The following is a 72,089-nucleotide window of genomic DNA, read 5'->3' as shown; positions in this document are numbered from 1 at the left end:
TGTTTCCAGGTTCTGGCGATCCTTTTGTGCTAAGATGGGCATTGATTTGTCGTTTTCGTCTGCCTTTCATCCTCAGACTAATGGACAAACGGAGCGAACTAATCAGACTCTGGAGGCTTATTTGAGGTGTTTTGTTTCTGCAGATCAGGATGATTGGGTGACCTTCTTGCCGTTGGCTGAGTTTGCCCTTAATAATCGGGCTAGTTCCGCTACTTTGGTTTCGCCATTTTTTTGCAACTCTGGTTTCCATCCTCGTTTTTTCTCGGGACATGTGGAGCCTTCTGACTGTCCTGGGGTAGATTCCGTGGTGGATAGGTTGCAGCAGATCTGGAATCATGTGGTGGACAACTTAAAGTTGTCACAGGAGAAGGCTCAGCGTTTTGCCGACCGCCGCCGCGGTGTGGGTCCCCGACTTCGTGTTGGGGATTTGGTATGGCTGTCTTCTCGATTTGTTCCTATGAAGGTCTCCTCTCCTAAATTTAAGCCTCGCTTCATCGGTCCTTACAAGATATTGGAAATCCTTAATCCTGTGTCCTTTCGCTTGGATCTTCCGGTGTCGTTTGCCATTCACAACGTGTTCCATAGGTCTTTGTTGCGGCGGTACGTTGTACCTGTGGTTCCTTCTGTTGAGCCTCCTGCTCCGGTGTTGGTTGAGGGCGAGTTGGAGTACGTGGTGGAGAAGATCTTGGATTCTCGTCTCTCCAGGCGGAGGCTTCAGTATCTGGTCAAGTGGAAGGGCTATGGTCAGGAGGATAATTCCTGGGTGGTTGCCTCTGATGTGCATGCGGCCGATTTAGTTCGTGCCTTTCACGCTGCTCATCCTGATCGCCCTGGTGGTCTTGGTGAGGGTTCAGTGACCCCTCCTTAAAGGGGGGGTACTGTTGTGAATTAGACTTTTTTGGCTCCCTCTTGTGGTCACTAATGATATGACTCTGGGATTGTCTTTCCTCAGTTTGGCACCCACTTGGGTCGTTAGTCCAGGGGTATTGCTATTTAAACTTTCTGGATTCTCAGTCCTGTGCCTGGCATCGTTGTAATCAGTTCCTTTCTGTTTGCTCCTGTCTGCTGGTCCTGGATCTTGCAAAATTAAGCTAAGTCCTGCTTTCTTGTTTTTTGGTTATTTGCATAGCTCTTATTTTTTGTCCAGCCTGTACTAAATGTGATTCCTGATTTTGCTGGAAGCTCTAGGGGGCTGGTGTTCTCCCCCCGGGCCGTTAGACGGTTCGGGGGTTCTTGAATATCCAGCGTGGAAATTTTGATAGGGTTTTTGCTGACCGTATAAGTCATCTTACTATATTCTGCTATTAGTCAGTGGGCCTCTCTTTGCTAAATGTCTAGTTCATTCTTACGTTTGTCTTTTCTCCTTACCTCACCGTTATTATTTGTTGGGGGCTTGTATCCAACTTTTGGGGTCTTTTTCTCTGGAGGCAAGAAAGGTCTATCTTTTCCCTTCTAGGGTTAGTTAGTTCTCCGGCTGGCGCGAGACGTCTAGAACCAACGTAGGCACCTTCCCCGGCTGCTGCTATTTGTGGTGCTAGGATTAGATATATGGTCAGCCCAGTTACCACTGCCCTAAGAGCTGGTTTTTTTGTGTTTGCAGACTTGGTATGTACTTTTGAGACCCTCTGCCATTGGGGTCATAACAGCTGGGGGTGCAGGGGGCCGGGTAGGAGAGTCACAGGACATCATTTCTCCGTCTCCACGGTCAAGGGGTGATGTTAGCAATAATGCAGGGAAGGGGTGGGAGGCTTTATTAACAGCGCAGCAGCAGATAAGTTCCTCCTCTATACCTGGGCCACAAACTGTTGCTGGCCAAGTAGATGTTAGAGGGGGATCTCCTTTCCGCTCATGCCCTTTGATTTTTACAGCACCTCCTTCACAAATACCTGGGGGGCAGGTAGTTCCATCGCAGATGGCAGCAGGAGAACATCAGATCGCCTCAACAGTATTATCGCTGGTGGCAACCGGTGTTGGACCTCCCGCACAGGGTGCTGGCACCCCAGCTCTGGTTAGCGGACAGAGTGCGGGTAACCGCTCTGCGCGCAGCCTCTCCTCTTCATCGTCGTCCGGGGACTATCGCCGTCGCCGGAAGAGGCATAGGGAGCATTACAGTAGTAGGGCACATTATCATAGGTCCAGATCCGGCCATCAAAGCAAACGGTTTAGAGCATCAAGATGGCGTTCTCCATCTTCGTCAGATAGTTCATCTGGCAGGTCTCGTCGGCGCGTTTCATCCCACCACAGGTCCACGTCCCGTGCAGAACGACGAAGTGCCACCAATCATGGAACCCAGGAGCAGAACCGGCCAGAGTCCAACATGCAATCCGGTGAGTACCCCTTTACCGGGGCTTGGGGCGGGAACAGGGCCAATAGTACAAATTTATCGGATGCGGCAATTCCGCTTAACACGTGCGGCGGCAAGATTTTTGTGAATCCCAGGCTGCTACAATCGGTCGCACCGCCCAAACCCTCCCCCCCTCCCCGCCCGGACATTTACAAGGACGGACTTTTTTGCAGTGTTCCCCCTTTAGGATTACACTTGGACATTAGCGTGAAGGAACAAATCTGGGCTAATGAATTCATCGATATTTGGTCCCTTGTATCCACCGAGCAGCACTCGGTGGATAAGGAGAGGCGTGTGGGGGAAAAGTTATATGACAGGAAGCCTAAAGTAGCCAAAACCATCAACAATTGGCTGCAGGCTTTCGCAGTTTTAGGCTGTGTGATGGGTGAGAAACATCCAGAGCGATGTTCCGAGTTGTTCATTTATTTAGATAGCATATAAAGCTCGTACAAGTCCCACGGCGGGTCTGCGTGGTGGAAATACGATGAAGATTTCCGCCGTCGACTAGCTGTCAATCCACATTTAGGGTGGGGGGTGAAGGCCACCGATTCCTGGTTACGTTTGATGATGGCACAAAAAACCTTGCAGCCCTTTCCCAGTCCATCCGCCGGCACTGCCGCCAATGCAGGGTCGGCGGTCATACGAAGACCCGGCACATGTTGGCTGTTCAACGAGGGCCACTGCAAATTTTACGGTTTGTGCAAATACAAACACGAATGTTCCGCCTGTGGGGGATCCCATTCGGCAGCTAAATGCACCCGACCCTCTCAAAAGCCAAGCATTAGCAAGACACCCTCCGGGAGTGAACTACATGACACCAGTGAGCGTAAAAAACATGGAACCGTGGTTGGACAGGTATCCCAATAAGCCGGTTGCTGCCCAGATTCGTTTCGTTTTTTCCTTCGGTTTTTTCATCCCTTTCGTTTTCTCGGACAAACCCCAGTTGGCCCCTAACCTAAAATCTGCAAGGGACCACCCCGTTATTCTGTATGAGAAATTGAACAAGGAAATTCTGGCAGGACGCTTTCGGGGTCCTTTCAACATCCCCCCTTCTATAATTTACGGGTGTCCCCATTGGGCTTAGTTCCCAAAAAAGACCAGGGTAAATACCGCCTCATTCACCATTTGTCCTACCCAAAAGGTCGGTGAATGACGGCATCCCGAGCGACGACACCGCAGTGACGCATATACCTTTTGACCAGAGATGGTCAGAACAGCCGGACCAGGGGTTCTTATGGCCAAATCGGATATTGAATCCACTTTTCGTCTGCTTCCAGTGCACCCGGATTGCCACCATTTGCTGGGTGCCATGGTCGAGGGCCGGTATTACTACGACACATGCCTACCAATGGGATGCTCAATTTCCTGCCAATATTTTGAAATGTTCAGCCCATACCTGGAATGGGTCGCCGGCAAGGTCACGCGTTTTGCATCAATCACGCACTACCTTGATGATTTTTTGTTAGTGGGTCCGGCAAATTCGGAATCATGTGCGCAGGCCTTGGCACAATTTAAGGAGGTTATGTCTCTTTTCGGCGTACCTCTGTCCCCGGAAAAAACGATCGGTCCTGTTTCGGTGATTACTTTCCTCGGGATCGAAATCGATTCGGTGTCCATGGAATTCAGGTTACCGCAGGACAAGATCGCTAAACTGTTAGAATTAATCCCGGGTTGCTTATCGGTCGGTAAGGTATCCCTAGTCCAAATGCAATCCCTTCTCGGCTGCTTAAATTTCGCGTGCAAGATAATGCCGATGGGCAGAATCTTTTCCAGAAGGTTGATACTCGCCACGCGAGGCGTGACGCAACCTCATCATAGGATCAGGATCACTGCCCAGCTACGCAGTGATCTGATTGTATGGCAGCGATTTCTTCTTACTTACAACGGGAAAACATGTTTCCAAGAGGAGGACTGCGACAGTGTCAGCCTGGATCTAATTTTCGAATCAGCAGGCCCTGACGGCTTCAGCGTTCGTTTCGGTAACCAACTGTGCGTTGGTGCATGGCCGGAATCATGGTTCAGCAGAGCATGGGCCTGGGACCCGACTTTGACTGAGTTATTTCCCCTGGCTGTGGCCATGGAACTATGGGGTCAGGGTTTTCGCAACAAGCGCATCCGTTTACAGCTCAAAACGGACAGCTCTGCGCATGCTATAAATTACCTGCCATCCTCCTCCCTACCTGTCATAAAGACGATCAGTTTTATTGTGTTGAGATGTTTGGAGTTCAATGTGTGGATAAAGGCGGTTGTAGGAAACCGGGATAATGTCAGCTTAACGGATATTACAAATTCTGATCCGCAGAAACGGTATGGCCAGTTGCAGAAGGAACAAACGCGAATCCTGGGCTGTCCTCCTTCGGTTTGGGATGTCCTGGAGATTTAATTCCATTGATTCGGTCATCCATTGCGCCGTCTACCTGGAGAGCATACGGTAAGGCGTGGGATGAGTGGTGTATGGCAGCAGCGGATAAACCGGTAGGTTCGTCAGATTCCGTGAGGGTACAGGTTACGTTGGCGTTTCTGGCCCGAATGCAGGCTAATGGGGTGTCAGGTATGGTGGCGCGTAACCGCATATCGGGCGTGGCGTTTCACTTCAAATTGCGCGGTTGGGCTGATTCAACTAAGCATTTTTTGATCGGCCAAGTACTGAAGGGTTGGCATTGGGTAGGCACACGGAGCGACCTCAGGAGGCCCATTTCTTTTCCGCTTTTGGTTAACCAAATCAGGGTCTCGGGAACCGTTTGTGATTCGGATTACGAGGCCAAGTTGATCTCAGCGGCTTTCGGCTTAGCCTTTTTCGGGGCCATGCGGGTAAGCGAGATTCTCCTTTCGTCCCGCTGCAGGTCAGGCGGTCTACAGCTGGACGACATAGTGATTTGCAAAGATGGTTTAAGGGTTAGGGTCCGCAGATCAAAAACCGACCAGGAAGGCAGGGGCACCTGGTTCCCGCTGTGTGCCATAAAAGGTACGACCTGCCCACTGGCTTTAATCAACAGTTACATGCAAGTCAGGAGCACCGGGGTTCAATTTTTCGTACATGAGAATGGCTCTTCCTTATTTTCGGGTCAGTTGTTGTCGGTCCTAAGGCGTACGCTATCATTTCTAGGCCTTCCTGCGTTGGAATTCGGCACGCATTCTTTTAGGATCGGCGCGGCTACGGAAGCTTCCAGAGCTGGCCTTTTTGAATCAGATATTCAGAGAGTGGGTAGATGGAAGTCCCGTTGTTTCACTAGGTACATCAGGCCCAAATTAGTTTTATAAGAACACACCATTAAGGGCATATTGTTTTTACAAAGTTACTGATTTTTCTGTTCCCCGTTTTTATATCTTGTCCGTTCTTTATAAACAGTTTTGTTGTTTTCAGATGGTGCACGGCCCAGCATATGGCTGGTGGGTCATTCGTACATATATTGGGCAGCCCGGCGTGCTGAATTGTGCCCTGGAGGACGATCGCTCGGCTTCAATGGTATGGACGTCATCTGGTGTGGTACGAGGGGTCTTACCTGGTCTCAAGTCCTTCCGGAGGTCGTTTGGATCGCGAGAGTCGCATCTTCCCCGACAGTAGTGGTTATTCACGCAGGAGGGAACGACCTAGCTTCTTTTCCTCTCGCTGAACTATTGACCCTGATGAGAGCTGATTTGGACAAGTTTCCTGGTTTCTTTCCAGTGATGCGTTTGGTTTGGTCGGAGTTGATTCCTAGATTGGTTTGGCGGGGCGCCAGGGAGCTGAGCGCCATGGAAAGATCTAGATGCACTTTGAACCAGCGGATTTCCCGTTTCATCAGGTTTAAGAATGGTGTTGTGGTGAGGCACCACAGATTAGAGGGGGACAATTCAGGTTTTCTCCTACCTGATGGGGTCCATCTTAATGACGCGGGTCTGGATATTTTTTGGGATGGTCTTCGGGAAGGGGTGGTTCAGGCGCTCCATTCTTTGGGGGTGTCGTAGCTCGTGTCACGGGCTACTCCGTGGCGAAATGGGTGGAGATTATGGTGGTGAAGATACCTGCACCGGGAGACCGGAAGGCAGACAATCTCCCTACACCCGATTGGTTGGCAAATTTTGCCGGTTTTAAGCTGCGACCATAATTTTAAGCCAAAAGAAAAGAAGGAAGTTATATGAATAAGTTGTTTACATAAAATACACAAGTTGGATTTAAATAGTCATGTGTGGCGTCACTTTGTGGGAGAAGAGTTTCCTGGGTCGCGGCAGTCTGGGAAGGATGCAGTGGGACCAATGTACGCACATACAGTGCCTGCTGGCCTTGCACTGATGTGGATATGCTGTGCCCTGCGACCTAGCACTGCAATATCGGGACCCACGAATTAGCCCTAAAAAGGACTTTTGGTTTCTGAGGAGTTGTGGATGTTAGCATTGCAGACCTACACTAACTCTAAAACCACGATTCTGACCCCATCTCGGCAGCAGCTCTCCCTACTCTCGCTGAAACAGGAACAGAATGCGGCGAACAGGGCAGCGCCAGGTCTCTTATATTCGGGATGATGCTGTATGACCCAGCCAATTACTGCACGACCACAACAAAGATGGCTGTGGCACTTCATGTCCTGGTAGACAATCCCTGCACCGTGATTGGGTCTCTAAAGTCTGCTAAAACTGCTGGGTGGAGAATGCAGTTACTGCCAAAAAATACCGGAAATGCTCGCTGCTCGCCGAGTACGCCGAGCATAGCGATACTCAGGCGAGTAACGAGTAGAGGTGAGCACGTTCGCTCATCACTAACAGTTATTCATTAAAGGGGCTGTCTGGGACTTATGTATTGGTGAACTATTTTACAACACCCAGCACCCCCACCAAATGTGAGGCTGAATAGTGCCCTCTGCAGAAGTGCATGTTGGTGCCCACACCCTCAATATATTTTTATTCAGTGTCCCCAGTACACGTGTAGGGTCAGAAATCTTTTTTATATCCTGCAAAAATTGATTTACACCAAATTCACACGTGTTTCATGGTTTGTATCCTGACCATGATGTATTTGTGAGGAAGGTACAGAGCAGTAGTCGTGGCTGAGGCTATGTGTTGCAGCACACCCTGACCTCCCATCACATGAACATACTGTCCACAGCTCTGCACACCGGAGGCTTAATCCCATGTCAGGGCTCTCTGCACATTTCTGGAGGCTTCTCCGGTCCGGTTTTTCACAAAATGAGCCACAGTCCATAGCAACTTTCAAATAAACAACGTTACTGATCTTTGTACACAGCACATCTATATTCATTCCAGAATCAGCATCAGTTTTCACATCATGCAATTCTTCTTCTGTCCCTGTCCTCCTGTCTCTGTCATTAAGCTCGCTTCTGGGACGAACCAAACCTTTCCATTCTTCAGCATCCTCCCTGTGCAGGCTTACGACGTTCGAGAACTCCCCTAGCCGTTTCACGCCAGTCCTCTGGGTGTCAGCCCACGCGACTAGCTGACACATGATGAGTAACCTGCCCATATTGATAAGTCTTCCCTAGCAACTGCAGTTCCCACTTAAGCTGCACTGCTAGCAATGTTGCCGCTGCTTCCTCTGATGTCCTGACCACCAATACTAGATGGCTGGGCCTTACTCTTGTTAACGTTGCGTGGCCCAGTGTTGCCTGGGGCTAACTAGCCTAACCGAGCTGAACGGGTGCCCTGGCCACCAACTGACTCTATCAGGAAGTCCCTCCTGCCTTATCCACCATGGCTCCTCCTATGTTAACTATGTACACTCCTAAGTACTAGTGTACTAGTGTGCCCCATCTAGTGGATGGACATCAGCACTGCACTCCACTGAAATAACTAAATAGATGTAAGGCAAACCTGTGTACAAAGCATGCAACCTAGATGTAAATATATATTCATATTTAGCAGAAAAATACTTTAATTTAAAGGGGTAGAGACATGGCACCCCCTTACACATGGATTGACAGCAGGTCTCCGGAAATGAATTCGACATCTTCATATATGCGGCCAGTCTGTGCAATGTGGTATAAATACGAATCATGAAACATGGATGTGTGAGTTCAGTCTTATGTTGACTTCACGCATTGGACCAGATTTATCAAGATCTGCGTTTTTCACATGGGTCTTGATGAAGGGGCATGTTGGAATTAGACGTGCCTGATTCATTAAGACACATAGATCTCTTAAAGAAACAGGGGTATCTTAAAACTGGTGTGCTCCTCCATGCTATAAATTTTACTCCAGCCAGGGACTGGAGTATGATTGTCAGGGACTGGAGAAACATTAGAGGCATGAGGTACACCACAGGTCACCAAAAGTTTAATGGGCGGGCTCATGCAGTGTATATACTGAGGCTGTGTGGGGCTCATGCAGACATGCAGTGTATATGGGGAGGCTGTGTGGGGCTCATGCAGTGTATATAGGAAGGCTGTGTGGGGCTCATGCAGTGTATATAGGAAGGCTGTGTGGGGCTCATGCACTGTATGCAGGGAGGCTGTGTGGGGCTCATGCAGTATATTGGGAGGCTTTGTGGGGCTCATGCAGTATATGGGGAGGCTTTGTGGGGCTCATGCCATATATGGGGGAGGCTGTGTGGGGCTCATGACGCATATGGGGGAGGCTGTGTGGGGTTTATGCCACATATAAGGGGTTGATGGGGGCTAATACAATATACAGAAGGGGCTGTACTCTGGTTCAAATAATATATAGGGGGATGTCAGGATATTTAATTCTGCTCAATATTAAGTGATACAATTCATATTAATAAAATTATCAACAATGTAATAATTATAATATATTGATTAATATTAAACATAATTAATTTTGGCCTATTGGTTCTGCCCTCCACAACAGTCAAGGTCTCTCATGTGGCTGCTTGGGAAAATTAATTGCCCACCCCTGGTCTAGAAGATAGGGGCCAACTGAGAGCTGTTCGCTCTAAAGATTACAGTGCATGGTTCTGCATGTCTCCGGGCCTGTGATATTTATGATAATGGGATGAAATCTTTGACAAATTTGTTGGTAAATCCAATCTGTTGGCCACGGAAATGCAGCCTTTCCGCCTGGTGGATACAGACGGTTTCCGAAAGCTGATGGTCGTTGCAGTCCCCCAGTACCAGTTGCCCAGTCGCCATTACAGTGGGTACGGAATGTATTCAGACCCCTTTAAATTTTTCACTCTTTGTTTTCGTGCAGCCAATTGGTAAATTCAAAATTGTTCTTTTTTTCTCATTAATGTACACTCTGCACCCTATCTTGACAGAAAAAAAAGATATGTAGTAATTTTTGCAAATTTATTAAAAAAGAAAAATTTAAATTTCACATGGTCATAAGCATTCAGACCCTTTGCTCAGTATTGGGTAGAAGCACCCTTTTGAGCTAGTACAGCCATGAGTCTTCTTGGGAATGATGCAACAAGATTTTCACACCTGGATTTGGGGATCATTTGCCATTCTTCCTTGCAGATCCTTTCCAGTTCCATCAGGTTGGATGGTGAACGTTGGTGGACAGTCACTTTCAGGTCTCTCCAGAGATGCTCAATTGGGTTTAGGTCAGGGCTCTAGCTGGGCCAGCCAAGAATGGTCACAGAATTGTTCTGCAGCCACTCCATTATTATTTTAGCTGTGTGCTTAGAGTCATTGTCTTGTTGGAAGGTGAACCTTCGGCCAAGTCTGAGGTCCAGAGCACTCTGGAAGAGGTTTTCATCCAGGATATATCTGTACTAGGCAGCATTCATGTTTCCTTCAATAGCAACCAGTCGTCCAGTCCCAGCAGTTGAAAAACACCCCCATTGCATAATGCTGCAAACACCATGTTTCACTGTTGGGATTGGGCAGGTGATGAGCAGTGTCTAGTTTTCTCCACACGTATCACTTAGAATTATCACCAAAAAGGTCTATATTCTTCTCATCAGACCAGAGAATCTTATTTCTCATAGTCTGGGAGTCCTCTGTTTTTTTTAGCAAACTCTATGTGGGCTTTCATATGTCTTGCACTGAGGAGAGGCTTCCGGTGGGCCACTCTGCCATAAAGGCCCGACTGGTGGAGGCACGGCCACCATCAGGGCATTACTGCCCTGACTGGCATATGGGGCCCGGTGGGCAGAGGGGGCCCGCATCGGGCCCCGTCTCATCTGCCCATCGGGCCCGGGCCCCAGCGGCAGGCTTCTGACAGAACACTGAATACTGAACACTGTTCAGTGTCCTCTGTTGCCTTGCGGGCCCGTCCGGGCCCGCAAGGCAACAGTTAAATCCACCAGCCAATTGGAGGTTGGCAGCTGACATCAGCGTGCACGTCGCCGGCGTATGACGTCATTGTCATTCGCCGTCGAGTCCGCACTGAAATGCCCAGGATGGATGTTGGTGCTGGATAGCAGCCAGGTAAGGTGTTTTGTTTTTTTTTACTGAATGCGACAAGCCCGGGGCATGATAAAGACAGGAATGAAGGATGGGGGACACAGGGGCAGGAAAGAAAAGAACACAGGGGGCAGGAATGAAATCAGGGGGCAGGAATGAATAAACTGGGGGTAGGAATGGAAACACTGGGGGCAAGAATGGAAACACTGGGGGCAGGAATGGAAACACTGGGGGCAGGAATGGAAACACCACAGGGGGCAGGAATGGAAACACCACAGGGGGCAGGGATGGAAACACCACAGGGGGCAGGAATGGAAACACCACAGGGGGCAGGGATGGAAACACCACAGGGGGCAGGAATGGAAACACTGGGGGCAGAAATGGAAACACTGGGGGCAGGAATGAAAACACTGGAGGCAGGAATGGAAACACTGGGGGCAAGAATGGAAACACTGGGGGCAGGAATGGAAACACTGGGGGCAGAAATGGAAACACTGGGGGCAGTAATGGAAACACCACAGGGGGCAGGAATGAAAACACTGGGTGCAGGAATGAAAACACTGGGAGCATGAATGAAAACACCGGGGGCAGGGATGGAAACACCACAGGGGGGCAGGAATGAAAACAACAGGGGGCAGGAATGAAAACAACACAGGGGGACAGAATGTGTGACATGGGTCAGAATGAGAGACACAGGGGGCAGGTATGGAAACTACACAGGGGGGCAGAATGTGTGACAGGTGGCAGGATGTGAGACACGGGCAGAATTTGTGACGGGTCAGGCTGTGAGACACGGGCAGAATTTGTGACGGGGGCAGGATGTGAGACACAGGGGGCAGAATGTGAGACAGGGGGCAGGATGTGAGACACAGGGCAGAATGTGAGACACGGGGCAGGATGTGAGACAGGGGGGCAGGATGTGAGACGGGGCAGGATGTGAGACACTGGGGCAGAATGTGAGACATGGGGGGAGAATTTGTGACATGGGGCAGAATGTGAGACACAGGGCAGGATGTGAGATGGGGCAGGATGTAAGACAGGGGGGCAGGATGTGAGACAGGGGGCAGGATGTGACAGGGGGCAGGATGTGAGACAGGGGGGAGGATGTGAGACAGGGGGGCAGAATGTGAGAAAGGGGGCAGGATATGAGACAGGAGGGCAGGATGTGAGACGGGGGGCAGAATGTGAGACACGGGGGCAGAATGTGAGACACTGGGCAGAATGTGAGACACAGGGGGCAGGATGTGAGACAGGATGGAGCCAGATGTGGCAGGATGGAGACAGATGGGGCAGGATCATGGTGCAGGATCACGGGGCAGGATGGATACGATGGAGACAGATGGGGCGGCATGATAATGGGACAGATGGGTTAGGATCATGGGACAGATGGGGCAGGATGGGGAGATCATATGGGGGCAAAATGGATACTCATGAGGGCAGGATGGGAGAACATATGGATGGAACCAGGAATGAGATACACTGGACCAGGATGCGGATATTATTACTATAGGGGCTAATTAAGGGATATTATTACTGCAGTGATGTATTTATTTTATTTTTTGAGGATACTGTTTTAAATGGGGGGGCAGTCCTGTTACTGTGCAGAGCGACACTAGGTCGCCTTTTTTTCTTCATCTGGTGTAGTATAGAAGTTGGGAAAAAATTAAGCAATGTGTTCTGCAAGCGGAGCTCTAGATAACTATGTTATTTCCTGCAGAGACGAGCCCTGGCTGGAAGAAGTGATGGCGGTCTGTGCTGGATGAAGATGGAAAGCGAGGCTGAAGGACTTCACCAAGAGACGTCACTGGTGAGTTAGTGTGTTACCTGTACACAGACACTGCATACTAAGAACAGATCTCCTGTGTATAATGGCACTTATGGTGATAGTATTGAGTTTTTTTTATTAATGATCAGTATTGCAGTATTCAGTCACTATGCGGTGGTAATATGTTGTCCGGCCAAGGTGTGGCAGTATTTGTCCCTTGTATGTGCTATTATTTGGTCACTATGGTGGTAATATGTGGGCTGGTCATGGTGTGGTGGTAGTTGTCCCTTGTATGTGGTATTATTGGTCACCATGTGGTGGTAATATGTGATCTGGACATGGTGTGGCGGTATTTGTTTCTTGTATGTGGTATTATAGGTCACTATGTGGTAGTAATATGGTGCCTGATCATGGTGTGGCGGTATTTTTCCTTGTTTGTGATATTATTGGTCATTTAACAATTGAAAAATAAATAAAAATATACCTAAATTGTATTGGATATTTTAACAAATGTTTAGTAAGTTATAGTAGAGTAGAGTCCGGCCAGAAGAGTCTACCTTGTCTTGGTGGTGGATTAAAAAATCTTTTGGCCAAAACAAAAGCTGCTGGCCATGTATGTGGTGATGGGAACTGTAAATGTGTGATTGGTGAGGATGTGGTGCAGAAGTGGACTTTTTGCAAGAGAGGGCAGTGGGACTGTGGATGGTACGAGGGGTGGAGGCGGGGCTGGGGTGGGGCCTGGGCGGAGTCAAAAGGGGAGCCCCGAAAATTTTGCCAGTATGGGGCCCCAAAATTCCTAGTGGCAGCCCTGGGTGGAGGGCTGCAGTGATAGTTGACTTTGTTAAACTTTCTCCCATCTCCTTACTGCATCTGTGGAACTCAGCCACAGTGATCTTCTTTACCTCTCTCACCACTTCTCCCACGATTGCTCAGTTTGACTGGACGGCCTGGTCTAGGAAGACTTCTGGTGGTACCAAAATTCTTTCATTTAAGAAATATGGAGGCCACTGAGCTCTTAGGAACCTTGAGTACTGCAGAAATTATGTTGTAATCTTGGACAGATCTGTGCCTTTCCAAAATTATGTCTCTGAGCTACTTTGTCAGTTCCTTTGACCTCATGATTCTCATTTGGTCTGACATGCACTGTGAGGTCTTATATAGACAGGTGTGTGCCTTTCCAAATCAAGTCCTATCAGTTTAATTAAACACAGCTGGACTTTAATGAAGGAGTAGAACCTTCCAAGGAGGAACACCAGGAAATGGACAGTATGTGACTTAAATATGAGTGTCTGAGAAAATGGTCTGAATACTTATGACCACATGATATTTCAGTTTTTCTTTTTTATCAAATTTGAATAAAAACAGAAAGGTAGAAATTTTTGCAGTCAATATGGGGTGCGGAGTGTACTTTAATGAGAAAATAAGAACTTTTTTGAATTTACCAAATGGCTGCAATAAAACAAAGTGTGAAAAATTTAAAGGGGTCTGAATACTTTCCGTGCCCACTGTACTTCTCTAAGAAAGATTTGCTTGTGCTACACCAGCATGTCACAAATAACATCACCCATTCATTGAAAAAATTTATGTCGGCCAGGATACATTTCAACACTGACACCTTGACAAGCAAGCATGGCCAGGGGTGTTAAATCTCACTGACCGGGCACTGGGTGGCTATGGTGGAGGTGGGGGCAGGTGGAGAAGGGACTGCTCCACAAGTCTTGGAATCCTGAAAGGTTGCAGGGCACTTGGAGATGGAGAACTAAGCCACTACACACCATAGAATAGAGAACTAAACTACTAGACAACAGGGGTTGGACAACTAAACCACTAAACATCTAGGGTTGGATAACTAAACCACTACACACCAGAAGAGGGAGAACTAAACTGTAAACTGCTGGACAACAGGGGTTGGAAACCTAAACTACAGAACACCTAGTTTTGGAGGACTAAACCACTACACACCAGGGAATGGAGAACTAAACCAATACACACCAAGGGATAGTGAACTAAAAACACTAGACACCAAGGAACACTTCCTCCACTGCTTCTGCCTCCACATCCTGTAGGGCTTCCACTTGCACTCTCAACCTCTCCCTTAATGAGGCAGACTTCCTTGAAAAGAAGGCACATGGCTTAAGATGGGTCAAAGTGGCTGGTCCCTGGGACAACACTGCTCCCACCCCCACCTCAGAGGTGTCCACCTCCACGATAAAAGGTTTAGACGAGTCTGCCTGCACCAAAATCGGAGCGGATATGAAACATTTTTTCAGTCAAAAAGGAATTTTTGGCACATACAGACCAATTTTTTACATCCGCACCCTTTCGTGTAAGATCAGTAAGCGGTATAACCATTTGTGAAAACCCCTTAATAAATTTACGATAATAATTGGCGAACCCTAAGAAGTGCTGGAGTCCCTTAAGATCCCAAGGTTGGACCCAGTCAGCAATAGCCTGTACTTTCTTAGGATTCATATGAAACCCCTCACAGGACACAATCAGGCCCAAAAAAGACAGTTGCTGTACGAAAAACGAACATTTCTCCAATTTAAAGAAATACTGATTTTCCCTGAGTCTTTGGAGATCAGTTCATAAATGTTGCAAATGAGTATGACTGTCTGGGGAATACACCAAAATGTGATCAAGATAGATAACAAAACACCCTATAAGATCAGCAAACACTATATTAATGAAATTCTGAAATATGGCAGGAGCAGTAGTACACCGTGTTCCAAATTATTATGCAAATTGGATTTAAGTGTCACAAAGATTTAATTGTTTTGTTTTTCAAATAAACCCATGGATGGTATTGTGCCTCAGGGCTCAATGGACTACTTAAATCAATCTTAAACACATGTGATAATTAGTTTTCCAGATGATTCTAACTAAAGAAAAACTACTTAAAAATGATGTTCCACATTATTAAGCAGGCCACAGTTTTCAAGTAACATGGGAAAGAAAAAGGATCTCTCTGCTGCCGAAAAGCATCAAATAGTGCAATGCCTTGGTCAATGGATGAAAACATTAGATATTTCCCGAAAACTTAAGCATGATCATCGTACTGTTAAGAGATTTGTGGCTGATTCTGAGCACAGACGTGTTTGTGCTGATAAAGGCAGAATGAGGAAGGTTTCTTCCAGACAAGTTCATTAGATTAAGAGAGCAGCTGCTAAAAAGCCATTACAAACCAGCAAACAGATATTTGAAGCTGCTGGTGCCTCTGGAGTCCCTCAAATCTCAAGGTGTAAGATCCTTCAAAAGGCTTGCTGTGGTGCATAAACCTACTATTTGGCCACCCCTAAGCAGTGTTCACAAGCAGAAACAGTTGCAGTGGGCCCAGACATACATGAAGACCAATTTTCAAACAGTCTTGTTTACTGATAAGTGTCGAGCAACCCTGGATGGTCCAGATGGATGAAGTATTGGATAGTTGGTGGATGGCCACCATGTCCCAACAAGGCTGCAACAGCAAGGAGGTGAAGGAGTCATGCTTTGAGACGGAATCATGGAGAAACAACTGGTATGGCCCTTTAAGGTTCCTGAAGGTGTGAAAATAACCTCTGCAAAGTATATAGAGTTTCTGACTGACAACTTTCTTCCATGGTATAAAAAGCAGAAACGTGCCTTCAGGAGCAAAATCATCTTCATGCACGACAATGCACCATTTCATGCTGCAAAGAATACCTCTGAGTCATTGGCTGCTATGGGTATAAAAGGAGATAAACTCATGGTGTGTCTACCATCTTTCCCTGACCTCAACCCTATAGAGAACCTTTTGAGTATCACCAAGCAAAAGATCTTTGAGGGAGGGAGGCAGTTCACATCAAAACAGCAGCTCTGGGAGGCTATTCCAACTTCATGCAAAGAAATACAAACAGAAACTCTCCAAAAACTCACAAGTTCAATGGATGCAAGAATTGTGAAGGTGATATCAAAGAAGGGTTCCTATGTTAACATGTAACTTGGCCTGTTAGGATGTTTTGGAGTTAAATAGCTTTTTTTTCAGTGAATGTGACCTCCTAATGCTGCAAATTCCACAAATGAGCATTTTCAGTTCTTTAAAACATATCAAATGTTTAGAAATTCTAGTGTGCCTAATAATTTGGAACAGTGCATTTTGAGCGTTTATTCATTTTGGAGATTATACTGTTATCATTGTGAGGTTTCTTCAATAAAATTTGATGTATATGCAGCGCCCCAGAGTCCTGGTCGTTGCAGTACTGTCGCTCCGCCACTAAGGGGAGTGATGGTACGTCTGATGGCACTTAAGAAGTTCACCTGACCAGGTATCACAGTCACACATTACACTTCACACTCTGGCCACCAGGGGGAGCAAAGGGTTCTATGTATTAGGCCACTCCTCACAATCTGGTAAAACTGGGGGCTGGATAGGAAGTTAGCAAGAAGCAGACTGGGTTTTGCCCAGGCAACACCTAGTGAGAGAAGAGGTTGCTTGGGAAGATTCAGGGGGGTCCCTGTCAGGGGTGGGATCCTGACAGAGGCCTAGCGAAAAGGACAGATCGTTACGGAACCGCGACTGCACTTCATTGCGGCAGTATCTTAAGAAAGGATAAGAAGCGAGGTTTATTGTGGAGAAGTGAGAAACGAGATCACAGCACAAAGGCGAAAGAACCAGTAGGAGTCGTGCCCCGAGATCGGCAACATTCTACTTAGGTGCGTAGCCGGTGGCCGGAACGCCGAGGAAGTATTGGGCTCCAAGCATTACTTCAAACCAACGGCAGGGCAGTTAATTATAGGTTAGCTGCCTCACCTAAATCACCTAATGAAGACAACGGAGGCAATTGTGGGAGAGGGGCTTCTCTAGGGTCCCTATAAAATAACTCCAGGCCTACCCCATCATACGGGTGCATCCTATCCATATCATCTGGGGGACGGAGAGAAAGAACAGAAACATACACAACAGTTGTGAGGACTATCCCATGGTGCTCAGCAGGGAAGTACTACAACACCCAGGCGCTAGTAGGTAGGCACTGATTTCCACCTGCAAAGGGAACTCTGGATGTGCCTTCGGACTGGCCGGTCTCAGCCAGCCCAGTTAACAGTGCTCTGGATTGCGGATGCCGAAGCCTTCAGTAAAGAGGTAAAGAGACTGCAACCCTGTGTCCTCGTTATTTACTGCGACCTACACCACCACCTACACCTTTTATTGGGCACCCCTTAGCAGGACCACGGACCGGGTCGGGCCACCGTGACATCCTCAGAACCGATAGACCCGGTACCGAGTACCCCGCCGTCCTGCGTCTGGGGGCCGCTCCATATACTCTAACGGGCGATGACTTTTATTAGACTGACTGTCATTTGCACCAAACATTTAGGAAAACCCGAGAAAAATATAATTTGCATAATAATTTGGAACATGGTGTAAGACCGAACGGCATAACCAGGTTTTCAAAGAGACCCTCAGATGTGAGGAAGGCTGTTTTCCACTCGTTCCCCTCCCTAACCCTTATCAGATTATAGACTCTCCGGGTATCAAGTTTGGAGGATCATTTAGCCCCAATTGATTACATAGATCTGGGATAAGGGGAAGAGGGTATGTGGTTTTCACGGTTATTTTGTTAAGTTCTCAAAAGTCGAGGCAGGGACGTAGACCGCCATCTTTCTTTTTAGCGAAAAAGAATCCGGCAACCACTGGAGAGATGGAAGGGCTATATGCCCCTTGGGGAGGCTTTCTGCAATATGCTCCTTCATGGCTAAATGCTCAGGACCAGACAAATTGAACAGATGGGCTTTAGGCAACTTAGTCCCAGGAAACAATTCAATGGCACAATCAATGAGTCTATGTGGCAGTAAAACCTCAGCCTCGCTTTCAGAGAACATGTCTTCAAAGTCCTTCAGGTACTCCAGAATACCCTCCAGACCGACAGACGACACAGAGACAGATCTGACAGGTTCACACAAAAATGCAAATTTATAACATTGATTGAAACAGTTAGGCCCCCATTGAACAATTTCCCCTGTCTCCCAATTGACGACGGGGTTGTGACGTTGCAACCAAGGCATCCCCGACCCCAACCCAGCAGGCAAATTTTCCAAGACAAAGCAACTTACTCTTTCAACATGAACAGAGCCCATCTTGAGTGAAAAAACCTCCGAAACATAGAGAAGAGGGGAGAAGAGTCAATAGCCACCATTTTAATTGGCGTCTTAAGCCTGACTGTCCCTATCTTGCAATGAGAAAGCAAACAAGAGTCGACCAAGTTGATGGATGAACCGCAGTCAACAAAAGCTGTAGAAAAAGAAGGACAATCGTCCACCTGAAGTTCCACTTGCAGCAAAATTTTAGAGAACAAGAAAAAGTGTACCTGAGGGTTTGGATAGTCTCCTCGACAACTACCCAGACCTAGTCATGTCTTGGAACCGGAGGTACAGGAGGAAATAGAGTAGCATCTCTAAAACCCTGCTCCCTGAACCCCCGTTGACAGGGCTCCTTGCACTGAATCGCATATCAGTTGCTGAGTCTGAGCAAGGGCTTTTTGCTCCATAGTCAATTTCTGCATCATCTGAGTCAGGTGCTTCACCTGCACAGAAAGGATGTGCATGGGGTCCATACTACCCCAAGCGCCATGATGGTCAGTTATAATGTCAGGAACAGCGTGACTGATAAAGCTCACTCAGTACATGTGTTCCGCTATATCCCAGATGAGCGAGGCTGGGCAGCACACAGAAAGCTCTCCGGGATGGGGTGCGACCACTGATGTGCAGGACCTGTGGCACGTGACTGCAGGGGGTGGAACCAGGGGTGGAGCCAGCCGCAATGCTCCCGGGGAAGATAGCGGAGAACGGCGGGCACCGACAGAACTGGAATAGGACAGGAGAGCCGAGGTCAATACCGAGAGGGCAGCGAGGTACAAGAGCGAGGTACAGCAGAGGAATCAAATACAAGCTAAGTATCAGAAACCAGAGAGGACAGCAAAAGTACCAGGGGGACAGGCAAAACTGGTAGTCAGGATAGAGCACAAGTCAGAAACCAGGCAAACGAATGAGCAGTACCGAATCAATAGACAACAGCAAAAATGGGGGACAGAACCAGGTCAGTAACAGGATAACATACAAAAGTAGGTACAAAGAACAAGCAAACAAGGGTCAAACTACACAGCAGAGGGCAGAAGTATAAATGACAAAGACTGGAGCCCAGCTGAGGCCATTTAAAGCCCTCTCACAGCCAGAGAGAGGCCGAAAAGCCTTAACCACTGAGATACAAGCCAAAACTTCCAAACACACCATGAGAGAAACAAGGAGTGAAAAAATTTAATAGAGTATGAATACTTTCCATACCCATTGTAGGTACAGCATGAACCAGGGCAGGACTATCAACATATACACAATGGAAAATAAAACAAAACAAATGGCACAGTCTGTGTTGCTGAGGGGATCTCACGAAACAAGCGTAAGGAAAAAAAATGTCCAAGTTTCCTTTCACACACAGCTCTGGAGTTCACAACTCCACACACACCCAACACCGAGTGACTCAAAGGCTGACTACCTTCTAAACCTCACCCTGAGGAGGAGATATGGTGAGCAGATTTCCACCTGCTGCTCAGCTGTTCACATAAAAACCTAGTCCTTAAAATGGCCAATTAACCTCTCTCAGCACTTAGTGTGCTGGAGCAATTTCTCTAGGCTCATATCACTGAAGCCAACAATCTCAGTGATATATATCTCCCATCCAGTAAGTACTAGCAGTAGCAGTGATTTTATCACATTTCCCCCGCCCCCACCCCTCTGCCAAAAGTCAGGGGGGTTTGGCTCCTTTATCCACTAAACAGGGAAGTCTGGACAGGGCATTTGAATTACCCTATAGCCGGACTATCTTCTTTTTTGCCCCCAAAGTGCATCCCCCTAGGAGGGTGCCTACCCGACCTACCCCTCGTCCCGGCCCTGGGTGTAGCATTAATAATAGTAGCAAATATCTCCAATTACAGATGTAGTATAGTTTTTCTGATTTGCTATGTCTAGTTTATCATGTGCAGGCATTGCAGGACATTAGGTATTCATGGTTACGAACTATCAGTGGTCATAACCATGGTCCTGCAATGCCTGCACATGGGGAAAGAGACATAGTGAATCAGAAAAACTGTTACATTTCTAATTGGAGGTATTTGCTAATATTATTATTGGACCTACTACATATTAAGATTGAATCTTGGAAATAGGAATACCCCTTTAATACAGATCATTTTGACAGTAATTTTCATCATTTACAGTGAATGCAACTTATATCTTCATATCAGAATTATGAGCTGTAGACAGGTATCACTGTAATAATAATGAATTATTATGGTTTACCAATGCGTCTGTCTTTGATTTTTTGATAAGCTGTCCAGAAAAAAGAGTCAAGTTGGCAACACTGGATAGATAGAATAGACAGACACCAAGACAGACAGATATGTAGATAAAATGAATTTAGACAGATCGACCTAAGGTAACAACTAGCAGAGTGTAAGCGGAATGTAAGAAACTGGATGATTAAGACCTTCAGCCTCTTGAGAGAAGTGAAGCAAGTAGTGACTGATGGGACAAGTTGACATACATGCTCCTTTTCAGTAGTAGTATGTGGGCTGGATCTCCCTCCCACTAAGTGTGTTGTCAAAGTGCCTGCATGAAGCTATTGGTTCCCACTGAAGACAACACCTGCTTGACTCCTTCATTCAAGTGACACCAGAGCTTCCAGGGGATATTTGAGGCACCATCCCTCCCAGATCCTCATCATTCCTAGCTCCAGTTGTACTGACAGTGGAAGGGGCTGGCTAAGGATAGGGCTACAGAGCACAGCAGGCTGATCTCTCTTCTCAGCCCTTCACTACAGTAAGGCAGGACCATGTGCAGGGAACTCCTCAGCAGGCTGGTGACACTGGGGCTGGTGTTTGCAAGCCTTGATGCAGTTTATGGGACAGATGCTACAGACCTGCCTGACAGTACCCAGGATAGAGACAAGCTGGCTAATCAGAAGGGAAGGCTCTCCCTGCAGAACACAGGTATTTATGGCACAGGAATTCTGCTCATCCCATGTGCAGGTATAGTAGAGCTGAATTGGTCATTTCCCTTTTTTTTAGTTACTTTCTTTGCATAGTGTGATAAGTCACCCAGATAACACAAAGCACATGCTATGTGAACCTACTGACATAACATTGATACGTGGTGCCAAATGGAACACTCAGCTCTAAGGGATTTGAATTGATCAATTTGTCATTACATTGTATCAACTGGCATTCATTACTTACTATGCTTTAGATTGCAAGCTCTGCGGTTAGAAATACATGGGTGCACTGCACAGCTCAGTAATAGGATTTATAACACTGCATAAGAATTAATAGGTGTGTGTCAATGGGTCATGGCAAAGTTAGGGTTAACTGCAGCCAGGACTGTCTATAATATGAGGCTTCCCAGTGTGTGTATATATATACATATATATACATATATAATTTATTCATATATATATATATATATATATATACAGTATATATATATATATATATATATATAGGAATCCACAAAAGTGGAGGCAGCACACCTTTCTCAGTGAAAAAGCAGGAGCTACTTTTATTAGCCCATCTCAGCAACGTTTCGGTTCAAATAGATGTGAAACTTTTTCAAGCTATATATATATATATATATATATATATATATATATGTATATATATATATAAAATTATTTATTTATGTAGCACCATTAATTCCATGGTGCTGTACATGAGAAGGGGTTACATCAAAATACAAATATCACTTACAGTAAACAAAACTAACAATGACAGACTGGTACAGATGGAAGAGACATATATATATAGTAGATCAGGAGGTGTAAGATGAGTTTGTCATTAGTTATACAGTGCCTAGAGGTTGCAATGTGTTATGCTGTGACTTTTCACCAATTAACAGATTCAGCTCTGCTACATCTGTCAAGGTTTCTACTGCTATTTCTTATTATTGTTTATTCCCACATTTTGTCCGAGGAGCAGGCGTCTCCGCACCGCCCTGTGACACTGCATAGAGGGCACATTGTTAGTTTAATGGGATATAGCAGATATTTTAGGAATCCTGTAACAGAAGTGCTGCCTGAATAAGACATTTGTAGCAATAACTCGGGGCCTGATGACAAGTGCTGTGATTTGCAGTGTGCCAGCACCAGATACTATCTGCGATGCTTGTGTAAAACCACGTGCTAAGAGTGCATAGCAGAGCTGGAATGTTACTCCAGTCACATGGGGATTGCAGAGTTAATGTCTTCTACCCAGAGGATGAAAAAACACACATCCCCAGACAGGCTGCAGAAGTAAATAGCTGGGTGTTTTGTCTGAAAAAGACCAAGGCTGAGATCTTTTACAAGAAATGCCCTGTCTGGTGCTTAGCAAACATGTCAGCGAGATCCAGTTTGCCAATTTGGGTAACACTAGTACGTTGAGGTGATTGGGAGATGCCCAAGAAAGCGTTCTGCACAGAAAGCTGCTACTGTAAAGGCTATTCAGAGAGTAATGGTATGTGCTGATTTTCAGAATTATAATTTGCATATCTGCATAGCCCATTTTTTAAGGATTAAAAACACGACTTTAAACATGTAATGTGCTTTTTATTCTTGCTGTGTACACTATGCATTTCTCTGCAGTTTTCCCTCAGGGGGACATTGCATTACCTCTGTGGTCTATAAAACCAAGCCTGATTGTGCCTGTGTCAGGCATAGTTACATTCCTAGCAAGCAAGGCTTGATAATGATTTATTCTGTTTACAAGCCACTGGCTGGCTTACACTGTGCCAAGTGGCCAGGATCTAGCGAGTGGGAAAGTTCCTGTTCTTTCTCTACCAAGCTGATAATATTTTCTCGTCTGCTTAAAATTAACTCTTTTTATTAAGTTTAGGGGCTGTCCCATGTTCTATCTTCAGAAGTGTGCCACTCCCTGCCTCCTGACTTCCTGCGTGCCACTCCCTGCCTCCCGTCTTCCTGCGCGCCACTCCCTGCTTCCTGACTTCCTGTGCGCCATTCCCTACCTCCCGACTTTTTTCCCGCCATTCCCTGCTTCCTGACTTCCTTTTCCCTACTCCCTGCCTCCCAATTTCCTGCCTGTTTAATAGCAATGTTTTACTTCACAGAAAAAATGTTTTACCTCACAGAAAGAATCATCTGCAATCCCATGCTGCCCTGTGTGTATACTCTCTATCATTGTGTTTGATTTTTATTGGTTAAAAACTGCGCAACTGACATTTAGATCAAGGATTTCAGTGCTCTCCTCCATTTATAAAGGAGCAACATAAGGACTTAAGACTCCATAGAGTACGAAAATGCCAAAAAGGTTTGTTCCAGACTGTTTTATATGGCGAAAATGTGCCATTGATTTGAAGTCCTTTCCTTTTCAGAATGTGGGTTTCCCCATTTTCTTAGATTCAAAGAACAAAATAATCTGTTTTATGAATGAGAACTGGATGCCTTCACAGAGTGGTCAGAGAAATCTCAGTTGACTATTGGTGTCCTCATATCATATTTTTCCCTAGGAGACTTCGGTGGCATAGCGAATACTGGATGAGCTGTGTTAGTTTATAGCACTGGTAATATACTCAATAATTATTTTGTCAAGTAATGCATTACATAAGTTTAGCTACTGCTCTCACAATCTCTCCCATCGGGATCACACATCTGATTGCATGTACAGTGGGTTCGGAAAGCATTCAGACCCCTTTAAATTTAAATTTTTCACTCTTTGTTTCATTGCAGCCATTTCGTAAATTCAAAAAATTTCACTTTTTCACATTAATGTACACTCTGCACCCCATCTTGACTGAAAAAAAATTCATAAATGTAGAAATGTTTGCAAATTTAATAAAAAAAGAAAAACTGAAATATCACATGGTCATAAGTATTCAGACCCTTTGCTCAGACACCCATATTTAAGTCACATGCTGTCCATTTCCTTGTGATCCTCCTTGAGATGGTTCTACTCCTTCATTGGAGTCCAGCTGTGTTTAATTAAACAGCTAGGACTTGATTTGGAAAGGTACACACCTGTCTATATAAGCTCACAGTGCATGTCAGACCAAATGAGAATCATGAGGTCAAAGGAACTGGCCAAGGAGCTCAGAGACGGAATTGTGGCAAGGCAAAGATCTGGCCAAGGTTACAGCAGAATGTCTGCAGTACTCAAGGTTCCTAAGAGCACAGTGGCCTCCATAATCCTTAAATGGAAGAATTTTGGGACCATCAGAAGTCTTCTTAGACCTGGCCGTCCAGCCAAACTGAGCAATTGTGGGAGAAGAGCCTTGGTGAGAGAGGTAAAGATGAACTCCAAGATCACCGTGGCTGAGCTCCAGATAATCAGTAGGGAAATGGAAGAAATTTTAACAAAGTCAACTATTACTGCAGCCCTCTATCAGTCTGGCTTTTATGGTAGAGCAGTCCGACCGAAGCCTCTCCTCAGTGCAAGACTAGGGTTGAGCGACCTTTAGTTTTTTAGGGTCGAGTCGGGTTTTGTGAAACCCGACTGTCTTAAAAGTCGAGTCGAGTGAAATCGGCCGACCACCGTGAAAAGTCGGGTTTCGGCCGAAACACGAAACCCAATGAAGGATTTTTTTTTTTTTTTTCTCTCTCTCTCTCTCTCTCTCTCCTCCGTCCCAGCACAGAAAATTTCGCATTGCACATTCCAAATCCCTACTGCGCACAAGCGATAACATGACGATAGGCGTTCACTCCCCTAAGACCTATGTCATCACTCTGCCCACGCTCATTCATTGGCTGAAAAAATGGCGCTAAACGCGTCATACGAAACGCAACTTTGGTGCCAAGATCGCGTACCGCATGGCTGACCCCGCACAGGGATCGGGTCGGGTTTCATGAGACGCCGACTTTGCCAAAAGTCGGCGACTTATGAAAATGCACGACCCGTTTCGCTCAACCCTATGCAAGACATACAGTCATATGAAAAAGTTTGGGCACCCCTGCTAATCTTAAGCTTAATGTTTTATAAAAATTGTTTTTTTTGCAACAGCTATTTCAGTTTCATATATCTAATAACTGTTGGACACAGTAATGTTTCTGCCTTGAAATGAGGTTTATTGTACTAACAGAAAATGTGCAATCTGCATTTAAACAAAATTTGACAGGTGCATAAGTATGGGCACCCTTATCATTTTCTTGTTTTAAATACGCCTACCTACTTTATACTGACTTACTAAAGCACTTTTTTTGGTTTTGTAACCTCATTGAGCTTTGAACTTCATAGCCAGGTGTATGCAATCATGAGAAAAGCTACTTAAAGTGGCCACTTGCAAGTTGTTCTCCTGTTTGAATCTCCTCCGAAGAGTGGCATCATGGGCTCCTCAAAACAATTATCAAATGATCTGAAAACAAAGATTATTCAACATAGTTGTTCAGGGGAAGGATACAAAAAGCTGTCTCAGAGGTTTAACCTGTCAATTTCCACTGTGAGGAACATAGTAAGGAAATGGAAGAACACAGGTACAGTTCTTGTTAAGGCCAGAAGTGGCAGGCCAAGAAAAACATCAGAAAGGCAGAGAAGAAGAATGGTGAGATCAGTCAAGGACAATCCTCAGGCCACCTCCAGAGATCTGCAGCATCAACTTGCTGCAGATGGTGTCACTGTGCATTGGTCAACTATACAACGCACTTTGCACAAGGAGAAGCTGTATGGGAGAGTGATGCGAAAGAAGCCGTTTCTGCAAGCACGCCACAAACAGAGTCGGCTGAGGTATGCAAAAGCACATTTGGAGAAGCCAATTTCTTTTTGGAAGAAGGTCCTGTGGACTGATGAAACCAAGATTGAGTTGTTTGGTAATACAAAAAGGCATTATGCATGGCGGCAAAAAAACAGTGCGTTGTATAGTTGACCGATGCACAGTGACACCATCTGCAGCAAGTTGATGCTGCAGCTCTCTGGAGATGGTCTGAGGATTGTCCTTGACTGATCTCACCATTCTTCTTCTCTGCCTTTCTGATGTTTTTTTTGGCCTGCCACTTCTAGCCTTAACAAGAACTGTACCTGTGTTCTTCCATTTCCTTACTATGTTCCTCACAGTGGAAATTGACAGGTTAAATCTCTGAGACAGCTTTTTGTATCCTTCCCCTGAACAACTATGTTGAATAATCTTTGTTTTCAGATCATTTGACAGTTGTTTTGAGGAGCCCATGATGCCACTCTTCAGAGGAGATTCAAACAGGAGAACAACTTGCAAGTGGCCACTTTAAGTAGCTTTTCTCATGATTGCATACACCTAGCTATGAAGTTCAAAGCTCAATGAGGTTACAAAACCAAAAAAAGTGCTTTAGTAAGTCAGTAAAAAGTAGGTAGGAGTATTTAAAACAAGAAAATGATAAGGGTGACCATACTTATGCACCTGTCAAATTTTGTTTGAATGCAGATTGCACATTTTCTGTTCACAATAAACCTCATTTCAAGGCAGAAACATTACTGTGTCCAACAGTTATTAGATATATGAAACTGAAATAGCTGTTGCAAAAAAAAACAATTTTTATAAAACATTAAGCTTAAGATTAATAGGGGTGCCCAAACTTTTTCATATGACTGTATGAAAGCCCGCATAGTGTTTGCTAAAAAACACATGAAGGACTCCCAGACTATGAGAAATAAGATTCTCTGGGTTGATGAGATGAAGATAGACCTTTTTGGTGATAATTCTAAGCGGTATGTGTGGAGAAAACCAGTCACTGGTCATCACCTGCCCAGTACAATCTTAACAGTGAAACATGGTGGTGGCAGCACCAGGAACAGCTCTGTGACCATTCTTGACTGGCCCAGCCAGAGCCCTAACCTAGACCCAATTGAGCATCTCTGGAGACACCTGAAAATGGCTGTCCACCAACTTTCACCATCCAACCTGACGGAACTGGAGAGGATCTGCAAGGAAGAATGGCAGAGAATCCCCAAATCCAGGTGTGAAAAACTTGTTGCATCATTCCCAAGAAGACTCATGGCTGTACTAGCTCAAAAGGGTGCTTCTACTCAGTACTGAGCAAAGGGTCTGAATACTTAAGACCATGTGATATTTCAGTTTTTCTTTTTTAATAAATTTGCAAAAATTACTACATTTTTGTTTTTTCAGTCAAGATGGGGTGGAGAGTGTACATTAATGAGAAAAAATGAACTTTTTTCAATTTACCAAATGGGTGCAATGAAACAAAGAGTGAAAAATGTAAAAGGTTACAAATACTTTCTGTACCCACTGTACATACTGTATATCACAATCAGTTTACAGAGAAGCTGCAAACCATCATAATATCTGGATATGGAGACAATAAGCTTACAAAGAAAATTGGATTTGATCCAATGCCATTATACAGAAGTGTTGAAAGGGTATTCCCTTCATCAAAATCCGAAAGATAGGTGTTTAATCACCGGAGGTCTAACTACTGAGATCCCACTGATCACAAGAGCAACCAATCTGTGTCCCATTTCAATGGAGCAGTAGTCTTCCACATTGCTACTTCAGTCAAAGTCTATGGGACTGATAAAGGGGCAGGTGACTACACTTGTCAGCTGTCTCCGTAGACACTGAATATAATGTTAGTGTGCAATCACAAAGACACCACTGGGCTTAAACGAGGGGTACAAAACACTGTTCTTGATTATGGGCAAACCTCCCAAAATATTTTACGAATAATGAACTGCTGTACTGCTGTTTTTCTTTCTAGTGACATACCGTATATACTCGAGTATAAGCCGACCCGAGTATAAGCCGCCCCCCTAATTTTGCCACAAAAAACTGGGAAAACTTATTGACTCGAGTATAAGCCTAGGGTGGAAAATGCAGCAGCTACCGGTGAATTTCAAAAATAAAAATAGATGCTCCATACCGTTCATTATGGCCCCATAGCTGTGCCATATAGTGCTCTGCACCGTTCATTATTGCCCCATAGCTGTACCATAGAAAGCTGTGCCATATAGTGCTCTGCACCGTTCATTATTGCCCCATAGCTGTGCCATATAGTGCTCTGCACCATTCATTATTGCCCCATAGCTGTACCATAGAAAGCTGTGCCATATAGTGCTCTGCACCGTTCATTATTGCCCCATAGCTGTACCATAGAAAGCTGTGCCATATAGTGCTCTGCACCATTCATTATTGCCCCATAGATGTGCCATATAGTGCTCTGCACCGTTCATTATTGCCCCATAGCTGTACCATAGAAAGCTGTGCCATATAGTGCTCTGCACCGTTCATTATTGCCCCATAGCTGTGCCATATAGTGCTCTGCACCGTTCATTATTGCCCCATAGCTGTACCATAGAAAGCTGTGCCATATAGTGCTCTGCACCATTCATTATTGCCCCATAGCTGTGCCATATAGTGCCCTGCACCGTTCATTATTGCCCCATAGCTGTGCCATATAGTGCTCTGCACCGTTCATTATTGCCCCATAGCTGTGCCATATAGTGCTCTGCACCGTTCATTATTGCCCCATAGCTGTGCCATATAGTGCTCTGCACCGTTCATTATTGCCCCATAGATGTACCATAGAAAGCTGTGCCATTGCTGCTGCTGCTGCTGCTGCAATAAAAAAAAAAAAAGACATACTCACCTCTCTTGCTTGCAGTTCCTCAGCGTCCCGTCCCGGCGTCTCTCTGCACTGACTGATCAGGCAGAGGGCGGCGCGCACACTATATGCGTCATCGCGCCCACTGACCTGCACAGTCAGTGGGGAGAGACGCCGGGAAGATGGAGCGGCGCCCGGCGTGTGGAACGCGGACAGGTGAATATGTAATACCTGCTCCTGGCGTCCCTGGCTCCTTATCCCGGACAGCTGGTCTTCGGTGCCGCAGCCTCTTCCTCTATCAGCGGTCACCATCATTAGAGAAATGAATATGCGGCTCCACCCCTATGGGAGTGGAGTCCATATTCATTTCTCTAATGAGCGGTCCATGTGACCGCTGAACAGGGGAAGAGCTGCGGCACCCGGAGACCGTGGGACTGCAGGGACAGCGCCAGGAGCCCCGGAAGCAGGTACCGTATTTTTTGGCATATAAGACGCACTTTTTCCCCCCCAAAAAAGGGGGGAAAATGGGGGGTGCGTCTTATATTCGCAATGCAGGCTTACCGTGGACCGTGGCGGCAGAGGTGCGGCGGCAGAGGTGTGGAGATGAGGAGGCGCAGTGAGCGGGGTCCCTTTCCCCGGTGAGGTGATGCAGCAGCCCCGGTAATGCAGCAGAGCCGGGTGAATCCTGTTGTTATCGGTGCGCAGATGGAGGTCTCTGCTGCCCGGGGCTTCAGGAAAATGGCCGCGGGATGCCGCGCGTGCGCAGATGGGGATCGCGGCGGCCATTTTCCTAAAGCCCCGGGCAGCAGAGCTCCATCTGCGAACGCGCGGCCTCAGAAAGATGGCCGCGCGCACCGATAACAACAGGAGTCACCCGGCTCTGCTGCATTAACGGGGCTGCTGCATCACCTCACCGGGGAAAGGGACCCCGCTCACTGCGCCTCCTCATCTCCACACCTCTGCCACCGCGGTAACAACAGGATTCACCCGGCTCTGCTGCATTACCGGGGCTGCTGCATCACCTCACCAGGGAAAGGGACCCCGCTCACTGCGCCTCCTCGTCTCCACACCTCTGCCACCACGGTAACAACAGGATTCACCCGGCTCTGCTGAATTACCGGGGCTGCTGCATCACCTCACCAGGGAAAGGGACCCCGCTCACTGCGCCTCCTCATCTCCACACCTCTGCCACCGCGGTAACAACAGGTTTCACCCGGCTCTGCTGCATTACCGGGCTGCTGCATCACCTCACCGGGGAAAGGGACCCCTCTCACGCCATACCTCTCACTGTGCCTCCTCATCCCAACACCTCTGCCGGTAACCACTGCTGCCACCCTCCCATGGACACCAGGCCGTGGCGTCGCCCACCTAAGCAGGAAGGGACCCTGCTCAGGTGCATGCCGTACCGCCTCACCCCACCTCTGCCGACACCATGCCTCCTGTGACCCTGCTCTGCCACCACCAGCCCACAGGTAAGATACTGTAAATTCGGACAATAAGATGGACCCCCATCTTATAAAAAATATTTTTTTCTGCAATTTTCACCCCAAATTTGGGGTGCGTCTTATGGTCCGGTGCGTCTTATATGCTGAAAAATACGGTAAGTATGCCTCAGCGCCCTCTCCCCCTCACCCGCCGACCCTGCCGCCGACCGTGACTCGAGTATAAGCCGAGAGGGGCACTTTCAGCCCAAAAATTTGGGCTGAAAATCTCGGCTTATACTCGAGTATATACGGTAAGTTTGTAAATTGCATTAAGATACATTTATAATGTCATACACTTTCTACAATAAAAGTGCCTATTTAATCCTGTCAAAAGAAGCATATGAAACTTTGCTACAAAGAGAGCCATTATCCACAGATGGCGAAAACATGGAACAGTTGTGAATATAGGTGGGCGAAATGAACACCTGCTTTTTGGACATAGACCCCGAACACTGACTTTTCAAGGAAGTCTGTGTTACTGTTCGGGCTCTGCACCCCAAATACCGGGTGTTTCCCACGCTGTCATGCATGCATGAGAAACACGGGTGGCTCTGATCGGCTTTAAGATTATCACCGGTCAGAGCACTGCAGCTCCCACACTGTCAGATGACAGCGTAAGCCAGCAGCTGGGACCAGAGGTAAAAAGTTTATGACCGGTCACATGCACTGGCTGATGGGACTGTGCCTGCTGTCACTGATAACAGCGAGAGCAAGTGCCGGCTGATGGGAGTATTCACCAGTCAGCGCCTGCGCTATAAATAAATATATAAAAAAATGGTGTGAGTTCCTCTGTATTTTTGATAACCAGCCAGGCAAAACTGAAAGCTGTGGGCTGCAATCCTCATTTGTTAGCTTTAGCATGAATGGTTATCAAAAATAGTGAGGTCCCCACACTTTTTAAAAAGTATTTAAATAAATAATTTTTAAAAAGTGGCCAGCTGGGGCTGGCATTTTCAGGCTGGTAAGGGGCCATGGATGTCACCTTTGTATTTTCAAGTGACATCAAGCTAACGGGTTAGTAGTTAAGAGGCGTCTATAAGACGCCTCTCCATTACTAATCCTATAGTCATATATGCAAGTGGGAAAAGTCGAGCAAAGTGCGCATAGATGCTCCTTTACTGGGGCAGCTGCGGGTTGCTATTTTTAGGCTGAGGGGGGCAAATATCCATGAGAAAATGGTGGGACCCCATGCCATTTTTAAAAATTATTTAAATAATTTTTAAAAGCACTTGGGGACCCCTCTATTCTTGATAACCAGCCATGCTAAAGCTGTCAGCTGAGTGTTGCCTGGCTGGTTATCAAAAATACAGGGGAACCCAAGTTATTTTTTTTTTTTATAGTGCAGGTGCCGGCTGATGAATACTCCCATCAGCTGGTACCTGCTCTCGCTGTTATCAGTGACAGCAGGCATAGGCTGATGGGAGTAATAGATCCATCAGCTGACGCCTGAGATCAGAGGTAAACTTTTTATCATCTGACATCGTGAGAACCGCAGCTCTTTGACCAGCGGTAATGATCCAGGGGTTCGCCCATCAGTAGTGGTGAATCTTCCCAGGAGTGTCCGGAGGACCAAAATAACCCCAACAGCGCAGCAACGATTCATCCAACAGGTCACAAAAGACCCAACAAAAACATCCAAAGAACTGCTTGTCTCAGTTAAGGTCAGTGTTCATCGCTTGCCTCAGTTAAGGTCAGTGTTCAAGATTCGACCATATGAAAGAGACTAGGCAAAAATGGCCTGCATGGCAGATTTTCAAGAATTAAACTGAGCAAGAACATAAATGCTCATCTCAGTTTTGCCAGAAAATGTCTTGATGCTCCCCAAAACTTTTGGGAGAATATTCTCTGGATTGACAAGACAAATTTTTTTAAACTGTTTGGAAGGTATATGTACCATTACATCTGGCATAGGAGTAACACAGCATACCAACAGTAAAATATGGTGATAGTAGTGCGATGGTCTTGGGCTGTTTTGTTGCGTCGGGACCTGGAAGACATGCTGTGGTAAATGGAAACATGAATTCTGCTGTCTACCAAACAATCCTGAAGGAGAATGTTCGGCCATCTGTTTGTGACATCAAGCTAAAGCACACTTGGGTTATACAGCAGGACAATGATCCAAAACACACCAGCAAGTCCACCTCTAAATGGCTTAAGAAAATCAAAATTAAGACTTTGGAGTGGCCTAGTCAAAGTCCTGACCTTAATCTGATTGAGATGCTGTGGCGTGATCTACAAAAGGTTTGGAAACCCTTCAATGTGGCTGAATTACAACAATTCTGCAAGGATGAGTGGACCAAAATTCCCCCAGAGCGTTGCAAAAGACTCATTGAGTTATTGCAAATGCTTAATTGCAGTTGTTGCTGTTAAGTGTAGCCCAATCAATTATTAGGTTTAGGGGACAATCACTTTTTCACATAGGACCCTGTCGGTTTGGATTTCCTTTTCCCTTAATAATAAAGACCTTTAATAAAAAACTGCATTTGGGAGTTAATGAATACCAAGGACTTATACACAAGCTATCACCAAATCTATTATTTAGATCAGGGTTTTGTGTATTTTTTTTATATTAGAAATGTTGTTTTTTTTCATTTTACAATAAAAAATATTGCTAGTATTTTAAAAAATAGCATGCTTCAATCTTTACAGTGGCAAGTTGGGTTTTTAAAACTCTCAGGAAGAGTTTACAGCAAGCCTCCCTACTATCAGAGGCAGCATTGCAATGACAGGTAACACAGTTGATATCACAGTTGCTATCATAGGATCCATCATTCACAATGGGCAGTTTCACACCTGACCCTACACACCCTCCACTCACCATGACCACTCATTAGACACTTCAATACAAAATAAAAGGTTGGGATTCTACCATTGTGGATATGCACATGTGTTGTTTCCTGAAACAAGAAAAAAGGTATAGGTCTAAAAAAAATGAATGTGGTAATGTAATAATAATGAATGTGATATGTAAAAACAAAATCATTGTAAACATAAAAAAACACAGAAACCTGATGAAAACAATAGCTCTTTTTCTGATTATAGCCTCCCTTTGAGTAGCAAAAGCTCAACAAATAAGACAGTGTTTTTTAAATCAAAAATCTAATTAATGCATGTATGTGACAGAACTTCATATGTAGATATGAATGTAGCTTTGAGCCTTTTATAGTAATACCTTTACATCCTTGTGTTAGCAGACTGAGGCTTAGGTCACACTCCAAAGGTTTTGACTAGTAGGGCATGGCTTGTTACCTTGTGAGAACAGTCAATTCTCAGCAGTATGTTTTTCCTAGTAAAGAAATGTTTGCTAAGTATAAAAGCCAAGTGAAGTACAAGTAGGATCACACATTCTTGGCTGCTCCAGCAGATGTTTAAAACTTACACTACTCCCATAGGTCGTAAGGTCAGCATTTTGTGGAGTATTTGATATCTTCGATTTACAACTCTTAGTGCACTTAATACCCACGGATGGGGGGCTAGATTGGAGTTTCCAAAACATTTATATTACTAAGTTACTGAGATTCTCATTCACTCATGTGACATGAATGAAGAATGAACTGGCACACACGGTAGAATAGACAGTTGAGGGAATCATTTCAAGTGCAAAATGAAACTAGGTCAATCCTGAATATTGTTTTCATAAAATCTGCAATTCTAATCCAATCCTAAAATGAACTTAATGGCTCATGCTGATTTGTAAGACATGACCATTGCATTATAATAAAATTCGGTTACACCTGTACCCAATGAATCATCATCATAATACAACCTTTGGACTTATTTTCCTTTTACCCAGAATATTTGGAATATTCTCTTTGTAATTAGATGCCAGTGTAGACCTAAATTACAGCTTTTGAATCTTTTTACATTTACTTTTTTGAAACTCAAATTGGAGTTAGTGTAGGAGCTTTGTTTCTTTCTTGGTGGGAGTGAATTTTGAACTTGGCAAGCAGAAATTCTCAACAATCCGAAGTTAAAGAAAATTGCCACCAATATTGAATCACATTTTTTGTGTCATATAATTTAACATGGGTAGATTTACCATAAGGTTAATGGTAGTTTCTGCAGTGGTCTAGAGCAGTAAAGGGCTAAAGGGTACCTGTCAATCAAGCAAAGCTACAGTATGAGCCTCTTCTTCTTGTGCCCAGCTTGTTTGCCATGCGCAAATTTCTTTCAAATGCTATAGCATTTTGTAATAAAACATGACTTTCTATAGAGAGGGAGCATTTTAGGACTTCACGTTGACCTTTGTTAGGCAGCATCAAATGACCAACAGTATCCTATAATCTTAGGGTGTTTGGCTCCCTCTTCCTAGGGTTTCTGGTTTCAGGCTATATTTGACAAAACCTTCATCAAGTCTGCTAAAAGCATGTATGAATACATGTTATGGCCTGATGAGACCAAGGTTGGACTTTACGGCCATGATCTTAAATGGTGTGTTTGGCGCAAAGCCAACTCTGCACATCACCAAAAGAACACTATACCCACAGTGAAGCATGGGGGCAGCATTATGCTTTGGGGCTGTTTTTTGGAAGCTGGAACTGGGGCTTCAGTTAAAGTAAAGGGAATTATGAATAGCTGGAATCCGATTTTTATGGATATATTACAATTCTGTAACATAGAAAACTATACATGGTCTTGTAAATGATTACTAGCAGCTGCTGTAATTAATGGATTGTATACAGACAGCACACGGATGGCAAGTGAGAGAAAATCATCCCACTTTTCTGGATGAGAATGGGACCGATTTTTATACAGTTGTGCTCAAAAGTTTACATACCCCAGCAAAATTTTTGTTTTCTTGGCCTTTTTTCAGAGAATATGAATGATAATACCAAAACTTTTTCTCCACGCATGGATAGTGGTTGGATGAAGCCAGTTATTGTCATACCACTGTGTTTTCTCTTTTTAAATCATAATGGCAACCCAAAACATCCAAATGACCCTGATCAAAAGTTTACATACCCTGGCGATTTTGGCCTGATTACATGTACAGAAGTTGACACAAATGGGTTTGAATGGCTACTAAAAGTAACATCCTCACCTGTGACCTGTTTGCTTGTAATCAGTGTGTGTGCCTAAAAGCTTTCTGGATTGGTAATCATTGGGAAGGCAAAAGAATTGTTAACAGATCTATGGAAAAAGGTAGTTGAACTGTATAAAACAGGAAAGGGATACAAAAAGATATCCAAGGAATTGATAATGCCAGTCAGCAGCATTCAGCAGCATTAACAAATGGAAAATCAGGGGCTCTGTAAAAAACAAAACCACGGTCAGGTAGACCCACAAAAATGTCATCCACAACTGCCAGGAAAATTGTTTGGGATGCAAAGAAAAACTCACAAATGACATCAACTGAAATATAGGACTTTCTGAAAAATAGCGTTGTGGCTGTTTCAAGATGCACAATAAGGAGGCACTTGAAGAATAATGGGCTGCATGTTCGAGTTGCCAGAAGAATGCCATTACTGCGCAAATGCCACAAAGTATTTTGCCTACAATACGGAAGACAGCACAGAGACAAGCCTCAAAACTTCTGGAAAAAGGTAATTTGGAGTGATGAGACCAAAACTGAACTTTCTGGCCACAACCATAAACGTTACATTTGGAGAGAGGTCAACAAGGCCTATTTTAAAAGCAGCACCATTCCTATTGTAAAGCACGGAGGTGGATGGCTGACGCTTTGGAGATGTGTGAGCTACAAAGGCACAGGAAACTTGGTCAAAGATGAAGGAAAGATGAATGCAGCACGTTATCAGCAAATACTGGAGGTGCATTTGCTCTCATCAGCCCAGAAGCTGCATATGGGACGTACTTGAATGTTCCAACATAACAACGATCCAAAACACAAGGTCAAGTTGACCTGTCATTGGCTACAGCAGAACAAAGTGAAGGTTATAGAGTGGCCATCTCAGTCTCCTGGTCTCAATATCATTTAGCCAATCTGGGGAGATCTCAAGCACGCAGTTCATGCTAAACAGCCCAGGAATTTACAGGAACTGGAGGCTATTTGCCAATAAGAATGGGCAGCTTTACCATCTGTGAAAATAAAGAACCTCATCCACAACTACCACAAAAGACCTCAAGCTGTCATTGATGTTAGAGGGGGCAGATCAAGGTATTAAGAAATGGGGTATGTAAACTTTTGATCAGGGTCATTTGGATGTTTTGGGTTGTCATTATGATTTCAAAAGAGAAAATACAGTAGTTTGACAAGAAATGGCTTCACCCAACCACTAACCATGAGTGGAGAAAAAGTTTTGGTGTTATCATTCATATTCTCTGAAAAAAGTCAGAGAAAGAAAAAATTCTGCAGGGGTATGTAAACTTTTGAGCACAACTATGTCTGTGTGAGTGAACCCTAAAGGAGGAAAAAGTTCTGAAATTGTTCTTCTTGGTATAATTTTTTTTTTATTTATGACAAAAACCTGGTATTTTAACAGGGATGTGTAGGCTTTTTAGATCCACTGCATACATTTTAGTCCTCTCTTGAACAATATTATAACTAAGCAGAAGTATACACAGCCGAGTCCAAGCACTGCTGTTCTAGTCATCAATTGAAATAAGTGCTTCCAAGAATTACTTTCCAGTTATAGGATATGCCACACATCAGGAAAACATGAGCTGATATCGTAAGCTATGTTTTGGTAATTTGATAAGAACATGAAGCTCTGTCTCTTCACAACTCACGCTGAAACCTCAATATACATTCCACTATATATTACGCTGTATTGATCATGTGAGACTGCAAACACTTCTTCAATATTGCATCACTTGATGTTCACCATCATTGTAATAGTGAGTCAGTTGGACAGAGAGAGTAGAATATGAGAACCTAAATGTGTTTCATGTTACTCTAGGCTTTCAACCGCAGAGGAATTTAATGTCACAAGACTGTGGAGCCCAAGAGAAGAAATAATTTATAGCTATGGCACTGGATCCAAGTATTGGAATAATAGTAGAAATACTAGACATTATTTATAAGTAGTTAGTATTAGCATATTTTGCAATCATGTAAAGCAAAACACAAATGTGACAATATATGAACAGAAAATAAACAATACTAAACAATGAGAGTAAAGTGTCAATCTTTGCAGACGACACCTAACTATGTATGATACTAAAATCTGACATTACAATATTGCAAAATGATCTGGATAAGATGTCTGAAGGGGCAAACACTTGGAAAATGAGGTTTAATGTTCAGTACAGACCAAAAGTTTGGACACACCTCATTTAAAGATTTTTCTGTATTTTCATGACTAAGAAAATTGTACATTCACACTGAAGGCATCAAAACTATGAATTAACACATGTGGAATTATATACTTAACAAAAAAGTGTGAAACAACTGAAAATATAAAGTAAGTAGCCACCCTTTGCTTTGATGACTGCTTTAGCACACTCTTGGCATTCTCTTGATGAGCTTCAATGTCAAGCAGCAGCCGCAAAAGCAAACAAGATTTTAGGATGTACAGAAAGAAAGATAACAAAGATAAAGATAAAAAAGGGCTGGATGATTTCCTTGATACACATAACATTGCGGGTTATAGTTAAATTAGTAACAAAATGTACAATTGGTGGAGAAAAGTTGAACTTGATGGACCTAGGTCTTTTTTCAACTTATGTAACTATGTAACTATAAAACAGAAAGAGGTTGCTTCACATTAACCCCTTTCTGACGTTGGGTATAATAGAACACCCACTTCGGAATCTCTCCCTTTGAAGTGGGATCCGGCGCTGAGCCCACATCTTTCCCAGTACATGTCATCTGTTTTGAACAGCTGCCATGTGTCTCTAAGGCTACGTTCACATTAGCGTTAAGCTAATGTGCGTCGTGTTTGCGTCGGCGACGCAGCGGCGACGCATGCGTCATGCGCCCCTATACTTAACATGGGGGACGCATGCGTTTTTTTTTTGCGTTGTGCGACACATGCGTCTTTTTTGCCGCAAGCGTCGGACCAAGAAAACGCAACAAGTTGCATTTTTCTTGCGTCCGATTTTCGGCAAAAACCGACGCATGCGTCGCAAAACGCAGCGTTTTTGCGTGCGTTTTGACGCGTTTTTGCGTGCGTTGTGCGTTGCGTCGCCGACGCAACGGCGCACAACGCTAGTGTGAACGTAGCCTAACAGCTGCGGGTGGAATTGCGATCCACACGTGGCATTTAACTCGCACTTTCTGGAACCGTGCCGGAAATCTCGCCCATCGGTGGCACGTCACGTGATCGCGGGTCACCGATGGGTTGGCATGACAACCAGAGGTCTCCAGAAGACCTCTATGTCATACCCAGATTGCTATGAGCGCTGCCTGGCCCGATTTGATCATTGCCTGTATGTAGCAGAGCCGATCAAAGTACTGCAGCTTCTAGACTCCCATGGAGACTATTGAAGCATGCAAAAAGTAAAAAAAAAATGTTTTTAAAAATATTAAAACATGTTTAAATATATAAAAGTTAAAATCACCCCCCTTTTGCCCTATTCAAAGTAAAACTCTAAAAAAAATCAAATATAGACATACTTGGTATCGCTGAATTCAGAATCACCAATAAGAATTAACTCAATTGCTAAACGGCGTAACGATAAAAAAATTAAAAATGTCAGAATTACGGTTTTTTGGTTGCCGCTACATTGCAATAAAATGCAATAACGGACCATCAAAAGATCGTATCTATACCAAAATGGTATAAATAAAAACAACAGCTTGGCACACAAAAAAAAGCCCTCACGCAGCCCAAGATTACGAAAAATGGAGATATTACGGGTCTCGGAAAATGGTGCAATTTTTTCTTACCAAAGTTTGGATTTTTTTTTCACCACTTAAATAAAAAAGAACCTAGATATGTTTGGTATCTATGAAATTAGCAATGACCTGGAGAATCATAATGGCAGGTCAGTTTTAGCATTTAGTGAACTTGGTTAAAAAAGAAAAAACTGTCGAATTGCACTTTTTTTGTAGTTTCATCGCACTTGGAATTTTTTTCCCATTTTCCAGTACACAATATGCTAAAACCAATGGTGTCATTCAAAGTACAACTTGTCCCGCAAAAATCAAGCCCTCACATGGCCATTTTGACCAAAAATAAAAAAGTTATGGCTCTGGGATGAAGGGGAGCAAAAAACAAAAACGAAAATACCTCCAGTCATGAAGGTGTTAATGAATGGTACATTCACATGGGTGATAATACTGAAGAAGATATCAGAACCATTATTGTGCCATGAAGGATTTCATTGACCATTTGTCTCTAGGACACTAGTGGCAAATGCTGGCCAGTTGGAGCTCACAGTATCACAGTCAGCTACAGCAGTCATTAAAATGGCTATTCCATGGGGCAGGGACTGTCTTGCAAATTTTAACCTGGAAGAGCCATAAACATGACAAACACATGATAATCTAGGTTTAATTCCATAGAAATGTGAAATAATACCAACTAGTGATGTGCAAATGTGCTGAGATAAGGTGTTATCCTAGCACGCTCTGGTGCTAAAAGAGTATCTTCGGTGACCACGGCTGCATGTCTCATGGCTGTTCGACAGCCGCAAGACATGCAGGGATTGCCTAACAAACTATCCATTCATGTGTAGTGGCTGTCAAACAGCCACAAGACATGCAGCCGAGGTGACTTGAACATAATATTCGAGGACGCCGAAAATACTCTATTAGCACATGAGCGTGCTAGGATAACACTTTAGCCGAGCATGTTCGCTCATCATTGTTACGAACCTTAAAATGCATCTGTATTATAGCTCAATCAAGTATTAAGTTCTACTGTGGTTGTAAACGTTATTGTCCTTTTTCTGCCCAGGCAGGTATAACATCTTCTGGCTACTGCAGAGTTTACTCCCTAGACATCTTTGGCTCCTCATTACTGTTGCCATCACCACTTCCAATAGAAACATAGATCCCTATTCTTGGATGCTGCCATTAATACTGTGTTTGCTGCTGCCCCATATGGCACTAGTCCCCAAAATTAATTCAAACCCTTAATCAGGCCTCAACATTAATTGAGACGCAAAAATTAATGACATCCCACACAATGTACCTGAAGAAACTCAGGCCTCAACCAAACTCAAGAATGTATTCAGATCTCAAATCAGATAAGGACTATGGCCGCCAAGGGACTGCATTCCATGCCACTCGTCCCGTGTACATCTCCCCTTGGCTGCCTTCTTTCACAATGATGTCACCTGACTACAAAGGTTACATCAACCCCTTCAACTATCACCCCACTTGCCACCGCTACAGGGCAAGTGGGAAGAGTGAGGCTAAGTGCCAGAATTGGCACATTGTAGAGATGCACCTTTTCTGGGGCAGCTGAGAGCTGATGTTTCTAGCCTGGTGGGGCAGTATCCATGGCCCCTCCTAGGCTATTAATATCAGCCCACAGATGTCTGCATAGTCTTTGCTTGTTATTAATTATAGGGGGACCCTACATCATTTTGGGGGGGATCCCCCATTTTAAAAGCCAGTAAAGGTTAAGTATACAAGTATACAGCTCTGAACTGATATTAATAGCCTGAGAAGCTCCTGGAGTATTACCCCCTTCCCAGGCTAAAAACATCGGCCCCCAGCCATCAGCTTTCCCTCTGCTGGTAAAGAAAATTATGCAGGAGCCCACGCCATTTTTTAAAAATAATCTTTTAATAATTACATGTTCAATAAGCTGCACACGCTGTACTAATTGTATATATCACTGACATCTCCGGTACTGTTTTTTTACAGTACCAGAAATATCAGGATATGTGAAACCGGCCTTAGGATCTAAATCGGATGCTTTTGTGTCTGACTTTGCAGGAACAAAATTGGACCGATTGTGACTCCAGCCTTAGTGGATGTGAGCATGTTGAGTATTTGCTTGCAGAAAATTCGGCAAGGTTTCTGCATCTCTTGACAGCAAAAACCCTGTGGCAAAAATGAATATTTTGCTGCATTTTTTGGTGCGTTTTTTGCCGCAGTTTTGTATTTGTTTTTGTACAACAATGAAGGCTTTGTTGAGCTAAATAAAGATATATAAAATTAGTTTGGTGATGTAATTTCTTTGTGCAACACCTTTTCCATTCTGATGCAGTAGCATCAGGGTAATGAGATTAGGGCTTGGTGTCAGCAGCTGTCATTGACACCAAGCCCTAGGTTTAGTAATGAAAAGATGTCAGCCAGACACCCTCATTACTAAGCCGATAAGAAAACACACACACACGCACACATGCGCACACACTCACACTCTGTAACCTGCCTAAGTAGGAGCAATTACACGATGATCCTACGTAGGCTGTAACCAAACAGCAGCTGTTAATTTAAAAAACAGTTGCACAGTCTCCCGTGTAATTTCATAACCAGCAGAGGGAAAGCCATAAGCTGAGGGCTGATGTTAATGTTCTGGGAAGGAGCTAATAGCCATAAAGGTTCACAGGCTATTAATATCAGCTTACAGCTATTTGCTTAGCATTTACTGGCTAGTTTACAGAGGGTCCCCAGAAAAAAATTGACACAGGGTCCCTCTATAAAATCTATCTAGCAAAGACTTGGCAGACAGCTGCAGACTGATATCAATAGCCTAAGAAGGGTCCATGGATATTGGCCCCCTTCCAGACTAAAAACATCAGCTCTCAGCCACCCCAGAAAAGGCGCATCTGTAAGATGCACAAAATCTGGTGCTTAGCCTTGCTCTTCCCACTTGCCCTGTAGCGGTGGTAATTGGGGTAATGGCTGGTAGGTTGATGTCACCTTTGTATTGTCAGGTGACATCAAGCCCACAGGTCAGTAATGGAGAGGAGTCTATATGATGCCCCTATTACTAACCCCGTAGTGATATTATAAAAAAAAACACAGACACCCAGGATAAAGTTATTTATTTGAAATAATTACAGACTCCTTTATTGAATCTAAATTAAACCATACTTATGGTATGCCTAATCCACCGACACCAACATCTCCTGCAACAAAAATAAAATATTAAACCACAATATTCCTCACCTGTCCACCAAAATAATAATCCATTACATCCCACGCTGATCCTGATGACTTTGAGAGCAGTCACCAATGCAGGGCCGTCTATACCCTGACAGGAGATAATTGCTCCCTCAATGTATCACTGAGCTGCCGTGAGAGTTCACCGGAGTTCATCAGCTCTGGCGATCTCCCTTATGGCACCAGTGCTGTGTGAGAAAGTTCACCAGAGTTCATCATGAACTCGCCTGACATCTCTCACAGCAGCTCAGTGATACACTGCAAGAGCGATTACCTCCTGTCAGTGTATCGCTGGAGACCGGGTAGAGTGGACTGGTCACATCTCCCAATTTGACTGTTCTACATGTGAAATTGCCGTGGGAAGCTCGGTATTAATTGGACTACATCGGACAGGATGGTATTATATATATACACTCACTGGCCACTTTATTAGGTACACCTGTCCAACTTCTTGTTAACACTTAATTTCTAATCAGCCAATCACATGGAGGCAACTCAGTGCATTTAGGCATGTAGACATGGTCAAGACAATCTCCTGCAGTTCAAACCGAGCATCAGTATGGGGAAGAAAGGTGATTTGAGTGCCTTTGAACGTGGCATGGTTGTTGGTGCCAGAAGGGCTGGTCTGAGTATTTCAGAAACTGCTGATCTACTGGGATTTTCACGCACAACCATCTCTAGGGTTTACAGAGAATGGTCCGAAAAAGTAAAAAAATCCAGTGAGCGGCAGTTCTGTGGGCGGAAATGCCTTGTTGATGCCAGAGGTCAGAGGAGAATGGGCAGACTGGTTCGAGCTGATAGAAAGGCAACAGTGACTCAAATCGCCACCCGTTACAACCAAGGTAGGCCTAAGAGCATCTCTGAACGCACAGTGCATCGAACTTTGAGGCAGATGGGCTACAGCAGCAGAAGACCACACCGGGTACCACTTCTTTCAGCTAAGAACAGGAAACTGAGGCTACAATTTGTACAAGCTCATCGAAATTAGACAGTAGAAGATTGGAAAAACGTTGCTTGGTCTGATGAGTCTCGATTTCTGCTGCGACATTTGGATGGTAGGGTCAGAATTTGGCGTAAACAACATGAAAGCATGGATCCATCCTGCCTTGTATGGAGCATCTTTGGGATGTGCAGCCGACAAATCTGCGGCAACTGTGTGATGCCATCATGTCAATATGGACCAAATTCTCTGAGGAATGCTTCCAGCACCTTGTTGAATCTATGCCACGAAGAATTGAGGCAGTTCTGAAGGCAAAAGGGGGTCCAACCCGTTACTAGCATGGTGTACCTAATAAAGTGGCCGGTGAGTGTATATATATATATATATATATATATATATATATATATATATACATATATATATATACTGTATATATATATACATATATATATATACTGTATATATTGAAATGTTCGCTCACCTCTAGTCTCTATTCCTAGCACGTAGAACAAATGGTCGATATAGTGTGCAAATCGCTTAAACATTCATAACCATATAAATTCGCAACACTATAGATGATTAAATATTTGCTCAAACAAAAGTAATTTTGTAAATTGTGGTGTGCTTTCACTGATTGGCATTAGATATCAGTTACCCTCCACTCTTTGCATCACTACCTACCATGAATGCACTCTGAACGGATAATTTTTTCTAAAGGCATATAATCTTATCTACTGTTTTCCTTAACTGTTGTCCCCATATGTCCCCACATTTATACCAACTCTTGCCAATAGATAATATAAATTTTGAAGACATATGAGCATCCCTGCCCCTCACCTAATGAATCTAGGGAACACTTCAGCAGTTAGTTATTGTGGGCATCACGGTGGCTCAGGGGTTAGCACTGTTACTTTGTAGTGCTGGGGTTCTGGGTTCAAATCCTACCAAGGACAACATCTACAAGGAGTTTGTATGTTCTCCACGTGGTTGTGTGGGTTTCCCAATAAAGAAATACTGATAGGGAGTATAGATTGTGTGTCCCATTGGGGACAGTAATGTCTGTGGAATATGATGGTGCTAAATACTGTAAGTGAGCATAATAAAAAAAATGAAGAGGGGGCTTTTTAAATTCATTTTTCATTGTGTTATTTGTGCCAAATTTATCCAAGTCTAGCATAAAATTTGATGAATTTGTTACATCTTAAGATATTACGCTTCTGTCTAGAAATGTTCCTCCACTTTTTTTGCCACACCCTTACTGCAGGGAGTTTTACAAGTCGCAAATTGTAAAACTAGCTAAAACCTGATTTGTATAGCTAACCATGCCGACTTTTAAAGAAGAGTAAACTAGCTAAAAGTCAGATTTTTTTTGCACTAAAATTGACATGTGCTAAGATATGAAACTTTTAAGCACCAGAAAATTGTAACAAAACCCTTTATGCATGCCCCCTTTGTTTTATTCTTTTTGAAATCTGTTGTATGACTCACTTTTCTTTATGCAAAGCAGAGAAAGCAGGCGACGCTCCCAAACGTCAATTGAAAGTAGAGTATTTTACTTTTATTTATTTTACAATCCACTGTAATCCATTTTCTTTATGCACATCTTATAATTGTTTTTATAAATGTTTTTTATATTGTTTCAGCTGAAATTCAACATTGTCTAGTGAATGCTGGAGATGTTGGATGTGGAGTCTTTGAATGCTTTGAGAACAATTCTTGTGAGATCCGAGGTCTACATGAAATCTGCATGACCTTTTTACACAATGCCGGTAGATTTGATGCACAGGTAATGTAAGACATGTGGTTAACATTTCATGATTTGATTTCCTAATAGTATTGTAATTTCTTGCAAAATATCCAAATTCTTTAAGGCATTTAGATCAATGGTATTTGCTTTCTACTTCTGTTCCAGCAGGACACACACCACAAATTAAACACCAGACATAATGTATTCTATAGAGGCCAGCTAAGGCTACCATGGGGTCCTTAGGGACAGGGGCCCCTGTCTGTCTGCCATCCTCTTTGCCCTAGCTAAAAACACTATGGTTTGAAACATTTCTTAGCGGAAGAACTACTTTTTGTCATACATAAGAGTATGGTTTCAACAAAGTTCGTGGAACCGGGAGTAAACTGCGCTGGGATGTAAACCAAGCAATAGCGTTGAGGAAACCATTTTGATCGTTGCTATATGTCCCCTCTTTTCTATATACATGATTGCCAAGAGTCATAACTGCTATGTGTTTGCATGTAATGCATGGCATCCGATGAAATGAGTTTAAAGACCGAGCCATGCAGATATTGCTTATTGTATTACACAATTGTAAAATTTAAAATTTGTCTTTCAGGGAAAATCATTTATCAAAGATGCCCTTAAATGCAAAGCTCATGGTCTAAGACATAAATTCAGCTGCATCAGTCGTAAGTGTCCTGCCATTAAAGAGATGGTCTACCAGCTCCAAAAAGAATGCTATGCCAAGCATGACCTCTGCTCTGCTGCCAAGGAAAATGTCCAAGTGATTGTGGAGATGATTCACTTCAAAGACCTTCTGTTACATGAGTAAGTGATGATGGTCAGGAAGCGTCATAGATTTGCCAAGAGCATTTTATGTCCATTAGTTCAGGAATTCCTTCTTGTAAAGTTTTTAGCTAGTAGCATAAATCTGACATTTCAAATACATGTCAAATGTAGAATTGATATTTTTATTAATGATAGCTGAATAGTCATGAATTAGGGCTGTTTTTTGTTGTTGTGAAACTAAGAAACCTTGAAGCCTTCACACATCATTTGCTAAAAATAATATATTATCAGGATTTTTATCACTCCAACACATACATCAACAATATTCCTAAGATGTGTATAACATTTGGTTAACTGCTATCTGGTTACTGAAAACACCTTTGTGGGTAATTTGTTATTTCTCTCATTTCTATGTAGTAGTGTCCATGGATGTTCTTATAGGTAAGGCCCATATCAGATTAAAGCCATCCAAGTCCACTATTTTCCCCAAGGCCCATATCAGATCAAAGTCGCCCAAGTCCACTATTTTCCCCAAGGCCCATATCAGATCAAAGTCGCCCAAGTCCAATTTACTGTTTCCAAATCAAAATATTCACCTTGGTCTCATATGTAAGATGTTAGGATAGAACACTTGTCACATTTGGGATTTAAACCCCTACCATAGGCATTAATATATAACCTTGACTATGCCATGGGCTTGGACAGCAAGTTGAAATGTTTTTCTTACATATAACACGAAAGATCATCTTCCTAGTCTAACTAGATCAGTTCTTGTGCTCATGCTACTTACGGACTTTTAAACACGATATTGGTGAAAATGTAACTATTCTTCTTAAAGAAGATATGAAGGTGATGCCGTTGGAATCCTTTAAAGGGAATCTATCTCTAATAAAATGCAATCCAACTCATCAACTTCATGTTATAGAATATCAGGGTCTGAGCAGGTTTTATAGGAAAATCGCTATATTTTGTAACTTATTGACTGAAATGCCAATGAGTCCAGTGAGCAGCTTTACTCAGTGCAGGAATTGAGCATGAGCATGCATACAGAGGTGGCTGTCAGTGACAGGTTCAGGCCACCTGTTGGGCTACCAAGCATAGGAGGAACAGGGTTTTAATTATTAAGATACTCGTTACACTGAATCTGAGATAGGAGATGAGAGCTGCTACTGATGAGATTCTATCTACTGTAAGTAGGAAGGGGAGGAGGGAGGAGCTCTGTCACTAGCTCCTCTCTATTTTCGCCATCTCTTATCTCAGTAATGGGAAAATCTATTTTCACTGAATACAGATTTTACCCCAGAATTGAATATTTTCAGAATAATTGATCAATTTTGGCAGAGAAAGAAGCAGATTTCTAAACTAATATATATTACAAAGTGACCTATTTTCTTCTGCACTATTGATTTATGAAATAAAAAATAAAACAACAGTTACAAGGGCAGGAAATTCAATATATGTGTTTTATATAAGTATCTATAGAAATTAGAAGAAATGTTATCCGACAGCCATAGTGGATATTATAATCCATGGGATGTGGTGTAATATTCAGTAATATTTTTTTTAGATCCTATAAATTATTCATCTTTCAATAAACTATTTCTTTCTTTCTACAGGCCCTATGTTGACTTGGTCAACATTCTGTTAACCTGCGGAGATGAGGTGAAAGAGGCAATTACCCGTAGTGTACAAGCCCAGTGTGCCCAGAATTGGGGAAGCCTTTGTTATATTCTCAGCTTTTGTACCTCGGCCATACAAGTAGATGCTTCAGAAGGGTCCAATACCAGCCCAGCAAGAAAACAAGGAGATTTAGTGAAAGGTGACACTGGGAAGTCCATTCGAAGCCATAGTGATTTTTCTTTTCAATCTGATTTGGAAAGAGATGCCAAAGCCTCCAAAAGTGAAAAAGTTAACAAGTTATTACCAAATAATCGTGGAAAGATGAGCTTCAACAAAATGGTGTTCAGTGCCACAGAAAGCTCTGATAAACCGGTCGGTCTAACAGATGTCCGAAGGTGAAATTGTCTTATTGCAAGGTTCTTCCCATCTCCTTCATTCAGAAGTTTCTCATATTTCCTACTATGGACATTCCATTTATAATACATAAGCGTAATGCTGTGCTTGCAGTTCATTCTCAGATCCTGCAGCATTACCCCAAGCTCCTATGGAGAAGATGGAGCAGACTTTCAGAATTGTTCCCTTCCTCAGCTCATTTCACCTTCAGAGATGGCTGGTATTAGATACAATATGTAAAAATCAAAGTTACAAACTGCACTGTAATGCTAGTGAAGAAACTGTCCACGTAAGTAGTAAGTTGTCCCTGCCTAGAGATGCTGCAATCTAAAGTCATAAGTAGCGTGTTCACTGGATCTGTTACTTGTGCAGCCTTTAATGAATAAGATCGCCCGATACTTGTAGCTTTTTGCTTCTGTGGAAGAGTTCTGCGATGTCTCTGATAGTCAATTGATTTCCTTCAGAGCAACCTCCTCTGGGCGATGTGACAACACTTGCTACAGAAAGGTCCGTGAATCAAAAGATGTGACTTTGCGTTTCGAAGGTAGAGGATTAGTTACATCTTTTTGTTTCACGGACCATTCCATAGCGAGTGACGTCACATCACTTAGAGAAGGTTGCTCAGAAGCAAATCTGCTGACCGCAACGCTACTGGCCAGAGCCCTGCAAGAAAACTTGGACTCACCATCACAGACATCGCTGAACACTTGCACAGAAGGAAAAAGCTACAACTGACTAATGATCCATGGATGATCTCTAATTCTTATTTATTGAAAGCTGGAGATTTTGGATAAGTAACAGATCCAACGGACACGCTACTGGTGACTTTGGATTACTGCATCTTTAGGTAGGAACAATTTACTACTTACGAGGAGTGTTTCTTCAATTGCTTTACAGCACAGTTTACAACTTTGATTTTTATTTTTCTACCTTTGGTAGCAGGAAAAAGTTACAACAGATTTTTCGGGTGCTAATTGCAGCAGCATGGTGGGAGCGCCAAAATACAATATATTTAGATATGATATGTAACAATAACGAGATTAAGATAAAATTAAACAACTAAAGTAGATTAAGGCCCTTTTACTCAGGCCATTGGTCGTCAGAATGAATGTTTATCTGAACGCTTATTTGTGAGCTGTTCTAATCTTTTATGTGAGCGTAAAAATCGCCCATAGTCATTGTATGTATCCTTGTGTATACAGGATATGCTGCCCATATACAAACTGTTGTAAAAATCGTTCGTCCCCTTTGAGGTTACACAAAAGCCGAGATTGCTGCATATTCAGACAGTTCATCTGCCCTTCTAACAAGTTACATTGAAAGCTACGGTGTCACTGATAGAAATAGGTCCAGTTTTTAAGCTATATGATATACTGCTCCTCTATAAAAAAAAAAGGTTGATATTTAGGCTATAGACTACAGTATAAATAAACGTGATATACGCCTTAATGTTGGATTTGATAAGGAAAAACGCCAATTTTCATTTTTATTTCACAAATCAAGCGTACACATGAAAATAAAAAAAACCTGTAATATATCTTATCAGAAATTTGCCTTTTTCTCTGTCAGAACTGATCATTTATTTTAAACATTTTCAATTCTCAGGTAAAATCTGTATTCAGTGAAGACAGATTATTACATTAGTATGATCGGAGATGGCAGTTGCCTTTAATAAGTTTCTATGTAGACAGTCAATGAAAGGGAGAAGCTTGCCCTGGACCGTCGCAAGGCAGGATCACCTCAGGTGCTCATGCAGCTGAAGACAGGAGAATCTTTGAGGCAAACGAAAGCGTGCACAAGGCACAAGCTGTGTCTACTGTCCTGACTACATCTACTTACTGGTGTCCCATATGTGGGCGAGCCGTCAGGACCCAGATTAGCCTCATCAGTCACCTCCTTCTCCAAAGCCACTGATCCTCCTCTAAACCCCAAAGTCATGGTCCTCTTCGACTACGAAGGGGGCGAAAACATGCAGACAGAGTGATGAGCTGGAAGCAGAGCTCCACCCCTCCTTATCGATATAGAAACTTATTAGCACCAACTGCCATTTCCTATCTCAGTAATGTAATAGTTTATTTTCACTGAATATAGATTTTACCTCAGAATTGAGAATTTTAAAAATGAAAGCTTTGTTTTGGCAGAGAAAAAAGCAGATTACTCTGTTAAAATATATTATAAAGTTGCTTATTCTCAAGTGTACTATCGAATTCTGAAATAAAAATAAAAAAAAATGGTCACTTTTTAAAAACTATAATCTATTAATATTCAGTCGTCATTACTTATAATTAATTCTAATTACTATAATTTCTATAGGTACTCTTCACACTTTGTTTATTGCATAACTTTACCAGTTTAATAGTATTGTGTGAAGAGGAAACTACATTTTTGTTAGATGCATCCTCACAACCACACCTCTATTCTTCATTAGTTGTCCCATATACTCATAAAGGGATTGTCCATCAGCTTTATTTCTTTTCCTTACTATAACTGGATATATACATGAGATAGTTGTTGGCCAAACTTCCATTCAGCTTACAGCTATCTGTGCCGACTCCTCCGTACACATGAGCATTCGGCTTCTCCGACATGTCATGTTTCTTCAACGGAAAGAGAGGAGAAAAGAAGTGGCCATTGAAATTTCAGCTGCCTAATCTTTGTTCTTCCCTGACATAATCTGTAGGGGTGACTCAAGAGACCCCATACACATCAGATGCCGGTCCAGTGAAATCGAAAGGTTTGGACAATTTTCATCTACAGTTTACGGGTGCCTTTACACTGGGACCATTGCCCTTTCTGAAGGGACCTGAACAGCCTTTGCTTGCTTCTCCTTTTACCTAGCATGGAACCTGACACCTAGTTAAAGATGAGTAATGTCTGGAAAGTAAACCACATTGACATAGAGATCAGCCAAAAGAGTGCTGTTATGGAGGTCAGTTTAGTTCTCTAATGCTTCATAGTCAATCATTGTGCAATAAAAGGGGATATCCAGGACTTTGCAAAACAAAAAAAATGTACCTTAGCACTTACAGGCAGGTAGTTGCTACTAACGTGCCTTTTGTGCCCAGCGCCATTCTCCACCGGTTCTGAGCAGTCACAGACATCTGCTGATGTCACATCTGCAGAGCAGCAGTTTCTCTTCCAGTTCATCAGCGTGACTACTGATGTCATTCTGATTGACAGCCAGCTTTCCACTACCTAATTTTGGGAAGCCGACTATCAATCAGCATGATGCCAGTAGTGCTGCCTTTCAACAGGAAGAGTAACTGCCGATTTGTTGATGAGGAGCAGCTGAATCTCTGGCAAGAGTGGTCAATAACCCTGGTAAAGCAGACAGGTTTAGCTACTACATGCCTGTAAGTGCTTAGGCACTTTTTTTTAAGTCCCAGATATCGCCTTTAAACAGTAGGTAACTTTGCGATCATTAACAATTAAATTGATCTTTGCTGTAGTCAATTTGAAATCCACGCTGATCTTCTCGATAGCATTGTCTTATCACATCATGGGTGCACCTATGCCTTCGACACTAAATTTAAGGCCCCCATACACATTAGAATAGTGTTGGCAACACTTATCGATGAGTTCAGCCAACAAACCCATGTGTATGGGGGCGCCGGCCAACTGATCTTCACTGGAGATTTTGATAAGGCATAGCCAATTTCGGACTGCCAATCACATTATTCTCCCGGAGATAATACAGAAGTAGTGATGTTTGTCATCAGCTTTCTCATGGAGAGCACAGAAGCACCCAGCCGAGTGAGTGATCCTGTGTACATGAGAGACATCTGAGATGGCTTTCAGCCAAATGATTAGCCGAAGCATCAAATGTGTATGGCCGGCCTTACTTCTAGGGTTGATTAGGGTGGATTTACATGGGACAAATTTTATTTCAGAAATTTCTGCAACTGATCAGTTTAATTAATATTAAGGGATTGTTTTTGCAACAAGCACATGGATTTCTGCAAGTTCCATTAACAAATGAGGACATAAAGTACTGCAATAAATCTTTTGCATATGTATCCACACTTAGAAGATGTTTCCAAAACCTTTTTTAGTAGAAGTTAACCAAATACTGGTTAACTAATAATGGTCAATGGGTAATTATCTCCTGTATATGTAGAACGTAATAGGCATATCACTCATCCAACGTGTCCATGCAAAACATTGAATGTCTTGTTCAACAGATCACCTCAGCATTCATCATCTAAAATGATTATCTCCTATTATGGGGATACATTTCTTCATCTTTATAAAATTAATATTGCTGCGATGGAGTGTGTGTATGTTTGTATACATGTTCTGTATATATACATTTTTCAGTCTTTGTTTCATTGCAGCCGTTTGGTAAATTCAAAAAATTTATTTTTTTTCTTATTAATGTACACTCTGCACCCCATCTTGACTGAAAAAAAAACAGAAATGCAGTAATTTTTGCAAATATATTAAAAAGAAAAGCTGAAATATCAAATGGTCATAAGTATTCAGACCCTATGCTCAGCATTGAGTAGAAGCACCCTTCTGAGCTAGTACAGCCATGAGTCTTCTTGGAAATGATGCAACAAGTTTTTCACACCTGAATTTGAGGATCCTCTGCCATTCTTCCTTGCAGATCCTCTCCAGTTTCGTCAGGTTGGATGGTGAACGTTGGTGGACAGCCATTTTCAGGTCTCTCCAGCGATGCTCAATTGGGTTTAGGTCAGGGCTCTGGCTGGGCCAGTCAAGAATGGTCACAGAATTGTGCTGAAGCCACTCCTTTGTTATTTTAGCTGTGTTCTTAGGTTCATTGTCTTCTTGGAAGGTGAACCTTCGGCCAAGTCTGATGTTCAGAGCACTCTGGAAGAGGTTTTCACCCAGGATATCTCTGTACTTGGCCGCATTCATGTTTCCTTCAATGGCAACCAGTCATCCTGTCCCTGCAGCTGAAAAATACCCCCATGGCATGATGCTGCCACCACCATGTTTTACTTTTGGGATTGTATTGGGCCGGTGATGAGCAGTGCCTTGTTGTCTTCACACGTACCGCTTAGAATTATCACCAAAAAGGTCAATCTTCATCTCATCAGACCAGAGAATCTTATTTCTCATAGTCTGGCATTCCTTCATGTGTTTTTTAAGCAAACTCTTTGCAGGCTTTCATATGTCTTGCACTGAGGAGAGTCTTCCGTCGGGCTACTCTGGCATAAAGGCTCGACTGGTGGAGGGCTGCAATGATAGTTGACTTTGTGGAACTTTCTCCCATCTCCCTACTGCATATCTGGAGCTCAGCCACAGTGATCTTGGGGTTCTTTTTAACCTCTCTCACCAAGGCTCTTCTGCCACGATTGCTCAGTTTGGCTGGACGGCCAGGTCTAGAAAGACTTCTGGTGGTCCCAAACTTCTTCCATTTAAGGATTATGGAGGCCACTGTGCTCTTAGGAATCTTGAGTACAGCAGAAATTCCTTTGTAACCTTGGCCAGATCTGTGCCTTGCCACAATTCTGTCTCTGAGCTCCTTGGCCAGTTCCTTTGACCTCATGATTCTCATTTGGTCTGACATGCACTGTGAGCTGTGAGGTCTTATATAGACAGGTGTTTGCATTTCCAATTCAAGTCCTCTCAGTTTAATTAAACACAACTGGACACTAATGAAGGAGTAGAACCATCTCAAGAAGGTTCACAAGGAAATGGACAGCATGTGACTTAAATATGAGTGTCTGAGCAAAGGGTCTGAATACTTATGACCATGTGATATTTCAGCTTTTCTTTTTTAATATATTTGCAAAAATTTCTACATTTCTATTTTTTTTTCAGTCGAGATGGGGTGCAGAGTGTACATTAATGAGAAAAAAAAATAACTTTTTTGAATTTACCAAATGGCTGCAATCAAAGAGTGAAAAATTGAAAGGGGTCGGAATACTTTCCATACCCACTGTGTGTGTGAGCTTATATACATGTTTGAACTCACGCATTAGAATGGATGGGACTGGATGGCATTTTGGATGAAGATACGTCTGTTTACTTGTATATCTACTGGTTGAGTTTTTCATATTGTATATATTTCTTGCTTCTATTTATTGTATTGTTTTTCTTTATGAACACAATATACATATATATATCTATACACATGCACTTTGTGCGCACACATTTCTTACTATACCCATGTACAAACACAGGTACACTGGGAGAGGTTTATTAAAACTGAAGGTCCCAGCTCTCATTTTTCAGAAGCCTGTACGCAAATGCTATGGGCAGAGGCTTGTTTTTTCCTTCCACCACTTTTGTTAATTTACATTCTTTCCCACCTTGTGTTGTACATATTTTACGCCACTAGTAGTATATTTTGTTAAGCAACTTAATATAATTTTATGCGGATCTGTAATGTTATTAATGTCATAACACATTATTTATTGCTATAATTATTTTATTGTTAATAAACATTTTATGTTTAATCAGACTTGTGTGTATTTACCTATTACTGCTTTGATTAGTTATTTACAACATTCATATAAAAAGAATTGGGTCACACAAACATATACACAAAATATTGATGCTGAACGCAGTGTGATCATGGACTTGAAGGTGATCTGTCAATGTGTTTTTGCTCTATATTGTAGAGATAGAGACCCTGATTCCAGTGATATTTCACTTACTGGGCTGAATAGTGAAGTTTTTGATAAAATCACTGCTTTATCAGGAGGATATTATCTTTAGCGTACTAGTAAACCTGCTGCCATCAAGTCGTCCATATTTGGGGGGTCTATATAACTACACCCCCAACAATTAACAGCTTTCTGCCTATGCACAGTGTACTCAGAAAGATGCCAACCAGTGAAGAGGGCAAGGTTATACAGAGCTCAGCATTCAGAGAACTGCTAGATCTGCAGCAGGAAAAACAGTAATTTTATCAAAACTGCAGCAAGCAACCCAGTAAGCTATATATAAGCTCCTACATCATTCATGATGCTTTCAAGTGGGGCAGCAAAAACCTGTTGACAGATTCCCTTGTATGGCTTATAAAGTGGCTTCAAGAATGAAAGTGAATGTTATATTAAACAGTCATTTTGCAAGCCTAAGGCTAAAAATTAGATATTTTAGTGAAAACTATTTCCAAGCATAGCATTTATGGGAATGTTTCCATGTAGATGTCCAGTTACAACAACGCTGAAGTATCAAAGATTTTGGTTTACATACACAAGTTATTATTTACTGAGACGTTGGCTTGATCATGGTTGTAAGCACCATAATAGTGGTATTATGGTTACTGTGGATCAATTAAGTTAGTGATTCGCAAGCAGTGGCTCTTGACCCCCTACTGGGACCTCTACCTTATGGGATGGGGACTCTGGGGAGATCTAGATGGAGTTTCTCCTGTCCCAAGATTGGTATGGTAGCATACAACATCCTACAAACTCCACTGACCTTGATCATATCAAATGTTTATTACTATGTGAATTAGTCCACAAATCTCAACACTGCAAATTTGTTAAAAAAAAATTATCAATGGAATCTCATGTGATTAAGGTAATTATTTACATCCATTTCTCATTTCAAAAAGTGACAGTACAGCGCTATTGGTATAGAACTACATCATCTTCTAAATTCATATCCTAGTGATTTCTTTATAAAAGACTACGGAAGACAAGTAGTGAAAAAATGGCATGCAAATTGTGTAATGAGAGGCAAGGGCAGACACACCATTGGTGCAACTTTGGATAGTCGCACAGGGGACTAGCGGTAAAGGGGTCCACTAGCACCTCCAAAGCAGGTGGAATTGTGTATGATGATGAGCTATGGGGCTGCAAAGGGCCCAAATGAAGTTCTGGCACAGCGACCATCTTCTGTCTGTGTCCACTCCTGGCAACTTCTGCTCTATTTGTACATTGTAAATTGGTCAAATCCTGTAGAAAATCATAAAGATGTTGCCTGAATGGTTTATATGAGAAAAAACTTTATTTTCTTTTTACTGTTCTCATTGTTTGTGATAACCTGGTAAGAAGTTAAAATTGTCCCATTGTACAAGAACTAGGAGTCTTGAATGCCTCTTAGATATGCAATACTAGGTCCACTCTGTCATGAACATGCATCCAGCGCCACGTGTTGTATGTGTAGAGAATGGAAGGGTAAGCAGCTGCCGGACATTTGTTTCAGTGCACCTCTCAGGGAAAATAATAGGACTACATGGTTTGCTGAAATGCAATATGTGTGGGGTCCGCTTGTTCATCATTAGAATCTTTAAGATTTTGTCACGAGCATCTGCTTGCACATACTAGTTACAGTTGTGCTGTAAAATTTACATACCCCAGCAGAATTTTTGATTTCTTGGCCTTTTTTCAGAAAATATGAATGATAACATCAAAACGTTTTCTTCACTCATGGTTAGTGGTTGGGTGAAGCCATTTACTGTCAAACTACTGTGTTTTCTCTTTTTGAATCTTATTAGCAACCCAAAGCATTCAGATTACCCTGATCAAAACTTTACATACTCTGGTGATTTTGGACTGATAACATGCACAGAAGTTGACACAAATGGGTTTGAATGGCTACTAAAGGTAACATCCTCACCTTTGACCTGTTTGCTTGTAATCAGTGTGTGTGCATAAAAGCTGAGTGAGTTTCTGGGATCCAGACAGACTCTTGCATCTTTCCTCCAGCCACTGACATTTCCGGATTGTGAGTCATGGGGAAAGCAAAAGAATTGTCAATGGATCTATGGGAAAAGGTAGTTGAACTGTATAAAACAGGAAAGGGATACTAAAAGATATCCAAGGAATTGATAATGTTAGCAGCATTCAAACTGCGATTAACAAATTGAAAATCAGGGGCTCTGTAAAAACAAAACCACGGTCAGGTAGACCAACAAAAATGTCGTCCACACTGCCAGGAAAATTGTTTGGGATGCAAAGAAAACCCACAAATAACATCAGCTGAAATACTGAACTCTCTGTAAACTAGCGGTGTGGCTGTTTCAAGGTGCACAATAAGGAGGCACTTGAGGAAAAATGGGCTGCATGGTCACCAGAAGAAAGCCATTACTGTGCAAATGCCATAAAGTATCTCGCCTACAATATGCAAGACAGCACAGAGACAAGCCTCAAAACTTCTGGAACAAGGTAGGTTGGAGTGATGAGTCCAAAATTGAACATTTTGGCCACAACCATAAACATTACATTTGGAGAGAGGTCAACAAGGCCTATGATGAAAAGAACACCATTTATACTGTAAAGCACAGAGGTGAATCGATGATGTTTTGTGGCTGTGTGAGCTACAAAGGAACAGGAAACTTGGTCAAAGTTGAAGGAAAGATGAATGCAGCACATTATTAGCAAATACTGGAGGCAAATTTGCACTCATCAGCCCAGAAGCTGGGCATGAGACGTACTTGGACGTTCTAACATGACAATGATCCAAAACACAAGGCCAAGTCGACCTGTCATTGGCTGCAGCAGAACAAAGTGAAGGTTCTGAAGTGGCCATCTCAGTCTCCTGACCTCAATATCAATGAGCCACTCTGAGGAGATCTCAAGCGTGCAGTTCATGCTAGACAGCCCAGGAATTTACAGGAATTGGAGGCTTTTTGACAAGAAGAGTAGGCACTTTTACCATCTGAGAAAATAAAGAACCTCATCCACAACTACCACAAAAGACTTGTGTTAGTGATGTTAGAGGGGGCAATACACGGTATTAAGAAATGGGGTATGTAAACTTTTGATCAGGGTTATTTGGATGTTTTGGGTTATTGGTATGATTTAAAAAGAGAAAACACAGAAGTTTGACAAAATGGCTTTACACTAACCATGAGTGGAGAAAAGTTTTGTTATCATTCATATTCTCTGAAAAAAGGCCTAGAAAGCAAAAATTCTGCTGGGGTACGTAAACTTTGAGCACAACTTTATGTCCTCTACGTGGCATGGAAGAAGGCACTTTGGTCAGATGAAACCAAGGTAAAACTTTTTGGGCTAAATGCAAAACGCTGTGTGACAGAAAACAGACACTAAACATTGCCCTGAAAACACCATCCCCACCATCAAACATGGTTAGGGCAGCATAATGCTTTGGGAATGTTCTTCAGCAGGGACAGAGAAGGTGGTTAGAGTTGATGGGAAGATGATTGGTACTAAATTAACGGCAATCCTGGGGAATAATATGTTAGAGGCTGCAAAAGACTTGACCCTGGGCCTAGCTCAACTTCCATCAGGACAATGTCCCAAAACATACTGCCAGAGCTACAATGGATTGTCTTAGATCAAAGCAAATTCATGTGTTTGAATGGCAAAGTCAAAGTCCAGACCTAAATCCCATTGAGAATCTGTAGCAAGACTTGAAAATTGTGGTTCACAGACGTCTCCATCCAGTCTCCCTGAGGTAGAGCTAGTTTGCAAAGATGAATGGACAAAAATGTCATTTACATATGCAAAGCTGGTAGAGACAGACCCCAAAAGACTTGAAGCAGTAATTTCAACGAAAGGTGGTCTTACATTTTCAGGCTCTTGGCACTAAATGCAAGTGCAAATCACAATTTGCAGATTTATATTTTTTTAATATTAAGACAATTATCATTTCCTTTACACTTCAAAAATACTTGCTACTGCGTGTTTGTGTATATATACAGTATATATATATATGTCACGGCCTCGGATACTTACCTTCCTCCTCCAATCCCTCGGCGCGCTCCCGACTTGGTCCCTCGCCGCTCCTCCTCCGTCTTCTCTGGATCTCGGTGCGTCATCACTTCGCGCATGCGCGGTCGTGCCTCCTCCACCGCTGGATTCCCTGGGAGGTTGCGACCTGATGGCTCCACCCCAACATGGCGGCGCCTATCAGGTATTTCTTCCCAGCGTCTTCCTAGGTAAGACGCCTGTGCTTCTGTGGTGTTTCGCTGCATTTCCTGCCAGTGCTCTCTTTGGTCCTTAGGCCCCCTGTGTCTCTGCCATTCCCGCCCTGTGTCTCTGCTGTGCCTGCCTTGTGTCTCTGCCATGCCTGCCCAGTGTCCCTGCCGTGCCTGCCCTGTGTCTCTGCCGTGCCTGCCCTGTGTCTCTGCCGTGCCTGCCCTGTGTCTCTGTCGTGCTTGTCAGGCATCTAGTCTTGTCTCCCAGTCTCCATTATTTTTTGTCTCCTTATTTGCAGCATCGTATTGATCTATGTCCGGTTCTCAGGTTTCCATCAGCGTCCATATTCCCAGTTTTCCCTGCATCGGTCCGTTCCTTTCAGTCCTCCGTCTCTTTTCTTCTCCAGCCTGTAGTCACCCCTTTGGCTCTAGCAGTTGTGTCTCCATCCCCCTTGGCCCTGCTCCTAATTCTCCCGTATAGGGGGTGGTTCTATCTGGCCCGCTCGCCCTCGGGGGCTCTAGAGCCACGACCCAGCGGGTCCACTCTCGGGTTCTTATTCTGAATCCTAATATATATATATATATATATATATATATATATATATATATATATATATAAAGTTTGTGGGTGCAATGTGAAAAGAATGTGGAAAAGTTCATGGGGTATGAATACTTTTTCAAGTCACTGTATGTATCAGTAATATACTGTAGCTTTTTGCTTTTGCATGACACATCTCTTGGTTTAACAGAAATGTTTAGTTAAATGTCATGGCAACTGTAATGATATGTGATCATAAATTATGAAAAAAAATATGCCTCCAACAAAAAATGAGAACCATAATGATGCAATAGCTTTACTCGATACCTCAGTAAGTGATTTACTGTTTGGAATGTCAAAGGAGATTGATGGAACAAAATGCGCAACAGGAACATCTTCTCTCTAGGGAAGATATATAGTGCATATTGTAACTACAACCAACAGAACAATTTATAATGCAGACATAACTTCTTCAAGTGTTCGACCCACTAAAAAGGTCTTTGACTCCCACTAAAGCCTAACAGCTGAATAATTCTCTGCAGAAATGACACTGCAATTACACAAGCACAGAACCCCAGGACAGCTAGAACCTGTGATAAAACTGGCCTGCTATACCACTTTCTGTATTATGAAAGGACCTGCTGTAACGTTCCATCTTAGGTGGAGTGATGATATTTTGGCATTTCTACACCTGTACAGGAGAAGGCTAGGGGGCTTGTTAGGAGCTTGGGGTATGTGATTTTTTTCTGGGGCATTATTACTTTTAAATAAGCTCTGAGAGGCACTGACTTTAGGGGGGTTCTCAGGGCACTATTAACTTATGGGGAGCACTCCGAGTATTATTACTTTTTGAGCATACTCAGGGCATTATTAATTATTAAGAAAAAAATTTGGGTATTAACTTTGTTGTCACTTAGGTGATATTATTACTTTTTGAGGTGTGCTCGGGACATTATTAATTATTAACCCCTTTACCCCCGAGGGTGGTTTGCACGTTAATGTCCGGGCCAATTTTTACAATTCTGACCACTGTCCCTTTATGAGGTAATAACTGTGGAATGCTTCAATGGATTTTGGCGATTCTGAGATTAATTTCTCATGACATATTGCACTTCATATTAGTGGTAACATTTCTTCGATATAACGTGTTTAGTTGTGAAAAAAATGGAAATTTGGCAAAAATTTGGAAAATTTTGCAATTTTCAAACTTTAAATTTTTATGCCCTTAAAACAGAGAAATATGTCACACAAAATAGTTATGAAATAACATTTCCCACATGTCTACTTTACATCAGCACAATTTTGGAACCAAACTGTTTTTTCGTAAGGAAGTTATAAGGGTTAAAATTTAACCAGCGATTTCTCATTTTTACAACAAAATTTACAAAACCATTTTTTTTAGGGACCACCTCACTAGAGTTGAGCGACTTTTACTTTATTCGGATCGAGTCGGGTTCCACGAAACCCAACTTTGTCAAAAGTTGGGTCGGGTGAAATTGGCCGATTATTGCGAAAAGTCGGGGGCCGACTGAAACCCGAAACCCAATGCAAGTCAATGGGGAATCAAAGTCGGCAGTGAGTGGAGGACAGGAAAGCACCTACAGTGCCCATTTTAATGCCAAAAACATCAATTCTTATTACTTAAGCTTGTTAATCTTAATTTACTTTATAATAATAGTTAGGCATTGAAAACTGGGGGTCATTTGGCTAAAGTTGCGGGGGGGTAGGGCTGGCTCAAGATTTTCGTTGGTCCAGGAAACGCGGAATACGTCACGGCGGTAGAGCAGGGAGAGGTAAGTATTTCAACTTTGCAAGTGCTGTGATCCTGAGCAAGCAGGGGGGCCCATTCGTTGGCACTGGCACAGGGCCCCTCATAATATGGGGGGGTGTTTGACGGCGTTTGACGGCAGGTGGCGCCTCCCACTGGCAGAGACACTTTTGCGTACTATGAGGGGCCCTGTGCCAGTGACGTCGCCAATGAGTATGCCCCCCCCACCTGATGAAGGAACCTGCACTTTCATCTGCACCTTCCTCTTTGTCCCTGTGTAAGGTGGTATAGTATGCGGGAAGGGGAACCTGACTTTCAGCAGGGTCAGATTCTGTCTGTGTAGAGTGCAAGGGGAATGTAGTGGTCTGGGTCAATGTACCAGCAGACTCATCTAGCAGTGGCTGGGCAATGGGCAGGATGAGGAGGAAACACAGATATAGGCCCAAATAATAAAGTAGGCTAAATGCAGTTCAAAATTGGTAACAGGACTAAACAGGTGGCATTGCTTTGTTCAGTGGAGGAAAACTGTAATGAGTGGCAGACACAGTTAGTAGGCCCAAATAATAAAGTAGGCTAAATGCAGTTCAAATGTGGTAACAGGACTAAACAGGCGGCATTGCTTTGTTCAGTGGAGGAAAACTGTAATGAGTGGCGGACACAGTTAATAGGCCCAAATAATAAAGTAGGCTAAATGCAGTTCAAATGTGGTAACAGGACTAAACAGGTGGCATTGCTTTGTTCAGTGGAGGAAAACTGTAATGAGTGGCAGACACAGTTAGTAGGCCCAAATAATAAAGTGGGCTAAATGTCTGCCAAAAATTGTTCATAAATAAACAGGCGACATTGCTTTGCTCAGTGTCGGAAAATTGTAATGAGTAGCAGACTAAGTTAGTAGGCCCAAATAATAAAGTGGGATAAAAAATGTCTGACAAAAAATTGTTCATAAATAAACAAGTGGCATAGCTAGGTACAGGGGTGGGCTCCTCTGCTGAGTAGCAGACAGTGGTAGTAGGCGCAAAGTATTTACTGGTCTAAATGGAGGCCAGGGCCCCTGTATATTTTAACTATCATCTATCTTTTCAACAAATTTGTATTGGCAGTGCCATTGAAGGATGTAACAGCACAGACTACACAGTGGTGGAGCAGGGAGAGGTAAGTATTGCAAGTGGTAGAGCACTGTTCGAGCTGGGGGGAACACTCTCTTGTGGGCGGCGGTACTGGCACAGGGCTCCTCATATTACGACGGTGTGTCTGGCGTTGGTTGTGCACCACCACCGTCAGAGACACTTCATTGAACTATGAGGGACCCTGTGCCAGTGCCGTCGCCCAAGAGTGGGCCCACCCACCTGTCCAGGCAAACGGCACTCGCACGGGTGCTTGCGCCAGGTGGTGACCACAGCCCTGTTGGGGAAGTCAGCCCATTTAGGGAGGTATAAAAATGGCCTATGGTGGACATTCAGCAGCTGCAAATGGAGGAATTGGAGAAGTCAGTAAGAGGAGGCCAAAAGCAAGACATTTTTCAGGCAAGCTACGTGTCAGCATGGGAAGGTGGGGCCAAATAATTTGAAATCCATGATTGGTTCATTTTAATGAAGGTTAGATCATCAACATTTTGGGTAGCCAGACGTGTCCTTTTTTCGGTCAGTATTGAACCAGCAGCACTGAAGATTCTTTCTGATAGCACACTAGCAGCAGGGCAAGCGAGCTCCTGTAATGCATATTCTGCCAATTCAGGCCAGGTGTCTATTTTAGATGCTCAGTAATCAGGGAGAACATCGATAAGGGAGGAAAAGTAGTTCGTAACCATACTGGACAAATGCTGTCTCCTGTCACTTTGAATTGATGCAGCAGTACCTGTCGTGTCAGCGGTCATTGCAAAATCACTCCACAACCCGGTCATAAAACCCCTCTGTCCAACGCCACTTCGGATTTGTACACCTCTAACACCTCTGCCATGTTGCCCCCTATGGCTCGTGTGAGAACCATCACCGCCGCTGTGTGCTGGGAATGCCTGAACCAAACGGTCTACAAGAATTGCTTGTTTGGTAGCCAGTATTTGCTCAAGGTTCTCATGTGGCATGATATTTTGTAATTTTCCTTTATATCGTGGATCCAGGAGGCAGGCCAACCAGTAATCATCATCGGTCACCATTTTGATAATGCGGGGGTCCCTTTTTAGGATACGCAAGGCATACTCAGCCATGTGGGACAATGTTCCAGGTGTCAATTCACTGCTTGTGCTGGGTTGAGGAGCACTTTCTTGCAAATCAACATCACTTGTGTCCCGCAAAAACCCTATACCTGATGTTGCAACACCACCAATTTTTTGTTGCCCCCTGAGAAGCATCCTCCTCCCATAAATATTCATCCCCATCATCCTCCTCCTCCTCTTCGGCTGCCACCTCGTCCAGGAGAGTTCCCTGAGCAGACAATAGCTGACTGTCATCAAGGCTTCCCTCCTCCTCGGCTGCAGACGCCTGCTCCTTAATGTGCGTCAAACTTTGCATCAGCAGATGCATTAGTGGGATGCTCATGCTTATGATGGCGTCATCTGCCCTTACCAGCCGTGTGCATTCCTCAAAACACTGAAGGACTTGACAGAGGTCTTGTAGCTTCGACCACTGCACACCAGACAACTCCATGTCTGCCATCCAAGTGCCTGCCCGTGTATGTGTATCCTCCCACAAATTAATTACAGCTTGCCTCTGTTCGCACAGCCTCAGAACCATGTGCAGTGTGGAGTTCCACCTTGTTGCAACATCGATTATTAGGCGGTGCTGGGGAAGATTCAGCGATCGCTGATGGTTCAGTATATGGCTGGAGTGTACAGGCGACCGGCGGATGTGCGAGCAAAGTCTTCGCACCTTCAGGAGCAGGGCTGGTAACTCCGGATAATTTTTGAGGAAGCACTGCACCACCAGGTTCAAGGTGTGAGCCAGGCAAGGTATGTGTTTCAGTTCTGAAAGGGCTATGGCAGCCATAAAATTCCTTCCGTTATCACTGACTACCTTGCCTGCCTCAAGATGTACACTGCCCAGCCATGACTGAGTTTGTTGCTGCAAGTACTCGGACAGTACTTCCACGGTGTGTCTGTTGTCGCCCAAACACTTCATTTGTAACACAGCCTGCTGACGCATACCACTAGCTGTTCGATAATGGGACACCTCGTGTGCAACACTGGCAGCTGCGGAAGGAGTGGTCGTGTGACTGCGCTCTGTGGACGAGCTTTCGCTTCTGGAGGAGGAGAAGGATGAGGACGGGTGGCGAATGCCTACAGCCAATTATTTTCTAGAACGTGCACTAGGCAGAACTGTCCCACTATGGCTGTGCCCTGTGGACCCTGCATCCACCACATTAACCCAGTGCACCGTGATGGACACGTAACGTCCCTGGCCATGCATACTGGTCCATTCATCTGTTGTGAGGTGCACCTTTCCACTGACTGATTGCCTCAGTGCATGGACAATGTGGTCTTTGACATGCTGGTGGAGGGCTGGGATGGCTTTTCTCGCAAAGAAGTGCCTACTGGGTAGGTCATAGCATGGTACTGCATAAGCCATCAGGTCTTTGAAAGCTTTGCTTTCAACCAACCGGTAGGGCATCATCTCTAATGAGATTAGTATAGCAATGTGGATGTTCAAACCCTGTGTACGCGGATGAGAGGATGAGTACTTTCTTTTCCTAACGAGAGTCTCTTGTAGGGTAAGCTGGACTGGAGAGCTGCATATGGTGGAAATAGCGGTGGTGGTGGTGGTGGACATGGCAGATTGAGAGAGGGTTGGTGATGGTATTCTTGATGTTGGCCTACATACAGTGTTTCCTACCAATAACCTTGTGATTCCCTGACTGCTTTGGCCTTGCGATGATACCTCCACATTTGCTGCTGGTGGTGTCCTAACCGGTGGGCTTACAGTGAGGGAAGCAATGTCGCGTTGTTGATTACCTTCATTCTGAGCAGGTGCACCAACGGTACGGGACGTTTGGTAGTTAGTCCAGGCTTGCAAGTGCATGCTGGTTAAATGTCTAAGCATGCACGTTGTATTAAAATTTTTAAGATTCTTCCCTCTGCTAAAGGTCTTTGAGCATTTCTTACAGATTACAATTGACTGATCATTCGGATCTCGGTTAAAAAATTGCCACACTACACTCTTCCTACTATGGAATACCTTTTCAGGCATTGCACGCTGTGCTACTTTCACCGGATGGCCACGCTGTCCTAAAACTGTTTTTGTTTTTGACAAACGTTTTTGGCCTGATACGGGCCTGCCAGATGACAGCTGTTGCAATGTAGATGGCTGCTGCGGATCCTCCTCCTCCGCTTCTGAGCTACTGGCAGCGGCACCCTCTTCCCCCAATGGCTGCCAATCTAGGTCAACAACTGGGTCATCTATCACCTCCTCTTCAATGTCATGTGCACCTTCCTCTGTGTCACCGTGTAAGGTGCTATAGCATTCGGGACGGGGCACCATAGTCTCATCAGGGTCAGATTCTGGCTCAGTACACTGCGAGGGCAATGTAGTGATCTGAGTCAATGGAACAACATAATAATCTAGCTGTGGCTGTGCATCAGTGCACTCCATATCCGATTCATCTTGTAATGGGCAGTTAACAATTTCCCTTTCTAACCCAGGCACGGTATGGTATGTGTAAAGAGCTCCATGGAGTAACCTGTAGTGTCGCCTGACGCATCCTTCACTTTTGGTTTGGGTGAAGGACACAAGGAAACGTCTTGTTCCTGACTGGGAGCATCCACTGACGACTTGCTGCTTTTATATTTGGAACTTTCTGAAGAGGAGGCGAAAGAGCTAGAGGCTGAGTCAGCAAGGAAAGCCAAAACTTTTTCCTGCTGCTCCGGCTTTGAAAGCTGTTTTCCTACTCCCAGATAAGGGAGCCTTCGAGGCCTTGTGTAGCCAGACGATGACACTGGCTCAACACCTTCAGCCTTAGCTGCTATTGTGCTTTTGCCACTACCACCAGATGCACCACCACCACCATCAGTACCAGCTGGCAACCACTGCCCACGGGCTCTTCCACCAGACTTCCTCATTTTTTGGAAAATCTAACCAAAATAACAACCGTTATATGGTACTGTAAAACAAGGTAGAAGGTGTATATAAACTTGTTGAGAATTTAAATCTCCCTTTTTTTGGGGAGACTGAACCAAAACTCAGGCCCTGTGCATAAAACAACACAATGTAAGTAGCAGAAAGTGGCTGGCTGATATACGACAAACTAACAGGACTGAAGTATATCCACTTTGTGAGAATTTGAATCTCACTTTTTTGGGGGAGACTGAACCAAAACTCAGGCCCTGTGCATAAAACAACACAATGTAAGTGGCAGAAAGTGGCTGGCTGATATACGACAAACTAACAGGACTGAAGTATATCAAATTTGTGAGAATTTGAATCTCACTTTTTTGGGGGGGAGACTGAACCAAAACTCAGGCCCAGTGTATATAACAACGCAATCTAAGTGGCAGAAAGTGGCTGGCTGACATACGACAAACTAACAGGACTGAAGTATATCCACTTTTTGAGAATTTGAATCTCACTTTTTTTGGCGGGAGACTGAACCAAAACTCAGGCCCTGTGCATAAAACAACACAATGTAAGTGGCAGAAAGTGGCTGGCTGATATACGACAAACTAACAGGACTGAAGTATATCCACTTTGTGAGAATTTGAATCTCACTTTTTTTTTGGGAGACTGAACCAAAACTCAGGCCCAGTGTATAAAACAACACAATGTAAGTAGCAGAAAGTGGCTGGAAGATATATGAAAAAATACAAGGACTGTAGTACAATTTCAATCTCCCTAAAATGATCTCAGGACAAGTATGGCAGCAATAAAAAGGACTGCTGCACACAAAAGTGTGGACAAATGAACAAGATAACTGTGCAGAAAGGAGCAACAGGATTTTTGCTTTTAAAAAAGCAGTTGGTTTGCACAGCAGTGTGCAAACAGCAATGCAGCTATCAGGGACCCTTTTAAGGCAGCCTAATAAGCTACAGAGCTGATGCACAAAAATATAGCCTCCATTGTCCCTGCAAAAAAAAGGTGGTGTTGGACAGTGGAAATCGCTACAGCTCAAGCAGTTTGGGGGTTAATCTTCCCTCCCTAACTATATCCCTTCTTCTGATGAAGCAGCAGCAACCTCTCCCTATGCTAAGATCGGCAGAAGTAAGATGGCGGTCGGCATGCATGCCCCTTTATAGCCCCTGTGATGCCGCAGAAAGCAAGCCAATCACTATCAAACCCTTCTCTAAGATGGTGGGGACCGAGACCTATGTCATCACGCTGCCCACACTCTGCGTCCTCCTTCATTGGCTGAAAAATGGCGCTGAAAGCTTCATATGAAGCGCGACTTTTGCGCGCAGATCGGTGACCTCATGGCCGATCCCACACTAGGATCGGGTCGGGTTTCATGAAACCCGACTTTGCCGAAAGTCGGCGATTTTTGAATTTGTCCGATCCGTTTCGCCAACCCTACACCTCACATTTGATGTCACTTTGAGGGGTCTATATGGCAGAAAATACCCAAAAGTGACCAGTGACACCATGTTAGGGGTCGAGTTCCCGCCTCTGCACAGGGGTAATCTCGGGCTATCTCCGCTGCGGTCTCCCATTCTTCTTCTGTCGCAGTGGAGCATGCTCAGCGGAGACTCGGTCCCAGCGTCTCGCTCAGTCTGACTCTGTACAAAGAGTTACTGCTGCTTTTCCTGCTTCTGCCATGGAAGTCAGTGCTGGGCAGCGGCGAGCAGACGCTCCTGGGACTAAGTCCTGCTTTTCTCATTCTGAGCATGCCCAGAGTAAGATCTCTCAGTGGAGATCGAGGGTCACATGATCAGATACTGCAGCTAAGGTCATTGGTCCTTCAGGAAGGTCCTGTAGGTGCTCACGCTCTGTGGCAGCCTCTCATTGGTCCTTCTAGGAAGGTCCTGTACGTGCTGCAACTATTTAAGGCTCGCATGGCCGCACGGCCATGCGCTAGTATTGTTCTATGTTATGTGCTTTGCGCCAGTGTTGTCATGTGAGTTTGTGTTCAGGGACCCGGCTGAAATAAGCCCCTAGAATGCTGGCACCTCCGGCGAGAAGATTTTGTGTGAATGTATTCAGGGACCTGGCTGAAATAAGCCCCTAGAATGCTGGCACCTCCGGCGAGGAGTTTGTGTGCATGCATAACCACTGACAGCTCTCAGTTGAGTAGTTAGCCTGTGCCACTGTGAAGTCAAACAGGGCGCAGTGCTTTGCGTTTCGGCTACTCTGTGAAGTAACAGGGTTAGCTCATACCGTCATATAGTTCAGCCGTTTGCTAGCAGCAGGTTCTCCTGCATGGTGGACCCAGGGCTGCAAACGCATCAATTATAATAAAATCTCTATATTTACTCGGTGCGTTTCGCTGGCCCTAACACACCATTTTAAAAACTGTACCCCTCAAGCTGATCAAAACCACATTCAAGAAATTTATTAACCCTTCAGGTGTTTCACAGGAGCAGAAGCAACGTGGAAGGTAAAAATGAACATTTAACTTTTTAGTCACAAATATGATCTTTCAGCAGCAATTTTTTATTTTCCTAAGGGTAAAATGAGAAAATAGACCCCAAAAGTTGTTGTCCAATTTGTCCTGAGTACGGTAATACCCCATATGTGGCTCGGAAGGGAAGGAGCACCATTTTACTTTTTCAAACTAAAATTGGATGGAATTGAGATCGGACGCCATGTCGCGTTTGGCGAGCCCCCGATGTGCCTAAACAGTGGAAATCCCCCACAAATGACCTCATTTTGGACACTAGACCCTCTAAGGAACTCATCCAGATGTGTGATGAGCATTTTGAACCCCCAAGTGCTTCACAGAAGTTTATAACACCCGGTCAGGAAAATAAAAAAAACATATTTTTTCCACAAACATGATCGGTTAGTCCCCAGTTTTTTATTTTTCCAATGGTAACAGGAGAAATTTGACCCAACAAGTTGTTGTCCAATTTGTCCTGAGAATGCTGATATCCCATATGTGGGGGGGAACAACTGTTTGGGCACACGGCAGGCCTCGGAAGGGAAGGAGCGCCGTTTGACTTTTTCAAACCAAAATTGGCTGGACTTGAGATTGGAGATCGGACGCCATGTCGCGTTTGGCGAGCCCCTGATGTTCCTAAATAGTGGAAACCCCCCACAAGTGACCTCATTTTGTAAACTAGACCCCCTATGGAACTTATTTAGATGTGTGGTGAGCACTTTTAAACCCAAAGTGTTTCACTAAAGCTTATAATGCCCAGGCGTGAAAATAACAAATCCTATTTTTTTCCCCAAAAAATGATCTTTTAGTCCCCAATTTTTAATATTCCCAATGGTAACAGGAGAAATTGGACCCCAAAACTTGTTGTCCAATTTGTCCTGAGTATGCTGATGCCCCATATGTGGGAGAAAACTACTGCCTGGGCACACATCAGGGCTCGGAAGGGAAGTCGTGACAAAGATACGACGTATCGGTGTGGCATGCACATCGTGACAGCAGGAAAGCGTTGAGCATTGCCAACTGTACGATGTGCATGGCCAGCTTTTTGTACCACACCCTGGCCTTTCTCAAAGCACTGTACGGTTGGAGGAGTTGATCAGAGAGATCAACCCCCCCCATGTTTTTGTTGTACCCCAGTACATAGTCTGGTTTGCTAACCTGTGTAGAGGTACCTCGTACAGTGCTGAGGGTGCTGCCATCACCATGTATGGTGGTCAAGAGAAGGACATCCCTCTTGTCTTTGTACTTGACCATCAGCAGGTGGTCGCTACATTGGGCTCTGCTGTCACCCCTTCTGAGCATCTGTCCAAGTAATGTTTTCAGGAGGCCTCTCTGATTTTTGCGGACAATACCACAGACTGCGGTACCTCGCGAAGAGAGGGATCTGAAGAGTGGGATGCTGGAAAAAAAGTTATCAGTGTAGAGGTGATAACCTTTATCCAGCAGTGGGTGCACCAAATCCCACACAATTTTCCCCACTCACTCCCAGGACAGGGGGACACTCAGGGGGTTCAATCCTGGTGTCCTTTCCTTCGTACACTCTAAAGCTGTAGGTGTACCCTGAGGAACTCTCACACAGCTTATAGAGTTTGATTCCGTACCTAGCCCTATTGCTTTGCAGGTACTGATGTTATCCGAGCCTTGCCTTAAAAGGAACAAAGGATTCATCCACGCAGATGTCCCTTTGGGGCACGTACACTTCATAAAACTTTTTGCTGATGTGTTCAATGACTGGACGAACTTTGAACAGACGGTCAAAGTTGGGGTCATCACGTGGGGGGCACTGTGCCTTATCGGTATAATGCAGGAATTTGTGGATGGTCTCAAAATGCCTCTGGGCCATGACCATTCGGAACACTGGAGTGTTGTATAAAATATCAACACTCCAATATTGCCAAAGCTCTGGCTTCTTCAGGATCCCCATATGAAGGACCAGGCCCCAACACTGCATCATTTCAACTGCATCTACAGGAGACCAGTTAGAAAATGATGAACCGAGGTTTTGCGCCAAAAATTGCCGGGTGTACAAATTAATTTGCTCCACCATGAGGTTAACAAAAGCCGATGGTGTCAAACTTGATTCCTGATTCTGTACAAAATCAGGAATCAGTGGCTCGTAATTTTCAGGGGGCGCGGTCCATACGGGGTCCGAAGAGGGGTGCGCTGGTTCATCTTCAGGAGTGGGCACTGCCTCATCTTCTGTCCTGGGACATCTGCGTGGTGGTTCTGCAGGACCCGAGGAGGAAGATGAGGAAGAGGAAGAGTAGGATGAAGAATCCGAAAAGTACAGAAATATGGGATCCTCTCCCTCACTATCTGTTTTGGAGGCAAGGAAAGAATATGTCACCTCCAATGAAAAGCATTGTAGGGACGAACGTGAGGGGTGGGACATTTTTTTGTGAATATGGTGCTTTGTGTGTACTTTATTTATAACTGTATGTGTATGTGTGGGGGGATAGTGATTGGTGCAAACTATTATCTGAAAAGAAAAAGCTAAAAGAAAAAAAGCAAATAGGGAGAAAAAAATGCCTGTGAAAAGAAAAGTCTAAAACAGCAGGCCTGCTGTTTGCATCACTTATCAAAGTTGGGAAGCTGCAGGATGTGTGCACGGAGGTGGTGCAAGGGGATGTGAAAAAGAAAAATGGAAAACAGCCGCACGAGCTCTGATAAGTGAACTGCATCACTTATCAAAGTTTGGCAGCTGCGGAATGTGTGCATGGGGGTGGCGCAAGGGGGGTGAAAAAGAAAAATGGAAAACAGCCGGCACCAGCTCTGATAAGTGAACTGCATCACTTATCAAAGTTAGGCGGCAGCGTGATATGTGTACGGAGTTGGCGTAAAGGGGGCTGAGAAAAAAAATTAGCACGAGTGTCGATTGGTGAACTGCATCACCAATCAACACTCGGCGGTTGCTAAATTTGCGCACAGAGGTGGCGCAAGGAGGGGTGGAGGGGGGTGGATGAAGAGAGATCAGGCAGGGATCAGGGATCAACACTTACGGTTGTAGTCAGGTGGCGCAAAGGGAAGTGAAACAAAACAAGGAAAGTGGCAGGCACGAGCTCTGATAAGTGAACTGCGCCATTTTTCAAAGTGCTGCGGCTGCGGGATGTGTGTACGGAGTTGGCGCAAAGGGGCTGAGAAAAAAAGCGAGCACGAGTGTTGATCAGTGAACTGCGTCACCAATCAGCGCTCAGCGGCTGCTAAATGTGCGCATGGAGGTGGTGCAAAGGTGGGTGGAGGGGGAAGGGGGGATGGGGGATTGGGGTGGATGAAGCCAGATCGGGCAGGGATCCTAGCCTGTGACCTCACTATTTCAGCCAATCTAATTGGCTGAAACAATGAAAAAGGCTGCGATTGGCTGTTCAGTATTGAACAGCCAATCACAGCGATCGGAAGGTCGAATGGGGTAGGACGCAGCCCAGGATGCCGACACCATCTTGCCTGATGTAAGATGGCATCTGAATTTTAATGCGATTGGACTGTGGGGTACTCGGAACCGGGCCAGTTCTTAAAGAGATTTGTCACGGCAGCAGTGAACCGCTCTTGGCATCCAATTAAAGGAGAAATAAAGTGTATTGGGAAATAAAGTCTAAAGTTCGTGACACCACCTGTGGTACTGTGGCCA

At 43.9% G+C, this 72,089-nt stretch overlaps 1 protein-coding gene across 1 annotated transcript; it reads left to right on the top strand.

Moving 5' to 3' along the window:
* The first annotated feature begins 21,134 nt into the window (after positions 1 to 21,134).
* Positions 21,135 to 48,120, top strand: STC2 (stanniocalcin 2). The gene is made up of 4 exons (XM_077261148.1): positions 21,135 to 21,408; positions 44,955 to 45,097; positions 45,657 to 45,868; positions 47,446 to 48,120. The coding sequence occupies exons 1-4, from the start codon at positions 21,252 to 21,254 to the stop codon at positions 47,846 to 47,848; spliced, it is 915 nt and encodes a 304-aa protein (XP_077117263.1). The 5' UTR covers positions 21,135 to 21,251; the 3' UTR covers positions 47,849 to 48,120.
* Positions 48,121 to 72,089: the final 23,969 nt, after the last annotated feature.

This window comes from Ranitomeya variabilis, chromosome 5, assembly GCF_051348905.1.
Source record: "Ranitomeya variabilis isolate aRanVar5 chromosome 5, aRanVar5.hap1, whole genome shotgun sequence".
Classification (NCBI taxonomy): domain Eukaryota; kingdom Metazoa; phylum Chordata; class Amphibia; order Anura; family Dendrobatidae; genus Ranitomeya; species Ranitomeya variabilis.
The sequence above is the reverse complement of the archived record's forward strand: the minus strand, read 5'-3'. Positions and strand labels throughout refer to the sequence as shown.

Bases quoted from the DNA above. Each gene is read 5' to 3' on its own strand.
- STC2 (XM_077261148.1), top strand. From the start codon at position 21,252: ATGTGCAGGGAACTCCTCAGCAGGCTGGTGACACTGGGGCTGGTGTTT. The intron at 45,098-45,656 runs GTAATGTAAGAC...TTTGTCTTTCAG, and splicing joins CCGGTAGATTTGATGCACAG to GGAAAATCATTTATCAAAGA. The intron at 45,869-47,445 runs GTAAGTGATGAT...TTCTTTCTACAG, and splicing joins AAAGACCTTCTGTTACATGA to GCCCTATGTTGACTTGGTCA.